The 72,089-nt window shown below is 40.7% G+C and overlaps 2 protein-coding genes across 4 annotated transcripts in view; both read right to left on the minus strand.

The window, feature by feature from the left end:
* Positions 1–24,854: 24,854 nt before the first annotated feature.
* Positions 24,855–48,931, minus strand: LOC112113022 (chromatin assembly factor 1 subunit B). 3 transcript variants are annotated; one of them, XM_024209170.2, is made up of 15 exons: positions 48,867–48,931; positions 48,350–48,445; positions 46,256–46,386; positions 45,744–45,876; positions 44,901–45,018; positions 43,029–43,132; positions 39,706–39,802; positions 37,947–38,025; positions 34,934–35,027; positions 34,127–34,196; positions 33,918–34,000; positions 32,191–32,353; positions 30,598–31,026; positions 26,223–26,317; positions 24,855–25,585 (listed from the first exon to the last, which is right to left on the minus strand). In XM_024209170.2, exons 3-15 carry the CDS (start codon positions 46,379–46,381, stop codon positions 25,464–25,466), a joined length of 1,713 nt encoding a protein of 570 aa, XP_024064938.1. In that variant the 5' UTR covers positions 46,382–46,386; positions 48,350–48,445; positions 48,867–48,931; the 3' UTR covers positions 24,855–25,463. The 3 variants fall into 3 exon arrangements, with proteins under 3 accessions (XP_024064938.1, XP_024064936.1, XP_024064937.1); XM_024209168.2 differs by having other exon boundaries at positions 33,909–34,000; XM_024209169.2 differs by having other exon boundaries at positions 33,909–34,000; positions 48,350–48,556; positions 48,867–48,923.
* Positions 48,932–54,095: 5,164 nt separating this feature from the next.
* Positions 54,096–72,089, minus strand: part of LOC113406582 (MORC family CW-type zinc finger protein 3-like) — a 49,521-nt gene continuing 31,527 nt past the window's right edge. The window contains exons 10-17 of the mRNA XM_026651986.1: positions 71,933–72,037; positions 71,658–71,780; positions 71,489–71,563; positions 70,618–70,660; positions 65,869–66,056; positions 64,028–64,862; positions 58,797–58,960; positions 54,096–56,252 (exon numbers count right to left, since the gene is read on the minus strand). Of these exons, the coding sequence (XP_026507771.1) occupies positions 56,099–56,252; positions 58,797–58,960; positions 64,028–64,862; positions 65,869–66,056; positions 70,618–70,660; positions 71,489–71,563; positions 71,658–71,780; positions 71,933–72,037 (1,687 nt within the window). The 3' untranslated portion in view covers positions 54,096–56,098. The remainder of the gene's footprint in view (positions 56,253–58,796; positions 58,961–64,027; positions 64,863–65,868; positions 66,057–70,617; positions 70,661–71,488; positions 71,564–71,657; positions 71,781–71,932; positions 72,038–72,089) is intronic.

Consider the following 72,089-nt stretch of genomic DNA (forward strand, 5'->3'; position numbering starts at 1 on the left):
ATCCTCAATAACAGCTCTTTTTACAGTTAATATGTAGCTCATACCTCCACTACCACGTTTCAATGATAGTCTCATTAAAAAACACTTTAATGTAATTAGTGTATTGCCTAATATACACCCCTCAACTGTGTGAACTAGCAGACTTGCTCCAAAAACATAGACCTCTTGGTTTTCAGTAGTGTAAAGCCTATTTATCCTCTTTGTGGGTGAATCATCAGAGGTAGTATCTTAAACATCTGAGCTGTCCTTTAAACAACGGGAAGGGCTACAGAAGTGCAGTAGCTAGTACATTACACCAGTTATTGTATAAATCATTAATCGGGGGGAGGGTCTTTAAACTTTATTTTAACTCTAATAGGTATACAGCACATCACCTTTTACAAGGTGCTTCAAATACACAATTTCAGCTCATCAAAGGACAGCTAACTTTTGTTCACAGAATAAATTTCACTACAGTTATTTCAGACAATCTCAGAAAAAAATCAACAATTATTAGTTTGTACTATATTATATTAAATTTGTGTTACATTATGCATGTCATTTCATGCTCAATTTAAATCATCTCACTATGGGAAGGAAGCTGTGAATGAAAGGGTTAGGTGTGGGACTGGTTTCAGAAAGCATTCTACTGTTAAAAGCAACAGAGGGTCCTGTGGCACCTTTAAGACTAACAGAAGTATTGGGAGCATAAGCTTTCGTGGGTAAGAACCGAAGTGAGGTTCTTACCCACGAAAGCTTATGCTCCCAATACTTCTGTTAGTCTTAAAGGTGCCACAGGACCCTCTGTTGCTTTTTACAGATTCAGACTAACACGGCTACCCCTCTGATACCATTCTATTGTTAACATTCTAGTCATGACCTAACCCCTGTAATATTTCACAGATACATCTTCAGTCTGGTATGTTTATTCTACTGTCAGTATCTCCAATCGTTTTATGAAACCACTATTTATTTCCTGTACATTGAGGGACCTATCCCCATTCTGCTGCTATAGTTAGGGGGCTAGTTGCCAGAAGCTGAAAAGATTTGGGGTCATGCCTTTCCCCAGTAGTACCAAGGAGTTCATTTGTCATATCAAGGGTATAGTCCTATTTCAGTATTTCTTTTTTATGTTTCTGGACTGTTTTCAGGCATTCACCCTGTGTATCATTAGCTGAATACCAAATGTTCTAAAGCAAAATCCTGCTCGCCTTATTCACATGGGTACTCTGAAGTCAACTCTTCTTCTAGCATGAATAAAATAAGCAAGCTTTACCTCCTATGGAGTATAGGACATTTAAAATGATCTCAATGGCTTTTCACAGCTCCAGGCTTAAATTCATGATTCCGAGTATCTCTTAAGTTCTCATTCACTCCTTCAAAAGCACACAGGAAACTGTATTACTTATATTTCTCAGTCAACTAAGGAAGGGGAAACCTGAGCCCAGGTCTTGGGAGGTAAAGAAGAGAAATGGATTTTAAAATAGTTTTTGAATTTATTTACTTATTTTTTATTTTTTTTTTAATCTATCACATACTTTTATTGGTATGGGATCTTAGGCAGCTTTAATTAATTATATTTAAAAAATATTTCTGCTTAGCTTTCAGTACAAAATTCCTCAGATTGGTGGCAGACCCTTCCATACATTTACTCCTTTCTAACCTAATTACAGCGTCCAGACATTATACATGGTTCAGCTATAGGACTTGCATATCCAGCCCTAACATTCTAATCTATGGGAAGAAATGGAGAAAATGTCTATAAAAATTAGAAAGGAGAAACATCTATTCCCAGTAAAGGCTTTCAAATGGAAAGACAGGTGAAAGAATTCTCAGGGTGTACTGGTAAATTTCTAATGAAATTTAATAGTAACATAGAAGTTGTAAAACAAGCCAGGCTGAAAGGGACAGATATTCCAACTGGCCCGGGGTTAATCCTAGTATTTGTTGCTTTATTTATGGTTGACATTCGGATATCAAAGTATGAATGTGGAAAATGTTCCACTTATAAGAAATTATGCAACACAAGTCGGTTGAGTTTTATGGGCACACGATATTGTATTTTAAAACATTATCAAATATCAGGCAATAAATTATTTTTTAAAATGAAAGTGGATACAAAAAAGAAATCACAATGCAGCTGTTTCCAACTGCCACCTTTATGTGTTCCCTTTCTAAGGCTTTCATTTTAAATTAAAGAATTGTCCTGTGTTGTAACATCTTTGGGCTGCCAATGTGCTGCTGTTTGCATTTTGTTCATACCCTGACATCATTGGCCAGACTGGAAATTTGTCTCCTTTACACCAAAGATGTAAAGCTCCATATTCAGAATAAAGAGTTGTTGTCTGGGTCTGAGGACAGGACAAGTCATCACAGAGACAAGTTGAACATGCAGCAGATATCTATAATGTTATAGAATTCCCTGGTGTCATGATATAGAACCATGCCTATAGGCTATTGCATAGCAAAAATAAACAAAACAATCTGTCTCAGTAAAGTAGGTCAGTGTGATAATCATTTATTACAATTTACTTATGAGGTCATGGACCGCTTAGTCTTGTCTTGGGCTCAATGTAATATAAAGCTTCCAGGAGAAGTTCTCCTATGGTAAATTCATGGCAAAGGCACAGATTTGTGACATCTGACAATCCACTGTATTCTTTCTTTCTGTCCATCTAAGCATTTATACAGTGCTCATCACACCATGGTACAAGTGTCTCTGGCCCTCTAACTTTGTAATTCAATGAATATAAGACACCTATTTCAGGGTCAGGAAGAACGAAGCTTTTAGCAAGAGGAGGTTTCCATTTTTCTTTATCTCCTTTATCTGTATTTCCTATCCTAGGGAGTTAGTTTGCCTCTCCCAGTGTCTTGTTGCTCTCCCTTGTCATATCACATGTGTAATTAGATGGTAAGTTCTTTTAAGGCAGGGAATGTATTTTTTCTCCTTTTTTGGCCTGATTACTGATAATACTACCAGTTAAACTCGGTCTCTGTCAGCTTAGTGTCCAATCACCTGTTTCCAAGGGTAGGATGTGCATTTTACAATGTCAGTATCATGTAAATGGAGATCTTGGAAGCACAAATTTCATTAGCATTTTAGTTCTTATGATTTTTAGGGCTCTTTGCCAAAAATCATGGATTAGACAATGGCATATTTAGATAGAATCACAGATTTGTGACTTGCCTTGGTAATCTGCACTAAACTTTCCTTCCTGGCAGCAGGAGCCCGTAGTAGGTCTTCAGCCTCCTGCCCCCTTATCTTATAATGAAATGTACTGTTGGAGGAGAGAAGGAAGCATTGTTCTTTATTGTTAGACTACGAAAATGGACTGCACAGCCAAATGTTAACAATGGCTGGCTTCAAATGTGCTGATTAGAATGGTTAAGGTGGCTGATGGACACTGATGTGAGAAGCATTTTAAACTGTTTCCTCTGCAAAAGTTCATAAATATTTTTCTAAAATGACAAAATCAAAAATTAAAATTGCCTCTGAAAAAATTGTGCCAAATTTGGAGACTAAAAGCAATAATTAAAGCGAGAGAGAGAGTTATTTTAGTCCTGCTTCAAGAGCAAATCTCAGGGCAACCTTAACTATGGAATCACTATGGAAATCGTGTGTGTGAGTGTGAGAGACAACTATATACACATGCTTTTTAAACTATACTTCTTTGGTGGAGTAACACAGATTTTATGTAACAAAGTAGCTTAATATAACAATTTTAACTTATTTTTGCTCACATGTTTAAAATAAAACTATTTTTTCTGAAAACTCCCTCATCCTCTGAAGTCCACCATCACCACACTCTCACACCTGGATTTCTCTATGAGCTTCCAACACTCCTGTTCACCATGGGACCTAAATTTTGCTAAACTGGTTCAGCCCATCTTTCCTATGGTTATAAGCACTTTGTGATGGATAGACACACAAATCTGGAAAGGCTGGGAGCAATAAAAACCTGGCTTACTAGGTTTGGTTGGGAACAAACTAATGAACGCCTGTGATAAGAAATAAAGGGTGATTTTTTTAAACTAGACTAGTACATTAATCCAACTATGTAACACATTTTCAAAATGAGTGGGGGATACACCCTGCCCAAGAACAGGTTCTAATATCCAAGCCTGAGTGAGTACTATAATATATTGATAAATACCTAATAGTGGCTCTATTTGCATATAATCTCCACATTATCAATATTTAACATATCACTTTGTAAAGTACTAGGCGATATCTGGAGTAGGAAAGTAATATTGTTCTGTGCTATCTACCCAGGTACTTACCTGGCTAACATCACTGCAGTATCTGAGTGTCTCACAAACACTAATGTATTTAGCCTCACAGCACTCTTGTGAGGGAAGGAAGTATTGTTATCCCTATTTTTTACAGATGGGAAATGAGGCACAGAAAGAGTAAGTGAATTTCCCAGTGTAACGCGAGGCTGCTGGGTCAATTGTCAGCAGTGGGGATGGTATCTTGGGCCGCTGGATCTAAAAGCATGAGCCTCTACTGCCAGAGCTAAAAGACACAGGCCTGTTCACTCAAAGACTGTAGCATACTCAAACCTCTGTGTATGTCCCAGCCACTAGCAGGGGACAGAGTACCTATTGTGTAAGTGTGGGTTGCACCATGATCACCCAGCATACCAGTGAGCCAGGGATCTCCTACCAGATCCATAAAAGTATCCCAGCTCACTGCCAAACCCATAAAAGCATGCTTCATCTCCAGCTAAGAAGGGAGATATTTCAATAGGGGATGAGTTAAATCATCTTATTTGCCTTATTTAGGATTGAAGATTTTTAATGCTTCATAAAGTATGTTACATATACATTCACAAGGAGAAAGCACTAACATCTCTGTATATATTAATCACAGAATCCCAAAGGATGTAGCCAGTAGTGCTTTTCCTATTTGAATGTAGTGGTTTCAGTCTGAATTGGATATTAACTACCTGCTGTGTTTGGCAGATCTCTTTTTGCTAAAATAAATAATTGTATGAGAAGTCATAAACTGTATATGGGCTTTTTCATTAAAAAAAAATCAAAGTAACATCAGGATTGTAGCAGCCTTACTTATTGCAGAAAATCTGGCTTTTACAGCTGCTCATGTTGTACTGAAAACTTCAGCCAACTGTAAATGCAGTCCAACATTTCCTTCTTAAAGTATCCCTTACCAAGGAGCAAAGCCAAGTGAATTCTGGACCGGATTAGTGTGTTAAAAATTATGAATGTGCTCTTATTAGAGTAGGTTGCATGTTTTACATTAAACATACATTCAAATAATAATCTGGCAAAAAGTTTGTCAAGATGATAGTTACATTGGCACAAGGAACAGATTTCCCCCAGCCTCTACCAAAAAATGCTTGTATTTATCACCTATATTATTTGTGGACATTAATAAGGATCTTACTTGAAATCAACTGTGCTCTCTCATTGGTGCCAGGTCCTGTTCCATTTTATAGCTGAACTATTTCAGAAATTACTTAGTTCCCACTAGGGACAACACTTTGACAGATTACACTCTAGCTTATAAAAAGATAACAATTGCTTTTTCTTGTCTGGAAAATTATTTTGAGCTGGAAACATACAGGACCTCTCAACTATTTCTGGTTACAAGGTAACATTATTTATTTTGGCCCCAACTTCACTTCCACCTCACACAAACCTAGTGTTCTCTCATTGTTTGTTATGGTCAACATTATTTTCATTTCATCCTATGCCTCCATCACCCTTCTGTTACCTGCTCTCTGCATTACTGCCTCTCACTCTCAACTCTGAACCTTCTTTCAGGTACACTTCCGCACTTGGGAGAGTCTCCCTCTTTCTGTGCAGAAAGTGCCTTCTCTTGCTTCTTTCAGATCCCTCGCTGAAGCCTTTGGCTGTCATGAAGCCTTCCTATATCATTTCTACCACTGGTGCTGCCTCTGCAACCTCTTACATTTGAATGATTATCTAAGTAGATTTGTCTAAATTCGGTCCTGCTCCTGCAGCAAGCTCCAAGGAGGTGTAGGGGGTCTCCCCACACAAAACAGGTTGCAGGACTAGTGCCTTAGACTGAAAATTCATCAGGGCAGGGAACGTACGTAAAGCATTATGTGAAGATATGGGGCTTGATAACCATGAGAAATGCTGAATCATGAAACTGAGTTTACAGCAATCTTTACAAACAATTCCTTCATTTTACACAGTTTTGTTGCGCCCCCATTTTGTGTCTTCAATGAACATTTAAACAGTTTCTAGCACCACACATTTGAGACGTATAGCCCAATATACAGCTATGTGGTGTCACAGTTTGAGGCATATAGCTCAAAATCTTTTCCTGAAATTACGCTTGGTCAAATACAAAATGTGCATCAAATATCATATCTGGAACATAAAAAATATAGTCTGTCATGAAACAGATTTCCTGTAAACAGAGAAGCTTAAGTATTAACATATAATTTACATGTCTTTTTATCAAACAAAAACATATTGAGCAAGTAAATTATTCAAAACTAATAAAAGTTAAAGATTAGCAATATTGCCATCATGTGGCTAGTAGGAGTAATTGCTCAGGCATGAGTCTGAATTCATTAAGTACCAGGAAGCTAATTATTTCCTCTGAGTGCTCCTGTTACCACAAAAAAACCAATATTTAAAGTTTTGTTTTAAAAAACAGTTTCTACAATTATGACATTATTAATATCCAAAATCTCCCTTTTCACTGTAAATTTGTACAGAGCGAAGGGGATTAAAATAGTTAAGTCTGCATCAGTCTTTCTATTGCAAACCCTATTTTTGTGGATTTGTAGCTCATATGTAAAAATTCACTTCAGGCTGTACTGATTTGATCAGAAGTGATTTTATTTTACAAATTTGAAAATAGTCCTTGTGGCTTTTCTTCAGTTCTAGTAGTTCTGAGGAAAAATAGTTTCAGATGCTGTTTTGTGGTCCTATAATCCAAAATGGTTTAAAGTGAAGTTTTAAAGTCCCTCCATTACTCCAGCATGTGAACTAATGGCTTTGAATTATTATGAAAGAAATGAACAAAACCAACTTAATTACTTTAATTTATGAGTGCTATGGGCGTGTATTATTTTCAACAAAAGTTTGTTATGATTTTTAGGATGTGGATTTTGAGCACAATCTCAACAAACGCACTTCAAGTTATACTACACAAGATAAAAATACTGTAAATTTAGTTTAACATCACTATCACTTTTTTTTCTAGTTAGTCAACCATGTCAAAAAATCCCTTTCTAATAATGTTGCAAAAAGCAGGCCAAATCCTGTGCTCTCAACTCCCATGAACTTTAATGGGAGTTGGTGGAACTATAAGTAGGTTAAAAGGCGTTTGCAAGTATCATTTGAATAAAAGACAGAATTTACTTTGACAACATTCACAACCTCTGCAAGATTACAAGGTCATTTTGAAAGCTGTTTGAGCTTCTGGGAACCATGCAATCAAATAGGAGAAACAATACATGTGACAAACAGTGTACTGGATGAAATTTTGTGGCCTGTGTTACACAGGAGCTCAGCCTAGAACTAGATGATCTAATGGTTCCTTCTGGCCTTAAAATTTATTAATCTTAAAATCTATTTATCTATTACAAATAGCTAATATTCAAAGCAATAATCACAGCCACTAGTGCATATTAATTGTCTGTAAAATGCTTTGAGATTCTTGGATGAAGGACACGGTATAAATGCAAGGTGCTATTATTATTATAACAAATATACTTTCTGTAATTATGTAGTATTTAATATTCAAGAAAACTATACTTGTAACCAACAATAACTCACCTTTATTTGTTATTGTACATTGTACTGCACATCATGAAACAAGAGCATCCAGCATTTATATCAAGACAAAATACTGTAATTGGAGAAAGTTTTATGTTACTATTGCACCTGAAAGAAAGACTACTTTTGTTTGTTACTGATTCCCAAGGGTTACCTTTTTGTAATAATTCCTCTTTTGTCATAGATACAAAAACTTCATATGGTCAGACTTACAAATTTTGAGTTTAAATACTGCAGTGTCAAGTCATGTAATGCATCTCTTCTATCTGCAGGTTTAATCCACGTGTTCTTCCCCACAGGCTTGGTCCACACTCAGGCCAGATCTACACTACTCCATACTTTGGTGTAACTTATGTCTCTCTGGGGTGTGCATGACATAAGTTATACCGACCTAATGGCCAGAGTGGACTGCGCTATGTGAACAGAGCTTCTCCTGCCGACATAGCTACCACCTCTTGTGGAGGTGGAGTTGTTGGACTGATGGGAGAGCTCTCTCCCGTCACCAGAGAGCATCTTCACCAGACACGCTACACAGCGCAGCTGCACCGATGTATAGCTGCGCCGCAGTAGCACTTCTAGTGTAGACTAGCCCTTAGATTCCTACCCTACCCCAAATATTTCCAAATGGTACAGCTCCACTGGTGTTAGCAACAGAGAGGAATAGCAAGATTTCTGCAGCCCCCACTGCTTGGGGGCACATACAGCGGTGCACCACATGAAGTTAAAAAGTGTGATTTTAAACCTCCTTACTTAAACCAGTGCCAAAGGTTGGACACTTCACTTCCATTTACATCAGGTTTATTTCGGTTTATCATAAGGCAATTATATACAGCTCTAAGCTTACCTTCCCATAATTTTTCCTTCTCCCTTTTGTGCCATCAGCCCTGTGTGTTCCATAACAACTAAGTTATTCCTCTTCATCTTCCAAGCACAGAGGATCTTTTCCTTTTTCAAACCTCTCTCTAGCTTTGCAACATAGTACCAGCAGGTGGAGCTTTTCAGAGAGCTGATTGTCTAACCCCCCAGTTCACTGCTCTACCAGAGAAGATGAACTATAAATTCTGATTAATAATGAAAGATTAGCTATAGCCAAGCAGGATGGTTAATCTACGTATTCATTTATATTACAAAAATGGATATGAATACTTACGCCAAAGCAAGATCCCAATACAAGGCAATCCCAATATTTCTCGCAGTCTCTCTCTGCAGAAAAGGAAAAAAAGGAAGGGATTCAAAAGGAAGGATTAACATATTTCCCTCCAACTAAAAGGTAATGCAAATTAGGTGACACCCTGAATGGGGTCTCATTGGCACCTGGTGTGCATTTCAGAAAAGGACAAATCACAGAAGGGTAAGTAAATTTTACTTTTCTCCCTCATGGACATCTGGTGTTCTGTGATCCCCAGACAACTGGAATGTAGGCAGCAGTAAAACTAAACTCTCCATAAATGAGGGAAACTTAAAAGATAGAGAAAAGTGAACAAAGAAAAAACACCTTTTAGTTGAGGACGTTTGTTTATTTTTGTCTTTTTTCTTTCTTCTTCCTTGCCCTCTATATGAAGGGTTACAAACCAAGAGAGAGACTGCAGAGCCATGTGTCCAAAAGTCAGAACGGACAACAACAACATAACTATTTGAAAGCAATAAAAAAAATGCACTGAAAACCAGGTAGCCAGAAGGCAAAATTACTTGAATGAAGTACTATACTGTTCTACTCAGGAAATGACCAAATGCCTGACTGAGTGAGTTCTTGCAGGAAGGGGATCTTTTATAAAAATGTGTAGGCCTGACAAGCTCCTGTACTTAATCCATCTAGAAATGGTGAATGTGGATGCTTTGCACTCCTTCCTTAGTCACCTGTCTAATTATAAAATTGCATCCCATATTCTTTTAGGAATACTTTGCGTAAACACAATTTGCAACCCTAACCATATTTAAAACATGCATGTGGAAGGGCATGGATCACAAGCGAGACAAAATAGAAAAATCTGGTGCAGGACTGAGACTCACTTTATCTAGGAAAAATTTGAACACAAGGATTCCAGAGGAATAAAGCTCCCTCTCCCACCAACATAATATTTTCTGTTCCATGTAATTGCTACCAGGAAAAACAAAATGGGATTCTTGTCCTTTTAAGAGCACCATGAAATTCAGGTTCTCAGAATCCCTTGAAAACACTCAGATTTGTGGACAGTTTTTAGATTCAAGCAAGAAATTTATGAGCTTTCCTGAATATTCATGCTCTAGAAGGCAAAATGTCTCATTGTAAACCGTGGATTGTCTGTAACTTGAAATCTTTAAACCATGATTTGAGGACTTCAGTAACTCAGCGAGAGGTTGGGGTCTATTACAGGAGTGGGTGGGTGAGGTTCTGTGGCCTGCAATGTGCAAGAGGTCAGACTAGATGATCAAGATGGTCCCTTCTGATCTTAAAGCCTATGAGTCTATGAGGTTCCAGGCCATTTTGCTCAAATGTAGGTGGCAGTTTTAATCATTAGACACCTTATATTGGGAAGCCCTTGAAGCACAGAATGTCCTTAAAGAGGCCTTGGTAAGGGACTAGCACACAGTAGATACTACTGTAAACAAACAATGTAAGAATTTAGAATTCAATTTTTTAAATAATTTCAACAGATGATAGCAATGTTTGTTTTTAAGCATTTTTCATTTTTTACCAATTTACATTTTCACAGGCACAAAATTATGGGTTTTAAGCGTTTTTTCTAGTTTTTATCTATTTACATTTTCACAGTTGCAATAAATTATGAAGAAGCCAAGGGACTCAAGAAGTTGAAAGTTCTGGTCATTATGTACAGATGTTATCTCATACGGCTGGGCTATTAACAAGTAATCTATTGCCTTCCTGTTGTAGAATGGACATGAGACAGACCATCAAAATGGTGAAAAAACAGGGAACCAGGCAAAAGTCTAAGGGCATTGCCTGGAATTGGAAATGGCTCTGCAATGTTGCAAAGTACACATAGTATTGGTGGCACAGGCAAATTGGCCCATGGAGACAGGTTTCCTTAAAGGACAGTGAAAATCCTGTGGAGAAATTTCTATCAGAAAGTCCTGAAGTTCAGGCAGAAATGGACCTTGCACCAGTCAATCAGCCTGGACAGAATAAGTAGTGGGAGAACTTGTCGTTACTTCCTACCAGAAAGAGTCTTGAACACCCAAGAAAAAACAAAACTCTCAGGAAAAGGGTACTGTAATTGTTTCTGCAGAAATGAGGTTTGTAATGTTGCCCCCCACTGCCTTTTACTGATCCAGAGAAAGGTGAGGTGACAGGATAAATGGAGAAGGGGAACTTCAAAATCTACAGGAAGATTCTCTCAGATGGTTTTGAGAGCCCATCTGTGGATATATATTTTTTTAAATTTGACTTGGAAAGCTTGAAAACTTTGGAAGAAAGCTGTGTTCTAAAGAGAAAAATGGTAGAAGACTTTCTTTTTCTTCGCTTTTGGGGTGCTTTTTTGGTCATGGTACACAAAGGCATCTTATGGAGGGCTTGAACTAACCTCCTCAGAAATGGTTGAGCAACACAGCTGTAAAGATTCTGCTTCCACAGCTACCTGTTTTGTTATTTCCCGATCTATGTCCTGCCCCTTGAAGTGCCCTCTTAAAAAAAAAAAAAAAAGATTTAAAGAAGCAGGAGCTGACAGGGTGGATAGGTGGGCGAGAGGGGAAAAGAGCAGAGCTGGGCACGAATACTTATACAGGAAGCCCCTTGCTTCTGCAGTGATGCTCTTTGAGCTTTAAAGCTTTTCTGAACTGGTTTTACAGCTGTGCAACAAAATGATGCACTCTCCTCCCTTAATATTGAACTTTTAGTGCTGGATCACAGCCTTTCAGATCATTCACTGGAACTGGAAGGCTGATGGAAAGAGCAACTAACCTTTCAGCAATGCCTCTTGGAAGAAAGCTGCTGTCAGGCTCAATGGAAATGGCAGGGTAGGCTGATCTAACACACATGGAGACATAATCACACCACCACCTGCACATTCCAGCTATTTTGGTGGTCTGCTGGCATATGCAGGCTGGCAGTATGGGTCAGGCTGCTCTGCCTCATTGGTAAGTAAAGCAGCCAGCAGGCATGGTAAAAAAGAGACAGGGATACACAGATTTAAGAGCCGGCCAAACAGAAGATTTGCTGGGTAAATGAATGAGGTAGATCACTCATGTATGCTGAGACAAAGGAAAAATAAGAGAAAGCAGCAGTAAGAGAAAGGACTGGATTAGGCCACACTTGAGGGAGCCTGGGGAATAGAGGGTTAACTAGCAGTATGGACCAGCCCGCTCTGCTGACTTCCTCAGGAAAAGCCAGTGGAAGGAACATGAAGAGTGGTGAAATGGCAGGTTTGGCCAGGCTGTACAAACCCACGCTGCAGGGAGCTGGGGGGACAGGCTCTGTGCACAGGCCCTCAGGCTGCCCTGACGTAAGGGGAACTAGCACCTCACGTGGGGTTTTGGTTTCAGAGCCTGTGGGAATCAGAGCTGCCCTCAGACGGAGAGGGGCTGACAAAACCAGTAAAGGGATGGAAGGTGAGGGGGGGCTGATGCCAAGCGCAGCAAGGAGTGACTAAAGCCCTTTCTGGAACACCTAGGGCAGAAACACCTGGTTACTGTGGCAGTCTGAACGGGCCGAGGGGTCCTGCATCATGGGTCTTTCCTGCCACAGGCCCTGACTTTTGTTTTTGCCAGTGGGTGCTCCCTCCTATCTGCCCCTGTCCTCACCCTTGTGCAAGTGGTGGGCAGGGCCTTGGGGAGGGAAGAGGCCGAGTGAGGGCAGGGTCTCAGGTTGGAGTGGGGGGCTGAGTCATGGACCAGGTGCTGGGGCCCACAAAAGATTCATCTGGCCCTGCGTGTGCTGAGCACCCTTCTCTTTTTTTTGGTGGCTGTAGGGTTGCCAACTTTCTACTCACACAAAACCGAACACCCTTGCCCCGCCCATCCTCCAAGGCCACACCCATGCCCTGCCCCTTCTCAAAGGCCCCACCCTGCTCACTCCATCCTTCCCTCCCTCTGTTGCTCGCTCTCCCCACCTTCACTCACTGGCTCAGGGGGCTGGGGTGCGGGAGGGGGTGAGGGCGCCGCCAACCGGACAGTCAACAGCCCAGTCAGCAGTGCTGACCGGAGCCGCCAGGATCCCTTTCCGACTGGGTGTTCCGGTCAAAAACCAGACACCCTGGTCACCCCAGAGCACCCACAGAGTCGGCGCCTGTATTTCCTGCCCTTCGGCTTACCAGGCTCTTGAAGACTCTCCTGGGTTGTGCCATGTTTCACCCCAGTCAGAGCAGAGAAACAGCCAAGGACCTCTGGCCCGTCGCTTCCAAAATGCCAGGTTCCGCTGAATCTCTGCCCCGAACAGCTTACAGCTTGCCTGCCACAGCGCTGTAGAGTGGGGGCAACTGCATTAATGCGCAGCTGGGGTGTGTGCTAGAGCCATTTTGATCTTAGCTGGGCTGCTACACTGCCAGATTTCTCCTCAAATAACCGTTTCCTACAGACTCCTGTTCTCAAAATCCTCTCCCCACAGTGGGGGTGGGGGACACCAAGGAGAGGGAGAAGAGTGGTAAAAAGTGTCATGGAAAAAGCTCCTGCCTGGAGCTAAAGAGAGGCCACGTCTAGAGCAGTGGCTTTTTTCATTTGCGGACCCATAAAAATGTTCAAATGGAAATCTTAGACAAAGTCTGCGGGCCCCCAGGGGTCTGCGGACTGCAGGTTGAAAGCCACTGGCCTAGAGGAACCTCCTGCTTCTTACCTTGGAGCAGAAGTGAAACACTGGGGAATAGAGTGGGAGTCAGTCCTCTGAACACCTCCACCTGCTGGCAAGCACATTGTGAAGCTACAAAGAGAGGTTGGGGCTGGGGTGTGGTGGGGTGGAAAAAAGAGGAGCCTCTGAGCTTGGAAGATGAGGAGAAATAACCCACTTGTAAAGGATCACCAAGCACCCAGTGCTCATGGTGGAGAAGGATCCTCATAATGCTGAGAGCCTCCTATCAGTGTAAGTTTCCTTCAATACCCTACCACCAAAAAGGCTGCAAGCACCTCCTGCTCCCCAGACACCTCCTCCCTTGCCTCTCCTTCCAAATTTCTACTCTCCAGTTCCTCACCCACCAACCCTTCTTCCACTAAAACATTCCTCAATGTAGGGCTGCCAACAGTCCCATATTATAACTTATTTAGATTAAAAAATTGCTTGTCCCATACTAAATTAGCACAAGATGCCTTGTATCCTGTATTTTGACATATTAAAAATAATATCCCTCTGCAAATATTGCAAGCCAGTTTTTTATTACCTTATTTTCCAATGATATTAAGTTTCTAAAACTAGACAATGTAGTACAGAATCAATTCCATGATTTACTGAATCAACGTACCTACTTAAGTTGAATTAATAAATGGAAATTTTGCCTACCTAGTGGCTAATATTAGCTGCAGCACCATTTACACACATCAGGTAAACAGATTCAGCAGGGTGAGTGAAACAGCAGGAACTTCAGACAGTCCTGGACTTAAACAAGAAAAAATGAGATTGTATAGATATAAATGCCAATGAGAAAGAAAGTACAACAGTGGTAGTTCTGGCTCAGCCTTTTGTACATGATTTGCTATTGGGCATAGAGGTGAAACTGACCTAAGGCAGCATTACAGCAACTGATAGACATAAGAAAGCACACAGGCTGAAAGTATGACAACCATTAGCAAATGTTTTGTGATGCAAACACTAGAAGTGACAGAATTGCAGCATAGGAAATTGCAACCTTTTACCATACAGTTAAACACAGTCTGCATTGCAACAGCATGGTCAATGGAAATAAGTTTGCAATTCAAATATTGTTAAAAAATTGTCTTGTGCAAGAACCAAGGCAGAGCTATTAGTGACCAGTGTTTTGGCCCCAAAGTCTGCGAGGGATTGTTTACAAGATTTATCACCATCACCACCAGAACATCTCTTGTGTGTCTCAAGTAAAGGGGACAGAAAGATGTGCTAATGTGCTTGTGATACTCTACCACAGGCCAGCACAACTCGTAAAGCGGCGAGGGCCGTATTACTCCAAAGAAAACAGGCAGGGCCGTAGCAACAAAGAACGTGGCCACCTCCGAACGGTGGCCCCCTCCGAACATATGTCCGGGCGGGGCCCCTTACAATGCAGAAACTGGAATGCGGTATTTATTTTGCCACTTTTAGGGGCCCCCTTCCTTGCGGGGCCCCCTCCGGTCGGAGGGTACGGAGGGCGCTCGCTACGCCTCTGAAAACAGCTGAGGGCTGAAACCCCCTCTCAGTCCCCATGCAAACACCCCAGCCCCGCCCAACCCCCCCCCCCCCCACGCCCCCGGGAATCCCCCCCAGCGCCGCCCACCCCGTGGAAAAAAACCCTCCTTTTCCAGTGCCGCTCTGCTGAAACAGCAGTATTGAACCTTGGTAAGATGTTATAGCTGGCCCTAAGATAAAAGAAAAATGTCTTTTTGCTAGAAGTAGAATAAGATCTTCCCCCCACTTTGTAATCAATTGCCCTGTTGAATGAATGAAGTGTGAATGAGGAAGGCGTGGAAGGCAGGCACCTCCAGACAGCTTCAACCCTTGGAGAGGGGATGGGAGCCAGACCAGATCAGTAGAACAGGTCAGCTACCGACTCGCCACTCGCCTCCTCAGCCCCCCGCCCCCGGCTCGCCTCCTCACCCCCCGCCACTGCCCGCCCGCTTGCATCCTCAGCCCCCCTCCCTCACCCGCCCCTTGCCTACTCACGCCCCGTGGGCCACACAGTGAGTCCACCTACTCACCCCCCGTAGGCCGCACAGTGACCCCCCATGGGCTGCATGCGGCCCCCGGGCCGCATGTTGTGCAGTCCTGCTCTACCATGTTACATGGCGTTCAGTGCAAATTGTTTAATTTTATGAAGATGGTGATGAATATATGAGAGGCATTCCTCGTGCTGTAAAGAACTGTCTAGAAAACACTATCTTAAAGTTAATTGTATTACTGCATACTTTAATGATAATGCAAATGTGAACTATGGCAAGCACAGCTCAGTACATCAGTTATGTATTGAAAATTACCACATTCTGACAGTGAACATCCCTGCATATGAAGCCCACAATAATTTGCAAACATGAAAGTGATCAGTTGGTAGTTGAGATAAATTATATTGAAAATTTACAACCATTTTTCTGTGTCCACAAAGCGCAGAGAACACAAAAAGTTTTTCCTGAGTTTGTTGAATGGAAAGAAGTACTGCAACATCTGAGTACAAGATGGCTCCCCCTTAACCTAGCAGTTGACTGACTTTTGAGAAACTGGCCAGCAAGTATAGCCTACTTCAAGACAGTGCAGAGTCCTGTACTTAGGACAGAAGAATCCCATGCACTGCTACAGACTAGGGACCGAGTGGCTAGGCAGCAGTTCTGCAGAAAAGGGCCTAGGGGTTACAGTGGATGAGAAGCTGGATATGAGTCAGCAGTGTGCCCTTGTTGCCAAGAAGACTAACGGCATTTTGGGCTAAGTATGAGCATTGCCAGCAGATCGAGGGACGTGATCGTTCCCCTCTATTCGGCATTGGTGAGGCCTCATCTGGAGTACTGTGCCCAGTTTTGGGCCCCACACTACAAGAAGGATGGGGAAAAATTGGAAAGTCCAGCAGAGGGCAACAAAAATGATTAGGGGGCTGGAGCACATGACTTATGAGGAGAGACTGAGGGAAATGGGATTATTTAGTCTGCAGAAGAGAAGAATGAGGGGGGATTTGATAGCTGCTTTCAACTACCTGAAAGGAGGTTCCAAAGAGGATGGATCTAGACTGTTCTGAGTGGTAGCAGATGACAGAACAAGGAGTAATGGTCTCAAGTTGCAGTGGGGGAGGTTTAGGTTGGATATTAGGAAAAACTTTTTCACTAGGAGGGTGGTGAAGCACTGGAATGGGTTACCTAGAGAGGTGGTGGAATCTCCTTCCTTAGAGGTTTTTAAGGTCAGGCTTGACAAAGCCCTGGCTGGGATGATTTAGTTGGGGATTGGCCCTGCTTTGAGCAGGGGGTTGGACTAGGTGACCTCCTGAGGTCCCTTCCAACCCTGAGATTCTAAGTCACTAGGGAAATCTCGCCCAAAACCTTTAAATAAAATTTTCACCGCAGATGGGGAGTAGAGCTGCATTGTGGAAATTTACATGCATTTTTTCCACAACATGGCTTGCGTCTGACGAACTTGTGAAGAAGTTAGAGGAATCAAAACGTTGATGACATATATGAAAAGATGTACTGTTTTAAGATGAAGATGCTTAACCAGAAAGAGGATGATTTTTTAAAAATTCATTCCAAGCCAAATAATTGATGGAAAAACTACCACCAGAACAAAATATGAAGGGAAAGCGAGACTTTATTAAGCTTTATGACTCAGTGCTTTTGTACATTGACGATTGGTTCTATTTCTCTTCTGACAACATAATGATGAACCCACTGGCCTCTACAAGAAGCTTAGTTTCTCAGACCTTCAGGACGTAACAGAAGCACTTCAAATGAAAGAAATCAAAGAAATCAAACATGGATCAACTCTGTGAGGAATTCTGCACCAGTCGAGATGTGATCAAAACATCAAGAAATATTTCCAAATCAACAGTGAACAGCAGATGGATGTGTTTCAGAAGTGTGGAAAAAGTGTGGAAAAAGAAAAGCATGTTTAAAATTGTGTCATTTGTACTTAGCATACCAGGAACAAATGCTTTTGTAGAGCAGATTTTTTCCTTGATGTGGAATAAATGGTCTGACAAATGGAACAGATGCAGTACAAATTTAATTAAAAGCCAACTTCAAATTTTCATAAACTTCCAGTTATCTTGCAAAGATTTCTTCATCTCCCCGCTAAAGGATCAGGCATTGCCGAGTGCAGCAAAAAGCAGCAAGAAATATCCCCAGTGACCATAGGTGAGTACTGCTTAACAATAAAAATAAAATGTACACTACTGTCACCAAGTTTTGCAGGTCGCCATCCCTGAAAAACAACAACAGTATTTCTCTTCGATGTTGTCCCGGGGTGTGTGTGTTTGTGTGTGCATACGCGCTATGAACACAGTTCCATATTTTTAAAATACAATGTTGGTAACCATGCCTCAGTATCCCCTACCTAACCCAGGGTTCCTTACTGAAGCCTGTCTCTCCCCTCACTATCCTCCACACTGAACCTTTGCCCTGACCCATGAATGGCAGGGGGTATAATAGGCCAGGGGAGGCTCTGCCTTCGCCAGCTGCCGCGGCTGTCGAGCCCCGGGTTGCGGGGTTTGGCAGCGAAGATTTTGCTTTATGATGCCCCATGTAGGATCCAAGGTGGCTGAGGAGGCACATACCGCCTCCTCAGGCACCCCAGAACCTACATGGGGCATATCAAAACCATCTTCTAACAGATGCTTTTCCCCTGGGCAGCTTGGGTCTGGGGAGGGGAGGGGAGGCACAGCACGGCGCTCCTCGATGGGGGGAATTCAGCCAACGCGGGACTCCTCCAGCTGGAGGCGCTCTGGGCTGCGGCTGACCCCGGGCTCCTCTGAGCGGGTGGGGAGGTGCTTGGGGACTTCGGCCAACCTGGGGTTCAACCCGAGGGGGGGGGGCACCCTGGGGGGTCCTCGGGGGGGGGGGGGGCGGGGGGGGGGGCGGAGAGGTGGGTGCAGGTGGAAAGGGTGGAGCCGGGGGCTAGCCTCCCCAAAGGGGAGCTCCACCTGCCACCCATGCCCTGACCCCACTTTCCTACAGCAGTTCTCAAACTTCATTGTACTACAACCCCCTTCTGACAACAAAAATTACTACACAACCCCAGGAGGGGGGACCAAAGCCTGATCCCGCCCAAGCCCCGCCCCCCACATTGGGGGCCAAAGCCAAAGGGCTTCAGGTGTGGGGCCTGTAACCTGAGCCCTGCCTGAGTGGAGAGGGTGGAGCTCAGGCCCCAGGCCCCAGCAAGTCTAACACCAGCCCTGGTGACCCCATTAAAAGAGGGTCATGACCCACAGTTTGAGAACTGCTGCTTGAAGATACAGTCTGCTTCTCACATCTGGACCTCCCTCACAGGCAAGGGAAGGAGAAGCGAGAACTGCTGCTGGGCAGGTGGGCTCAGTCTCATGCCTATCTGGTTGAATTCTCTGTTCTGTACTCAGAGCTGGGAGGGAGCTGAGCCAGCTCCTAGGAGAATCTTTTTGTCTGCCACTGCAGCTGCCTCCTCTCTGATCAGTGAAGGATGAGGGAGAAGCGTGCTGAGTGCCACGCTAACAAAGCTCAAATCCCCAAGATTACCTCCCTTCCCTCCATATGGGGGGGTGATAATTAACAGAGAGAAGCAGCATTGTTCTTCCTCTCCTATGCTGGAAAATAGTGCAGTATAATCTATGGATGTACATGAGTTAGTCAAAGCCATGATTAGTAAGGTGTGATACTAAGGAATACTACATTTATGACAGACTAGCTGGTCTACAAGACTTCAATTAGAGACAAATGGAAAGCAGCCATCGTTTACCTGTAATCCTCCAGATTAGAAAAGCACTAGTTTTTCAGCATTTTCTAGATGCCTTTTTATTTATTTTCTTAAATGATACAATACAATTCCTTCAAATAAAATTCCTGGACTACAAATGAGTTTGGTAAATAATCTTTGGTTACTCTGGGCCAAATTTTCAATAGTGCTCAGCATTTTAATCTGGACCCAATTAAGTTCTAGGTACTTTTGAAAATCTGGCCGTTCTACATTAAATTTTGAAATGCCATATTTCCAACTCGATAACTAACTACAGTATTAATCTATTTATGTAAATTACGACAACCAAGCCTATCACAAGTTTGCTATTGCAATGTAAAAACATTTCAGAGCATCTGAAAAGTGACAGAAAAGTTCATTATAAATGGAATGTAATAAATGAGAGGAAAAGTGAATGGTGTGAAAAGCAGGAGTGGCTTAATACAGTATAGTGTATTCTGTATGTTATAACTTAAAACATACCACCAAGCTGCCTCTTATTAAATAGGACTGCCAAACAAGCTGGGAACTCATAATGCAATAAATCAAATACAGCTATAGTATATAGATACCATAAACCATTTTTAAAAATGTGTGTCAGTATATATATTTTGTTTAGGAGCATATACCTCTGGCGTTCAGTGAAAAATTCTAACAAGAGGAAGCCAAATTCACTGGCAAATCAGGAATCCTTTATATGCAGTCAGCAGCAATGTGGAACTGTGAGGTTATATATTAGTGGAACTGGCCAAAACATTCGAAAATTTTAATTTCCCAGAACAAAAAGAGAGGGTCACATGCTTTTCTGTAGGCCACAAGCATTGCACACACCAGGGGCTCCTTACATTCCTCCATTTCCCTCCTGCTGTCCCCAAACTGCCTGTATCATTCTCCCTCTATTTCATGGATTCCTCCTGTATCCCCCACTCCCCATCTCAGGGCCTCTGTGTAACCTCATTCCCTTCTTTCCCCAGGCCAGGGTCCCCCATTCCCCGCATGCCCCCTCCATTCTTATGTCCTTTCTTTCTGTCTGGGAGATAAACCATTCAGTGTCAACCTTTTAAACTTCATTGGAATGAATGAAGATGAGATGCGGGGGAGGGGGGGTAGCTATTCTTGTGCGGGAAGGTGTTAACGGCTGCCATCAACCAGTGTTTTGAACTATGGACTATTATGTGCTCTTTCCAGAGAACAAATTATGGGCACACTAGTCCCATCAATAGCCTCAGTGCAGGGTGGGAAGCCCATTTTCTCAAAGCCAGCAATTATTTCAGGACTGATGTTTATGCCCATCCCCCTTGGGTAAAACACAGTTCTGATTGCCTCACAAACCTCCATCACTACAACCCCTCCCCAGTTGACTTACTAACACCAAACTGGTTAGCCATAAACCTGTAGCAGTCTGGGGTAGCCTGCTTCCAGACGGCTATAATGACCTGCTTCTGGACTCGTCTGGTCTCCCCTCAGGCAAGCTGCTCACACTGCTCTAGGAACATCTGCTTCTTCATGAGAAAGTTCTGGAACAATTGCTGGTCATTCCAGGTCTGCATGACAATGCGGTCCCACCAGTCTGTGCTTGTGGCCCTGCTCCAGAAGTGCCAATTGACATATGGTGAATCTGCAGCTATGGCAACAGGCATGAACTGCATCAGCTGGGTTGCAAATTCCATGGCTATATCCCCTTCCAAGAAGTGCTTTCATTAAAACAGATACCACTGTTGAAATGTCCACCAGCACCTCACAGATGCTCTGCCAGGAGTGACAGTGCAAGCAGGAGAAGATCTTCTATTAGCGCTGGATAGATGGTATTGTCTCCAGTTATAGGGACTGTGCACACCCAAAAAATGGCTTGGCAGGCCAAGAGCACTTTCAGTCAAGTGCGGTAGGTTGGACAGATAAAGTCTCCAAAAATGCATTATGAACCAAGCCCTAGGGCAGCTAGAGCTAGCAAGGGGCACTAAGAATCTGGGATATGCCCCTAGAAATCAGTGCCTTGCAAGCGCAGGCTTGCAAAGAATGGATTTGCGGGAACAAGTCACATGGACCCAGTGTAGAAATAAGCTTCAACAAGGTCAATAAGGGTAAGTGTGTGTTTTAACCAGATGCAAGGGACTCCATGTGTCCCTCATTTCTCCCTTCTGATTTTCAGCAAAATCACTAGGGTTCTGACCATTGATACCAAAACATTCCTTGAAATTTTGGAATTGATCAGATATTGCATTCTAAAGTTACATCCAAACAAAAAATGCTATCGAGTTGAGCGCAAGACCTCACTTCACTCGGCCATTTATAAAATAACCTTGAGTAACTTCATTAACCCTACCACGAATAGGTAATTTTTTTTCTAAAATGGAACAAAACCATGTCTTTTACTACTAGCTATTGCAAGTTACTGTTGACCAGAGAAAAGTCAAAGCTTGAAAACTGGGTTTAAGAAAACATGGGAAATTTTATCCATGAAGGAAAAACTAACTAACTAAAAATTATGCTTATTTATTTCTGAAAATATAAGTGGGTCTTGGTAGCCATCTGGTGTTAAACTTTTCTCCTTAATAGAGTTTTGTTGCACTGTTTATATTTTGTTCCATTTCTTATTTTACTTATTTAAATATATATAATATATTTAGTTTGACCCACGTAGCCTTACTTACGCCTTGGCATATGGAACACTTAAGTGAAAGTCATTTACATAGTTCACTTGTTGCTTTAATAAAAATATTCTATTTTTAAAAATTGCATGTGTTGATTGAGAGGGGATCCTTGTTCTTCTTCATGAGATGCTACTCAGAAAATAAAAACCCCTCCTCCCCGCACACTATATTTAACTGTAAGGAGTAAGCTCTTGTTGGTAACAGAACCAGTATTTTTGGAAGCCCATATATCAAAGATTAAATTGTTTACTGTCCTAAAATCCCAGAACTCTTCTTAATCCACCATGTTTTTTGTTGTTTTATACTGCTAGCTTCAATATCTTTTCCCCACAGCCCCCAAGATGTAGAACAGTGACATCCAGAGGCCAGCTAACACTTTATGCTTAGAATTCTCATGCCTGGGTTTCTGGGCAAGTTATTTGTTCATACTGTTATTATATTATCCACAACTGAATGGTATTCAGCAACCTAGTGGAAAAAATCCATCATCTTGTCCAACACAAAGATTAAACTGGTAATCAACCAGTAAGGTGAATGGATGACTTGGGCGTATGGAGAACCTTGTAAAAGATATATTGACAGACTGCCAATAAGGAAATACTTAAATATGAAATATATAAAATCAGCTAGTCCAGTTGATATACATGATTATGAATGGAAACAACTGGCTAATGAACTTACCAACAATTTACTTCTGTAAAACAGATGTGGGAGTATCTAAATGTGAAAAATCATAGTAATATAATACTGTGTCGAAAAATAAAAAGGGATGATACCGGTAATTATTTGCATGTATTATTATTGCTGTTCAGAGATGAGCAATAAAAATGATGTGGGACCTGGTTTTATGAGAAGATTAAAAGAGCTAAATATGTATGACTTTGCTGAGCAAAGAGGAAGAGAGGGGAGACAGCAGTCTACCAGTAACTAAGGGCCGTAAACAAGAAAAGGAATTATTTTGGCAAGAGGGAACTACTAGGAATAATGAGATGAAATTATAAAAACAGAAAATGTAGCCCAAATACCAGGAAAAGCTTCCAATCAGGATGTGGAATAGTTTTCAAAGGGAAGTGGCGGAAGCCCTATTTCTTGCAACACTTATGATTAGACTGGAGAAAGCATTAACAAAGCTGGCTAATCTACAATCAGTAACTCTTTTCCATATCTGGCTTATATGGTTTTAAGTGCAATGGTTTTTGAGCACACATCTATTTCAAACCACCACAAAAATGAAGACGAAGTGAATAATATTATCCATTACCACTTACCAGTCTTCAGTGTAGAGCAGTGGTTCTTAACCTGGGGTGCACGCACCCCTGGGGGTGCGAGATGCTCTTTCTGGGGGTGCGAGACATGCCAGTTTTTTTAGAAGGTAAATCATTGAAAACACAAATTAAACACAGGCATGTAAGTACAACTACTTTGTTTCATCAAACCTATGTATTTATTAACATTATATATTTTTTTAATGATTACTGTAATATACAAACAAAAAATATATGTAGGTTTGAAGAATTGACCTACTTCAACGATTTTTGATAAGGGGTGCGAGAACATATTTTGAGAACCAAAGGGGTGCAGGCTGCAGTAAAGGTTAAGAACCACTGGTGTAGAGGATAGCCCACTTTGTTTAAAATCAGGTTTTATAAAACTGCAGAAAAATATTTCAATTAATGTTTATAAGAGTTTAAATTTAAACAGTCCCTTGCAGTGCACACAACCCAAATATTGCAGCACTATATTATTCATTGTATGTGGAAACCAGAAAGTGGAGAGGATTAGTGTTTTCATGGCCCAAACGGAGCAAAAAAATAAAAACAGCATAAATAGCAAAGATGACTTTAGATGTAAATGTCTATCAGTCATCATTGGTAGAGATCTTTAAAAATATTTTTACTCAACAGTGTGAACATCTGACCTAGTTGAGTCGTATCTTCTTTCCATTTCTTATTTTAGGATGCTCAAGATTTGGCTAAATCTAATAAAGCTCAGCCCCATCCTCTTTCTTAAAGATTTTGAGCAGAAATGCAATCAAGATGTTTTCCCCCCGTTTGTATACATCAAACTTCAACAGAAACGTTCAATAGATCCTGATTCAGCAAAGTACTTTAGCATCTGCTTAACATGGTCTCACTGACAAGCATTTATTAAGTAACATTTCTTCCGTATGAACTTTATTTTATTCAACCCATTTCTGAAGAACTTTCACTTTAATTTGCCTCTTTTTGAATTAGTTGTTTCTCAGGCAGTTATGAAACAAGTGATAAGTAAATTACGTATTTTAAAAACAATAACTTTACAGTGAAACAACCAAAACCAGGGAACAGTATAGGTAGAAAAAAGCTTTAATATGAATTTGGAACTTTTTTTTTTTTTTTTTTTTAAACTATGTACATTAACACTTCAAATGTTGAAAGCATAGGCTTAACCACAAGAGATAAACTGCCACTTAAAACCCTTTTTCAGGTAAAGTCAATTAAAAGGGTCCTTCACTTATTTAACCATCTTACATTTTCTTTTAAACAGGGAAGGGGGGTTACACAAAGTACTCCCTCTTCCTGCCCCTCACCAACCTTCACCACCAGGGCTGAGCATTCTGAAGTGTAGTAGGTTTCAAAATATTTGCATTTTGATTTCACTGTTCCCAATCCTAAGATCTTATGTTAGCTACACAAAGAGCACTAAGTGCTAAAACAAACACCACATTAAAACCTTAACAAATTGGTTTTATGTATTTATTTTTTGCTAAGGGAGCAGGTTTTGGACTATGGAAAAATAGGGAAAACTAGTAATTTCAACATATATATCGCAATCCTTTGCTGTCCCCAGAAAATCTCATGCCTGCAATTTTTTTATATACAGAATGAACGGACAAATCTGTTTCTATTGTTGAATGCCCATAACAAATATTTAAACAAAAATATTTTTCACTTCCTTGCAGTTATAAGTTTGACTTTTATTTCAATTATAGCACTGATATTGCACTGCATTTTTAAGTGTGGAGCACATAAACATTAAACATCCAAATGGAATGAAAGTCAGAGTGCATAATTATCTTGTAAACTGATAAACTTAACTGTGAAATGTAGAAGTCAATTGCCTCAGGGAAACAGTTGTTAGCCACATTAAAACACTATGAAGACAGACAAATCCTTAAAAATCCCCCTTTTTTGCAAGACACAGACTTGCTGGAAGACTTAATACTTTAAAAATATCAATGCGATGATTATGAAGGAGACTCTTAGGTTGTCATGACATTTCTATACCAATATTGCCTGCAAACACTATGCTTTATCATGCAGTTGACACTACTTGGTTTAGAAAGCAGCGTTCAAAGGCCGATACAGGCATAGTTAAGTTCCAACTATTTTCACTTCCCCAAAACAGGATTTTTGCAGAAAATCAGTCTTTTCTGCTGCAGATACCCTCCTTCACAGCACCTTATGTTAAACTCCCTTAATACTCTATTTAGCTGCTGAGGATCTATCACTTGCAGAAAGGGAGTTTACTTTCTGGTCTAGTTGCATTGCCCCCAGACAGTGAGTTTACTGAAATTTTGGTCTTCAGTTGTTTGAACTACAGCTGGTTTGCTCTTCAGGAGATGCAGAGACAGGAGTTTCATCAGTTCTGGGACGTTTAGATGCTGGGGGATTGTGCACAGGATCATCAGAGGGAGAAGGTATCTCTGAAATATTGGGAAATAACGAAATTCACTTAGTTTGATTTCTTGTTTATTATTTTTCATTTAAAAAAAATTAAAAATGAATTTAGCACTCATGAAAGATGCTGAGTGGACAGCCCTGGATACCAAACTCCTTTATCCACTGTACAAGCATCGCGCAGGAGCAGCAGTGAAAGCTGGCCCGTACAACCCACCAGTCTGGTGTGGAGGTGAATACCTCAATGCCAATTCATTCCTGGGTGTTGAGACTGACAGCCAGGATTATAATTAACATCAACTGTGTTCACAGAATCATAGAATATTGGGGTTGGAAGGGACCTCAGGAAGTCATCTAGTCCAACCCCCTGCTCAAAGTAGGACCAATGTGTTGCTGATGACTAATGTGGACATCTGTCCACTAGCAACTGGACTGAGAACAATAACTCACTTTACATTGTCCAAAGTACCATCAAGCAGCAGCAGCTTCCAAAACTGTGAGTTGGAGACACAAGTTTCTGAATTTGTCATTAATCCCTCTGTATTTATGTTTGAACTAAGACTTTCATATTTGCCAAACTAGTCAAAGATCCATAACAATGTAATTTGGAATGAAATGGCTGAGCAGCAAATCTTTATATATTATGACCAGAAAGTGGCTTACCATGTTGAATTGCTTCTGAGGAGGAAGGTGTGGACACTAGATTTGTGTGTGTTGAGTTTGGAGTGTCTGTCTTCAGAGGAATCAAGTTTATTCTCCTTAAAAATAAAACAGAGATACAATTCAACTGCTTTTAATGCCTCACTTCCACAAATTCTTCTTTGAAAGGTACTGTACAGTATAATTATTTAATTACTGCTTCAATTAACTACAGTGGTATAGATGTGCTTTACACACACACACACTTTCCCTGGCTACTTTTGGTATGGGATATTCTGAACTGAAAATTTAACTTGTAAAGACAGAAGTGTTTTAATTATTAGACACTTTCCTTGAATGAGTATATGTGGATATATAGCAACACAGTGATTCTTGACTTCAAAACATGTTATATATATGAAAGATTTAAACATTAAAATTGGCTGCTAAGATAAGGTTTCTACTCTGCTCTTTAGGCATGTCTACACTTACCTCCGGAGCGATTGATCCAGCAGGGGTCGATTTATCGCATCTAGTGAAGATGCGCTAAAATCGACTGCCGAGCGCTCTCCTGTCGACTCCAGTACTCCACCGGAGTGAGAGGGGGAGTCAACGGGGGAGCGTCAGCAGTCGACTTACCGCAGTGAAGACACCGTGATAAGTAGATCTAAGTACGTCGACTTCAGAACAACTTAGATCGATTTCCTCCCCAGTGTAGACCAGGCCTTAAGAAAGTCCTTCCACTGTAGTGGAATCTCCTATCTATACCTCCACTGGACTGTTCTGACTTTGCCTCTTCTGGGGGAAATGCCAATTTTCTGCTGGATTACGCTTTCTTCTGCGGATGTTTGTTGACAAGCACTGTTAAAAAAAAGTACACTTCCCCAGCAACTTATTGCTTGTGCTTTTCTTCTGTTAATTTTCAAATGGCATGTCTGGTAGATTTAAGTATAAAAAATGGGGCAGTGTGTGACAAACACGGTAACTAAACACTTCAGTGTTTTCTTTTTATTTTTGCAGACAGCTGTCTCTGTGTTATGGCACAGAGTCCCAGAAATGTAGGGCTGGAAAGGATCTCGAGAGGTCATCAAGTCCAGCCCCCTTCACTGAGGCAGCACACGTATACCTAGACCATCCCTAACAGGGGTTTGTCCATGCTGTTCTTAAAAACCTCCAGTGATGGGGATTCCACAACCTCCCTTAGAAGCCTGTTCCAGAACTCAACTATCCTAATATCTAACCTAAATCTCCCTTGCTGCAAATTAAGCCCCTTACAACTTGTCCTACCTTTAGTGGATATGGAGAACAACTGAGCACCAGCCACTTTATAACAGGTCTTCACATACTTGAAGACTTATCAGGTTCTCTCCTAGTCTTTTCTCAAGACTAAACATGATCAGTTTTTTAAAACCTTTTCTCATAGCTCATGTTTTGTAAGTTACGTGGGCATGTGAGCGTACTGTAATTCAGTCTCTACGCAAAAGAATTAATGGACACAAATCTGACATCAGGAATCATAATACTCAAAAACCAGTGGGAGAACACTTTAACCTGTCTGGCCATTCTATGACAGACCTGCGGGTGGCTATCTTAAAACAGAAAAACTTCAAAAACAGACTCCAACGAGAGACTGCTGAGCTGGAATTGATATGCAAACTAGACACAATCAACTCAGGGCTAAACAGGGATTGGGAATGGCTGAGCCATTACAAACATTGAATCTATCTCCCCTTGTAAGTATTCTCACACTTGCTTCTTATCAAAGTGTCTGTACTTGGCTAACTTGATTATCACTTCAAAAGTTTTTTTCTCTTACTTAATTGGCCTCTCAGAGTTGGTAAGACAACTCCCACCTGTTCATGCTCTCTGTATGTGTGTATATATATCTCCTCGATATGTTCCACTCAATATGCATCCGAAGAAGTGGGTTGTAGCCCACGAAAGCTTATGCTCTAATAAATTTGTTAGTCTCTAAGGTGCCACAAGTACTCCTGTTCTTTTTACTGTAATTCTGTATTTCCTGGTTTTCTGCAGTTTGAGGTTTTCTGAACTCGAAGCTCTGGAAGGACATGGAGTTGTCACTGGGAAACCTTAACTCTTCATGAACGAAGGTTTTTTGCAATTTAATTTCCTAGGTTATTTTTTTAAACAGAAAGAAAACTAGTTGGTAGGAGTTAGTGGTCACTGGCAGTTGTAGATAGCATGCAGGCCAAGTGGACTATCAGTCCTGGCCCTATACCCTTCTCCCCCCACCACTCAGCCCCACTAACCAGCCCTGTCCCTTCCTGTCTGGCTGCCCTCCCAGCTGCCCCCCCTCCCCACTATTTTGTCCAGGCTCCCTCCCACCCCATATGCAAGATCGGTGGGAGATGTTTCTGATATGTTCATGTGCCAGTGTACCCAGGTTTGCAACTGGACCTGGTCTTGGAATCCAATCTTCCCCCTATGGATGACCAGAGGACCCCAAGGTTCTTTTGAGAGCCACCATAACTTTCTGAAAAGGAGCTGTATTCTGTGTACTGCTTGGTCAGTCTGGGTTTTCCCTCACGTCTCCCACCCCAACTCACCTGAGGAGGGGATAGGGAGAACAGTTTAGACCCCTCTCCAGAATCTGGTTCACATGAGGGGCACATGGAGGGGGTCAGACCCCAAAAACATGGGCAGGGGTTCCCTAGATCCCAGCACACGCACAGGGGGCAGGAAGCAAGGCTCAGACACCCCCCAAGGAGGCAAGACCCCCCCTATCTGAGCTCACATGAGGGGAAGCAGGGAGAGGGGCTTCCATTCCCCTAAGGAGGCAGGGACCCCTCAGATCTTGATGCACACACGGGTGGGCAAGGAGTGGGGCTCAGACACCCAGGGAGCAGAGCCCCCCCCAAACCCAGTTTCATGGGGAGGGATAGGGACCCCCCCCCAAGATCCTAGCACACATACAGAAGTAGAGAATGTGGGGCAGAAAGGCACCCCCGCCCCTATTCTCTCACTAGACTCCATGCCATTCACCCCATGTATACCTCACCTGCTACCCCCAACCTTTCACCTCCCATCCCCATTTATCCCCCTCCCCACAATGCAAACCTAAACCCTTCTCACCCCTTCCCCCACACATGCTCCCCCTCCCCGCCAGCAAACATTTTTCACCCCAAAATAAAAAAACCCCCTCTAAGATGGATTTTAGCAATATGCCACCACCCTCTTCTAAATTTCTATCCAAGGGAGGGGGTGAGGGACTCAAACTGACATTGTCTGGATGGGTCAAGTTCATACTACTGCTTATCCCCTGGAGCGATCCAGCTAGTGTGAAACTTTGAAGGCTAATAACTAAGGCTGCGAATCATTCATGGAGGTCACGGAAGTCCTCCATGAATTTTGCAGCGCTGGTGCGGCTGACCCCAGGACCATCCCAGCAGCTGGGGAAGCCCTGGGACCAGCCACTGCTCTGGCAGACTCAGGCAATGGTCCCGAGCGCTGCCCTGGAGCAGCGGTCCGGAACCAGCAGCGGCGGGGCTGCGGGCTGCCCACTGCCCAGACCGGCAGCAGGGCCCTGGGCCGTCCCCCACCCCCTCAGCAGAAGCGTCGCCCATGTTATTCCCCCCTCCCAGCAGGTAAGATTTAGTCCCAGGTATTTTTAGTAAAAGTCCTGGACAGGTCATGGGGCTGTGACTTTTTGTTTATTGCCCGTGACCTGTCCAGGACTTTTACTAAAAATACCTGTGACTAAAATATAGCCTTACTAATAACCTGTTAACTTCTCTGTCCATGCATGCATGGCACAATCTATTAGTCGTGCAGATAGACTGGCGAGTTGTCACATGTCTAACTGCAGAAGTAAAATCTTTTTCAAGTAACATTTTCATTTGATTTTCCCCATAGGCCTGGTGGGTGCCCTGCACTCTACTGGGGTAACCCTCGAGCATCTGGGATGCTTGGTGATGATCTGAGCCTCGGTTTGATCTGTATTTGTGGACAGAATGACAGGTTACCAGAACCTGTCAATTTGAAGAAAAGCTGGGGGTAAGGGTTGTGAGAAGGGTCTGTATGTCAGAAACCCCTTAGTTAAATGGCCCTAAATTTGGATCGCTAACAGAATCCCACATCCCTATGAGGTACACCAAAGCCAATCTGAGTAACTGTAGATTTTAGAACACTTTAGAGTTGAGCTTTAAACAAAAACGGGTCTTAACCGTAACCATAGCAGAGCTGTCACTCTGCTATAATTAAGGCACAAATTTAGGATCTAGAAGTCATTTTGACCTTTCACTTGGAGTACAAACGGAGCACAAAAGTATGAAAAATAGCTATAGAATTTATTTTTAAACCTCCATACTTCTAAAGTAGCACAAGAACAGCTTGTTTTGGCCTTCACATTTATCACAGGAAACGGCAATATAAATCTTACCTTGGTGTCTTACTCCACCCTTGTAAAGCATTTAGAGTAATCCTCCTGGGCTGGTTTACTTTAGCACGCTGGCTGGCTGGCTGCATGGGTTTCCTCTCCTCTGAAGATGAAGCTGGAATATGTTTGATGCCAACGGGTGTTGAGGGAGAATCCTTGTTGGTTATTATTGCTGCTGGTGTTTTAGGCTGGAGAGTGAGATTACTTGGATCCAGGGTCCTGTTCGGAGGGGTTCCATCAACTGGCCTGGGGACTGGGGAGACAACCTTGTGTGACTGACTCTTCTTCATTTTCTTCTCTGTTGCACTAGCAGTCGTGACACACACCACTGGTTTCTCTTTCAATGGTACTCCAAGCTCATCCTCCTCAAATGTCACAAAAGAGCAGTATCCATCCGTGGAAGAAATAGCAAGAAAGGATCCATCACTGGACCTGTTTATTTTTTTCAGAGGGAAGAAATCTGAGAAACTGAGCTAGTCCTGACCGCTCTCCCCAGAAACATATCCCATGTCAATCACACAAGTTGCCCCATCCCCAAATAAATGTGTAAATGTAAATAAACCTGAAATGACCTCAAAGACATCATCTAACTCAAACAATCAATAGTTCATGAAGCACAGCCTTGACAATTGATTTAGTTCCTCTGGCTTTGTCTATGGTACGGCATTACCCATTACTAGCAGCAGGTGGGTGCCGCCGAAGTGGTACTGAATACAATTTAACTGCAGGTATACAAATATTCAGCACCTTTTAATCATGATTTCTGACATTCTGCTGAACACAGTTTGCCATAATTTACACTGTAGTTAAACTGTGTTCAGCACTGGTTTGGTGGCATTTCTTGCCCTTTGTGCTGGCACTGGGCAGAAGCCCTGCAGCGATAACATGAACAGGCCCCTGCCATTCACTTCACCAAACAGTGATCACTGGTGAATTAAGAAACCTTAATTTTCTGTTCATGTTCTCATACAGCCCCCCTTCATCATCACACATGAGCATCATTGACAAGTTTTGAAAGAAGCCCCATATCCAGTCCTCAGCTGGAAGGATAGTGGTTACAGTATGGACTAGTGGTTCTCAACCCGCAGGCCGCTTGCAGCCCAATCAGCACACAGCTGCAGCCCATGTGACATCCTCAGGGCCATACAGGCAGTATATATATTGTGTGGATGTGGCCAACATAACACAGGGAGCTGCATATGCAGACCACAACGGTAAATAGGTTGAGAACCTCTGGTACAGACCCTAGAGAGGAAAGATGGTCCAGTGATTAGGGCCGCAGTCTGGGCCATGAAAGACCTAGATTCAGTTCCCAGCTCAGCCACAGACAGAGAGATCTTGGGTAAGTCACTCAGTCTTTTTGGTGCCTCAGTTCCCCATCTGTAAAATGTGGATTATAGCACTGCCCTATCTCACAAGGGTGTCATGAGGAAAAATACATTACAAGATTGCAAGGCACTCAGGTACTATGGTAACCATACAAGTACAATCGATTGATAGATGTGTAAAGTAAGAAATAGGAGGATCCTTTCAGAAAAGATAAGAATGACAGCACGCTCTACCATGACAAATCTAAAGGATCTGTCAGTTACCTACCATGAAATGTCACTCAGAGTATGATAATGTATATTGGATACGTAACCAAAGGGAAAGGACTGCTGTGTATCATAAAAAAGCACAGAATCTTCTGAAGCAACAGCAAACACCAACCGATAGGGGAGATTTATTAGCGCAGGGATGGATTTCTGTGAAGCTTCATCTAGGAGTACAAAGAACACAAGTCTGAGAAAAATCACACAGAGACCACCACTCCATTATAATGGTATTGCTTGTACTAACTTACTTAACTGCTTGAACAGAGTTTTTTCATTGCAGTGTATCAGTACCAACATTCTGGCTGAGAAGATGGCACTTATATTATATAACACTATTTTCAAGTACATGCAATTTTCTGGAAAAGCTACTCTTTGGACTTAAGTTTCTCCTATTTTGTCTTAGCCTAAAAGGTGAATGGTTGGGGAAAGTTTGGTCTTTTTGGCCTTTTTTAAATTATTCGAGTGGGAATGAAAATCCTCCAGTTAAACTATTCAGAAGCTTTTTTTGCACTTTAACTCAAGGTCTGAATAAGCAAATCTCAAAATTTACTTTAAATTACAATCTTACCAGTTTATATAAAACAGAACTTGCTATAATCCATTTTCTTCCTGAATTTCATTTCCTTTTGTAATTTTTAATTTCAACAGTTGGCTAATCTTCTGGGCTAGGAGTTAGTTCTTTGTATGGTTAGAGGACAGATACCGAAGCAACATTTTTCCAGCTGGTGCTAAAAGGCAAGCACTAACTGGCCTTTATTTGCAGCAGTGCTGAACATACACAGGTCGCACTGACTTCCATCAGTGTTATGGAAGCTCAATGCCTTTGAAAAATCAGGCCACTTATTTAATTTTAGGCATCTAAGTTTGTACATTTTGGCCCTAGCCTGGATCTTTTGCTTTCATGAGAGTGTTGTGGAAGCAGCAGCAACACTCTGCTTAATAAAGAACTGACAGGTTGACAAAATCCCATCTAGTTCTCTTCCACCAGCAGCTCTTAAGGTTATGGTGAAAAAAAAATGGCACTAAGTAACAGGATCCTGTAAGGGATACTATAATTTGTGAGTTATGCACTTCAAAGGAGGGGGCCCTATTGTGCTCCAGTTAGAATTGAGGAAATCTGTGCCTTTTAGCAAGAATGTGAATAGTCTTATTTAAAAACCCTAGGGTAAAATCCTGGCCCCACAGACTTCAATAGGGTCAGGTTTTCACTTCCTACCAGCCGGTTATTGTGCAGTTTGTGTACAAATTTCCCCTCACCACAGCTCTGCCAATGCATCCCAGTCCTGACCAGCAACACTAGTGCTATTTCAGTCTTAGCTCTCCTGAAAAAATATCTTCAATTGTTGCAAACTGTGACAAATTTTATAGTGATTCTGTGATGTGGACAATCAGGACTAAAACAATATTTTACGAGGTGATTCCTTAATGCTGAGCCAAGTTATTTATGTTTATCCAGTGAGTTAAAAAAGTTGTAGGAAAACACCATAAGAGGCCAAGTGAGAACATTTATCCACTATACCAAAAATCACTCAAAAGGCACTTAGTGAATTTAAGGCCTTATAATCAGCAAATAGCTTCTTAGTTGTGGTACAACAGTTAATATCCTAAAGGAATGTTAAAAGACTGGGACATAAAATAGTATGACCTGGAGTTACATAGTCAGATTTGCCTTCCAGCAGATTTGCTGTAAAACAAACTCCCCAAAAGGATTTACGGCACCTTTCTTACGTGCTGGTCTCAACTCAAAGTAGACTGGACAGCAGCGAACAGCCAGAGTTGCCTTTCCAGGACAGGGCAGGTGAGCTATGGGCCTATTAAAAAGAAGAAATGTTTTAGAAAATGGCATGTTAAATGGATATATACACAAACACACACACACACACCCACACACACACCCCTATATATTATAAAGAAAATTTAGGTATATTAAATCCTACCTTTTAAGATTTTTTCTCGAAAAAACATACGTAGTATTGGTTACATTCTCTCCTGATTCAACACAGCCAGCTGAGAAAATGAAAAAAAGTTTCAAAGCATTACTCATCAATTCAAAGGTAATAAGCACAGAAACTTACATTTATAAACAAGCATTAGCCTTGTGTCAGAGGACCAGGTTTTTGTGATCTGATCACAACTTGAAAATGTATCCCAAATACTACTTTAAATCTATTTTAGTTTTCCTTATATACTGCTCCAAAACAAGCTTTTTTTTACTTTTGCAAATGGCTGTAACATCAATGTCTATGCAGGTAACAGACCCCGCTTTGCAGCTTTGGTCTTATTAATCGATCAGAATGCTTTTAAGAACAAGGACACAAAGGAGTAGAGTCAGAATCAGTCAAAAAAGAAAATACTCCTTTTTTTTCCTGACACTGCAGCATTGTTGATATACCAGGAATTTCATAAAGAATGCCTTATGCAAGTGTTAACACTGCACTGAAGGTCTGAGTCTCCTGCTGTTGGTTAATAAAATGCCAAACTGATTGCAAATGTATACAGAGGGGTACACTGAATTTAGCCTACTCTGTAAAATAGGGAACCACAGGCTGCTACTACCACCACCAGCAGCAGCAGAATGTAACATGAACAAGATACTGTTAACCCCTTTTGCTGCTGTAGCACGTGGCTGTATTCTGCAACATATCCATGTTCCTCTGACATTTCAAAAGTCATGTACCTGACACAAGGGCAAAGTGCCGCTCCAGGGCTGCCACATGCACCTGGTACATCTTCCTTTCACGTACCTGGAGTGAGAAGCAAAGAGCCGTCAGGAGTAAAACTAAGCCTGCGGAAGAATGATTTCATGCTGTCATCATGAAACATCCGATAGCTTCTCACCTGTAACATTTCAAAAGAGTAAAAAAAAATCTTTAAAGTATCATCTCTGAAAAACACCATTAATTCCAGTCAATACATTTATCTTAAAGTGTGACAATCACCTGGTTATGCGATCCAGTTTAATGGGTCTTTAGTGGGTCTTAAAATAATTTAAGATTTTGCTACCTCCAAATTGTTTTTGTAAACTATTATTTTGTGTGGTTTAAATTCTCTATGGCTAATGGTAGACTCCCTGGATCCCTCTTCATATACTGATTAGCATACTTCAAAGGCATATTAGACTTGACTATTCCTCTCGTTTCCCTCTATCATATTATTATAGCTATTTAAATTGAAGTAGTCACCAGTAAGGGAAACAGATGAAGATACATTTTATTTACAGAGTAGCACTATTGCTTGGGTATAATAAGGGAAAAAAATGCAACTTGATAGATCCAAGAAATTCAGATAAAGAGAACCAAAAATTAAATAAAGACATGGGAATAAAGATACATTTTAAGTAAACAGACAAGTTACAAATTAACTGAATCTAAGAGTCTGTCCCTTAGGTAATCTTACTTTAACTCTAATACTAGAGATTTAAAGATGCCCCCTCAGATCCATTTTAGACCTGATTTTCAGGACAAACAAACCTGCTTAAGGCTACTTCCTAAAGAAAAAAAGATATGCATTCCTTTACAGACAACTCCAAAAAGTTATTTTACTATCTATCATTCAGAGTTAATTTGGGGGGAAAAAACTCTTCTGCTTCCCCCTTGGGATTTGAAACTTTTTACCAATATATTTTCACTCAAAAATTATATTACACCCGCCAGGTGACTGCAAGCTACTGCATTAGTAATAAAAATGTTAATGCAATATTATAACTAGGACTGTCAAGCGATTAAAAAAATGAATCACGATTAATCACGCTGTTAAACCATAGAATACCATTTTTAAATATTTTTGGATGTTTTCTACATTTTCAAATATATTGCTTTCAATTACAACACAGAATACAAAATGCATAGTGCTCAGTTTATATTTATTTTTTTATAAATATCTGCACTGAAGAAAACAAAAATAGTATGCAAGTACTGTAGTGCAATCTATTTATTACAAAAGTTGAATTTACAAATGTAGAGTTAGGTAAAAAACCTGCATTCAAAAAACAAAACAATGTAAAACTTCTAGAGCCTACAAGTCCACTCAGTCCTGCTTCTTGTTCAGCCAACCAAACAAGTTTGTTTACATTTGCAGGAGATAATGCTGCCCACTTCTTGTTTACGATGTCACCTGAAAGTGAGAACAGGCATTCCCATGGCACTGTTGTAGATCAGCGTCACAAGATATTTAGGGCATTTGGCACGTAAAGATTCATATTTCCCTTTAACCACCATTCCACATGCGCCCATGCTGATGACTGGTTCTGCTCAATGACAATCCAAAGCAGTGCAGACTGATGCATGTTCATTTTCATCATCTGAGTCAGATGCCACCAGCAGAATGTTGATTTTCTTTTTTGGTGGTTCAGGTTCTATAGTTTCCGCATCAGAGGGTTGCTCTTTTAAGACTTCTGAAAGCTTGCTCCACACCTCGTCCCGCTCAGATTTTGGAAGGCACTTATTTGGAAGACACAGATTCTTAAACCTTGGGTCAAGCGCTGTAGCTTTCTTTAGAAATGTCACATTGGTACCTTCTTTGCGTTTTGTCAAATCTGCAGTGAAAGTGTTCTTAAAACAAACAACACGTGCTGGGTCATCATCCTAGACTGTTATAACATTAAATATATGGCAGAATGCAGGTAAAAGAGAGCAGGGGACATACAATTCTCCTCCAAAGAGTTCAGTCACAAATTTAATGAAACATTTTTTCTTTTTAAAACGAGCATCATCAGCATGGAAGCATGTCCTCTGGAATGGTGGCCGAAGCATGAAGGCGCATACGAATGTTTAGCATATCTGGCACATAAATATCTTGTAATGCCGGCTCCAAAAATGCCATGTGAATGCCTGTTCTCACTTTCAGGTGACATTGTAAATAACAAGCAGGCAACATTATGTCCCGTAAATGTAAACAAACTTCTTTGTCTTCACAATTGGCTGAACAAGGAGGACTGAGTGGACTTGTAGGCTCTAAAGTTTTACATTGTTTTGTTTTTGAATACAGTTATGAAAAAAAACCCCTACATTTGTAAACTGAACTTTCACGATAAAGAGATTGAACTACAGTATGTGTATGAGGTGAATTAAAAATACTATTTATTTTGTTTATAATTTTTACGGTGTAAATATTAGTCATCAAAATATATTGAGCACTGTACACTGTGTTCTGTGTTGTAACTGAAATCAATATATTTGAAAATGTAAAAAAATCTAAAATATTTAATAAATTTCACTTGGTATTCTATTGCTTAACAGTGCGATTAAACTGCGATTAATTTTTTTAATTGCGATTAATTTGAGTTAATCGCGTAAGTTAACTGCGATTAATCGACAGCCCTAATTATAACTATTAATAACCTTAAGAGCTGCTGCCGGACAGATATCTTTGAAATTATTCCATTTAAAAGAAATTCTCTGTGTACAGACTATTTTTTGCTTCTCTCCCCTTGAACTTTACTTAAGGGCATTAGCATTGTCAATTTGCTAAGTTATGGGAGCAGATGAACTTGCAAGAGACTAGATGACAATATTATTTGTGATAGTCACTTCCACAGTAAACCAAAGTCAGAGAAAACAATATGAAGAAACATCTTCTATTCCACACATTCATACAGCAATAAATGAAGAGACAAATGCAAAAATATCTGATGTACAAGTAAATTATTTCTAAAACTGAATAGTTTTTTTTTCCAAATTTCACTTTCAGAGAGAGCAGCCCTTGTAAAAAACATACCAAGGGTTATCTGATAACATTGTTGGTATTAGAACAGTTTACCTCGCCTTCAGCTCCTGATGGCATCTTGGTAACATTGAACGCTACACGCTTAGTCTGTGTACTGTACACACGCAGCACCCTACATAATGGAGAATATCGTTACCCACAAACAGGTACCTTCTGCACTGAGCAATATTCTTGTCTATTTCATACAGAGTTACAGCACCTTCCTTTTCAATCAGAACTTTCTGGATCCAGTTGACAGTTATGTGACAAAAGGACTTCCTTCTAAAAGGGTAGGAGATTATTACTACTAAATATTATAGGACAGGACATTAACAAATAACCACTAAGGGTATCTCTACCCTACAAATTTTTGCTGCCGCAAGTTTTGTCAGCATAAAGCCACCACAGTTAGCATATTGCTTGTGCGTGTGCATGCTGGGCTCCTTGCATCGGCGCTGCGCACATTCACCAGGAGAGCTTGTTTCAATGCAGTGAGGAGCATCATGATGTGAAACTTGCCACTGTCCAGCACACTGTCTTTTGGGAAGTTTTGGCAATGCACGGTGGGGCAGAAACGAGTTGCGCAGGGGTGACTAGGACTGCAGGGTCAAGTTCCCATCATGCAACTTTCTCCACACCCATGCTATCTCTATCCCATAATTTTCATGTCTTTTTTAAAAATTCCATGCACCTGTGTGACTCTTTTGCTGTCCATGATCTCTCACAGAAGCACAGAGCCTGCACAGCTCTGCACTACTGTCGTCAGCATTGCAAACAAAGGACACACGATCCTCTGGTATTTGCAGAACCATAAGAAGGGCTGCAGAAAACATGGACCTTTGCTGATTTATTCACAGAAGCTTATTTGTGACATGTGTGTATGTGCCCTTGAGGAAAAATCAGGGCTCAAAGTGAAATGGAAATCTGAACAATTTCCTGGGACTTCCCTAGTGATTCCATCAGTTTCTACAGAACATGAACCGTCACTGAAAGAATAAATCATACTTCTAGCCGTTATTGTTGCAGTTTCCTTACGAATGTGAAGGAAAAGGTGTAGGTTAACATGTATCCATCTTTTTTTCTTCAGCACACACTAGCGACAACGGGATAAATATAATTAAAGGGGTGAGACTTTGGTGATAAAAAGGTACCTAAGATCACTAAACTAAGGCACTAGCTACACAATGCCCATGTAATTTCTATAGTCTATGAAGACAGCCCACTGATGTGCTATTTTTCTGCATTACAGAGATTCGGAACACTTTGGTACTAAAGAAATCTCAAATCAGGGATCACTCTCCCAGAGGTTTATTAGCCAGTTGCAAAGTCTATCAAAATAGGATGCATACCCCCAAACAATTTAAGGTGCCCTGCTAAGTTAAAATGAAAAAAATTGAGTTAAACACAGATTTGTTTGCCAAATGACCTTACTAACCAGGCTGCTGAGGGTGGGGATATGGGGTGGGATGAAAAAGAGGGACATTCAGCCCAGAAAAATTAAACTTCTGATATCTTCAGTGATCCAAAAATGCCCAGTGGAGGATCATTTGTTTAAAAGTTTAATTAAAATTATTTCTTTGTTGAATGTTCCCTCTAAGACTTTGGATGCATTCAGCACAGAAATAAATTTGGGATTAACACCAATTCTCACTTCACCTTTGCAGTTCCCTTTGAAGGACCAATGTGAACAGCAATTAAAACTCACATTTCCAGATATTGATACTTGTGAAGTGAAAAGCATTCAGTTCTTTTCTTGACTTAATTAACATGCAACAAAGAATAGTAATAGGAAACACTTAAAACAATAACTCACCTATCACAGCTAAGAGTTGCAATGTACTGGCCGACAGGATCCCATGTTATTCCTTGTACATAACTCTTGTGTTCATTAAAAATTGAAACTTTTTGCCCTGAAAAAGCAAATAGTTTCTAAGTTCCAAAACTCAATTTCTATTTCATAACACACTTTTCATTTCAGAAATAAAACAAGGCCAAGTATTTCAGAATGTAAATTATATATTTTTACACTTAAATAGAGAACATTCTCATAAAGTGTCTTACAATGACGGTAGTGGGAGAAAAGGCTTTCTAATGATATCAACTCAACCCACAAAACTCTCCACCAACCAGGGGATCTGGTGCTGGGAGGCATGAGGGGCCACGCGTTCCCCCACCCACCCCCGTTACACTGCAGAGAGTGGCACTGTGACGGGTTGGATCACAGAAACCTCCCTGAGAGCTGCCACCTGATGTGCCAAGACTACTTCTGCCCCTGCTTTCCCTGCCAGCTCAGGACTCCAGCACCAAGTCTTGCTGAGCCAGACACTCCCGTCTGCTCCAACACAGACCCAGGGTCTGAATTACTTGCCCCAAAGCTGCAGGTTTACCTGAAAACAGCTCACAGAAGTGTGCTTGTCTTTAGCACTCAGTTGCCCAACTCCCAATGGGGTCTAAACCCAAATAAATCCGTTTTACCCTGTATAAAGCTTATGCAGGGTAAACTCAAATTGTTCGCCCTCTATAACACTGATAGAGAGATATGCACAGATGTTTGCTCCCCCACGTATTAATACATACTGAGTTAATTAATAAGTAAAAAGTGATTTTATTAAATACAGAAAGTAGGATCTAAGTGGTTCCAAGTAGTAACAGACAGAACAAAGTAAGTTGCCAAGCAAGATAAAATAAAATGCGCAAATCTATGGCTAATCGAACTAAATACAGATAATCTCACCCTTAGAGATGTTTCAGTAAGTTTTTTCCTCAGACTGGACACCTTCCAGGCCTGGGCACAATTCTTTCCCTTGGTACAGCTCTTATTCCAGTTTAGGTGGTAGCTAGGGGATTCTTCATGATGGCTCTCCTCTCTCTCCCTTTGTTCTGTTCCACCCCTTTATATATCTTTTGCATAAGGCGGGAACCCTTTGTCCCTCTGGGTTTCCACCCCCCCTCACTGGAAAAGCACCAGGTTAAAGATGGATTCCAGTTCAGGTGACATGATCACATGTCACTGTAAGACTTTATTGCCCATTTGCCAGCACACACATATACAGGAAGACTCACAGGTAAAACACAACCATCTGTAGACAATGGTCCTGGTTAATGGGAGTCATCAAGATTCCAAACCACCATTAATGGCCCACACTTTGCATAATTACAATAGGCCCTCAGAGTTATATTTTATATTTCTAGTTTTAGATACAAGAGTGGTACATTTATACATATAGGATGATCACACTCAGTAGATTATAAGCTTTGTAATGATACCTTACAAAAGACCTTTTGCATGAAGCATATCCCAGTTACATTATATGCACTTACATTTTTATAAAACCATATAGACTGCAACGTCACAGGCACCATTGACACTCATGTTTAACATGTATGCAGAGGAATCTGTTAAAAATATTACAAGAAGAGATTCCAGAGTATTACACCTGTCCAACACACTGACTCCATGTGTCACAATGAAGCAGCTACTGTCTCATACTTGTATGGAGGACAACTGCGTACTTTGCAGGAAAAATACTCCAGCATGAGAAGAGTTGCTCAAAGAATTTTTTCATCATTTGGCATAACGAAGCTGCTGCCTTTCACTGTTAAGTGAAGTTTCTTAATAGTTCCCAAGAGGCGGCTGACACTAAAATGATCTTGCATGCCTTCAATGTCACAGTGAAAGATGTGCACACGACACACATGAGCTAGTGTTGTGAGATGCTACCGAAAACTTCCGCAAGATTCGGTTTTTGTGCCTGCTGCTAGGGAACATAATCGCTGTATATTCCTCAGAGATGTGTTCCTACTACTCGGACCATTAAATGCCACCACACTGCCAGGATGTGACACTACTGGAAGACCAAATTGTCTTACCAGAAGGCATTTGATTCATCCTCCTAAGACATTCTCCACCCTTTAAAGGTGCTTGGAATGGCTGAGAATCACTGATGAGGTCATAAATAAACTTGGCATATGAATGCCTCCAGTGTACCATTTGAAGACCAACATTAAAGACAGTTGCAGAGCTACGTATCACAGGGGTAGCCGTGTTAGTCTGGATCTGTAAAAAGCAACAGAGTCCTGTGGCACCTTTAAGACTAACAGATGTATTGGAGCATAAGCTTTCGTGGGTGAATGCCCACTTTGTCGGATGCATGTAATGAAAATTTCCAGGGGCAGGTATAAATATGCTGAGAAGAATCAGTCTGGATGTTGATGGATGTTTTCCAAGAAGTAGATTTTCTCTGTTTTTCTATCAAGAGGGGGAAAATTATCAAGCAATGGAATGGCTCTGGGATGATCAAGTGCGAACTATCCTCCCCTTTTGGGCATGGATAGGTCTTGGATGATGGACTAATCACACCAGTGGATGTGAAATGCCTCGCACTCCAGAAACAATCCTTCCGCTAATCAAATGCTCACAAGAGCAAAGACCAGATGCTCACCACCCGGCAAACATTTGGCCAGCAGCTTGCTTTTTACAGAGATGTACAAGTGTGCTGCAGACGAGAATCAGTGTGACATGTCTAGCAGTGGTGCCCTAGATGGAGACAACACTGACGATGAATAAATATTTTCAGGCCTATATGTCAAGGCTAGCTTCCCTAGAATTACCAAAGATTAATGTCTTCTTTACTTAAGCAATGCATCTCTGTGTTAACGTATAATTTTGAATGTTTTCTCAAATATAAATCTATATAATTGTTCAAAATTTGTCACGTTTGGTACCACTGTGGTTGTGGGAGAAAGGGCTTTTAAAATGGGTATCGACCCATCTCTGACAACACTGTATTATCAAAATTTTCACCACTGGAGGACCTGGAGCTGGGAGGGCAGTGAGTCCCCCCTGCCATGCCACAGAGAGTGACACCATGGAAACTATGATTCTGTAGATTGTGTGAATCAAATTACCCCTCCCTGACCCTTCTGTCTCTAACCTGTCCACAAAATAAGATTTCACTACATCACGCTCCCAGACTAAGAGGTATTTCCACCCCAGCCTCACAAATTCAGGAGATAATTTGACCATATTGTCTTAAAAAAAAAAAAAAAGATGCTTTCGTTATTTCTTAAGCATTAAGCAATTCTACTTATCACAGGATGGATGCCACAAAGACAAATTAGAAACTTAGCAATTACCTTTATTGACATCCCACATTATAGCTGTGTTATCTACTGATGCAGATGCCATGCAGTTTCCATCAGGGGTCCAGCAAATATCGTACACATCCTCTAAGTGGCCTCTGGAATCCGGGGTAGTAGATTGTGATCATTAGTAATAGCAAGAACAAGAGTTATGAACGAAGTCAGATTTTTTAAAAATGTTAAAAGCCTATAACCAAAGGTTATCAATTATTGCAATAGTGAGATGGCCAGCCACTGCTTTTTATTTTTAAGCTATATATATATATATATATTCATTCCTGCTAGTAGGACTAACACACATATAACCCTGCTAACTTCTGTATAACATGGCATCTTTCAAAGAAATAAAAACCCTGAATTCACAAATGACTTCAAATGATGTAGAATTAAATATGTGAAAAATGAACATCCCCAGGAATGTGTGCAATATAGACAACACACAATTGTTCATGTACTACTAATAAATTATATAAATATGAGAAAGGTCACTTTTTCAGAAAACTTTCCTTTACAGATACATTTTTTCCACAAGAAGTGTTCAATAAAAGGTTGGCATATCAAGTGGAGTCATATCAAATCTCAGAATCTAAGTTTAGTTCATATTGCATTTGAACCAATGTCTTCTAATATCAAGTCCAAGTTAGGAGAATCTCCATGAAAAATAAGTTTTAAAAATGGTAAGAATCACTAGCATTATTTTGTAGATTTACACCACAATGTGACTATTTGAATGATAAAATATCGGTTACATTCCCATTTTTAAAAATTCCAATTTTGTTGAGAAAAATTAATTCTAATTAACTTATCTTGGAAGCTGTTCCAGTCTCGTATGGAAATTATACAAAAAATTTTGAAGGCATATTTTATACTATACACACTTTGTACCTATTCAGGTTTATCAGGTAGAGATACTAGATTTTTTTTTTTTGTAAAACAGTGTGAATTACTAATGAATTTAACGACCATAAGAGGTGCAAACTGAGAGAACCTGGAGACCAAAGTGCTCAGTTTATCCACAGATGCTGCTCAAACAGAGGATAGTGTTCCACATATTGTCCCATGAAGGGACAAAAGGTGATTTCAGTTTCCACAGCCTTTCATTCCTTTGCTTCTCCACTGAGAGTGGCAACAGGATGCCATTCAGTTCCCCTGTGGTAGTGGCACTCTGATGTCTTGCCCACTAGGAACTGGACTGAAACCACAACTCATTTCACTTAGATAAATGAACTATTTTAACTGTGAATACACATACATTTTAATAAGCATCATATATAATGTGAAATAAAGGCTATCTTGTATTAGATGAATACATAATAAAAAAATGTAAAAGTAACAATTGTACTACTGTAATTTGCAAATAATATTTCCAGACAGCTGGAATAAGACTTTTCAACAACTCTAAAAAATAGTTTAAACAATTTGGCTGGGACTGACATTTAGCAAACAGGCATGATTCATTTTTATCTTTTGGCACTTTTTTGTTTAATATTTATTATTAAATTACATTCACTATAAATACAGTAATAAAAATGTCTGTTTTCTTAAAATGTCCCTGTGCAAAAGTGGACAAAGACAGAGCTTTTGAAGTACATGATCATATAAGTAGGTGCAGAGAGCTATGCCACAGATATCAGATCTTCTGCCTTAACATCTTAGAAGACAGGGGAAACAGACTGGTACAGAACACCAGCACTCACTGATACTAAATAGGGGCAGAAGTTAGAAAGCATAACAGGAATTAGCTGTGGAGCAGGTGAGTTTTCCAAAAACTGGGAAGGGGATTTGTATATGTTGAGTGGAAGGCCGTTCCAGACATAAAGAGCATCATGGAATGAAGAAAACTCTCAAAAAGCCCAATTAAATTACCTTAAAGTTTTAATTACTGTCCAATTCTCTTTGTTCAGCTGAGCTTCATCTTCATCTTGAAATGCTATTGGTTCTGGTTCTTTGTTATCATTCAATTTCCACAATAAAATCACAGCATCTGTGGAATAATTTGACTTGTTGATAAATTTTTCTGATAATGAATTATTATATTGGCCTTATCCTGCTAACCCAAAGATAGACATGTAATGTGCAACTCAACCAGCAAAAATATTTAGACTAGCCTTGGAGATTTTTTTTGGTGATTGACTGATTTATGTTGATCTAGCCTTTTTCATTAAACAATCTGATTAAGAAGGAAATTTCCAAAGGTCCAAGTGGGAGTCAGGTTCCCAACTTTCAAAGGGTACCTAACTGCCCTTTGTGCCTTTGGAAATCTTCCCTTAAAATATGACACATTTGTGTCAAACACAATAGAGAGCTATCCAATCCCTTTGGTCCTGAGGATAAAGCACTGGTCTGGGATTCAGGAGATGGATTTAATTTCACAACTCGGCCACAGAGTCCCTTTATGATACTGGGCAAGCTGCTCAATGCCACATCTGTAAAACAGGAATAATTCTTTCACATCTGTAAAACAGAGAAAATACTTCCCTATCTCACAAGGAGGCTGGAGGAATAAACTCATTAGGGTGTGTGGGGGCACTCATGAACCACTGCCCTCCCTATCACCATAATACATTAGGGTGTGTGGGGCACTCATGTATTATGGTGATAGGGAGGGCAATGGTTCATACAAACCCAAAGATAGACACTTTCTGTGCTCATTTTTACATGAGATGTATGTATATTCTTTATATTCGTCTTTATTATAATGTTACTCACCATCTCCTCCTGATGCTAAAATCTCACCACTGGGAGAGAAACGCACAACATTCACTGCTTTGGTATGGCGAGCTAGATTGGACAAGAATTCCACAATTGCTTTCCCATCTGGTCCTTTTTCCACTTTCCATATCTAGTTATAAAAGTATTACAGATAGTAAATTGGCTTCTATACCTGAAAATTGATCTATTTTCAGTTTTGTAATTAGCGTGCACCATTTTCTTCAGTTCAGTTATTTATATATTTTACAAGGAGACAGGAGGAGTGCAGTCATTCAAAAAATTTCAAAACCCTACCCAAACTAGATGAAATTAGGAAGAAGCAGATTAGCCAGAACTTGAAGACTAAACTCAAACTGATAGAGTTCATGCCCCACGTTCACATAACTGTTCATCTGAGTCACTTACTCGTGGGCAGTGGAAAACCAGAAGAATGTGAAATTTTAAAGTAAAATTAAATTCCTTGGTAGTTATCTTGCACACACTAAAATCAATGAAAGTTTGGAACTCACACGAACAGCAGTGTCTACTCCTGCTGAGGCCAGTCGATTTATTTTCCCATCAGTTCCATGTTGGAAGTCTAAACTATACACCGGCTCTTTGTTGTGCCATGCTATTTCACAAGTAATGACCTTCATTCTTTCTAAAGGAAAACAGGGCAAGAATCAGATATTTTGCATTTATTATGACAAACATTATAATCAAAGTTAACAATACAGTGTCGACAAGCACTATGGAAATAAGAAAAACATTACAGCAAAGCACAAAAGATGACTACGTTTAAGTAACTATGGTTTATAATAACTGAAGTTTTCTGTAAGAACATTCTCTGAAAAGGTTGCTAAGCCATGGCTCTCCACTCCATTACTAGAAATCTTATGACGACAGAGGTAGTTGTGCTGGAACAGTGCTTAGGTACATTTTCTTTGGGCATATCATTTTTCCCATCCCCAGACCTCAAAGTGGTTGAATTCTTCATGCTGCTCTGATCCCTCTATTCCCTGCTCCGACGGCAACACAAATCTTGCATACATTGGTGTTTGAATCACAAGCATTGCCAAAGCGGCAAGAGTAATTAGTCCTGAGGGCATTCTGCGCCAAAAATTTAAAAATTCTGCACCAAAAAAATAAAAATTCTGCACACAGTATTTTAAAATTCTGCAAATTTTATTTGTCAAATAAATGTGGAGGCTCTAGCATGGCATTAGGAAGCACAGGCCACTGGCTGCACAGAGGTGGGAGATCATTGTGCAGCTCTCCCGCCGCGACACAGACTCAGCGGTGAGGCAGCACCCAACCCTGATACAGTGCAAGGACTGGGTCTGCCCCAGAAACATCCCAGGGCCCTGCCCCTCTGTGACAGGTGCACCAGGTGTGGGCAGGCAGGCTCAGTAAGGCAGGATCCAAGTGTGGAGGGGCTTAGTGCGGGGAGATCCAAGTGTGAGTTGAAAGGGTTTGGGGGGGGGGCGCGCAATCTGGGTGTGGGCGGCTCAGTGGGGAATCCAGATGCACAGGAGCTTGTTGGGGGGTTCTGGGTGCAACGATAATGGGACTCTGCAGGGGGGTCCAGGTGAAGGTAGTTGGGGCTCAGCAGGAGGAGTGTCGGGGGCGGGAGTGGGAAGAGAGCTTGGCAGGAGAGTGTGTGGGGCTCAGTGGTGGGGTCCAGATGCTGAGGAAGTGGGGCTCAGGGAGTGGGAGGGAAGATTCAAGTGCAGCTGGTTGGCTTGGTACGGTGGGGATCTGGGTGTGGGTGGTCCAGGTACAGGGGGAGTGGGGCTTGTTGAAGGGGTTCTGGGTGCGGGGGGGGAGTGGCGCTTGGTGGGAGGGTCTGGATGCAAGGAGGCTGGATGGATGGAAGAGCAGCTCCCTTTACAGGGATCCCTCCCCCTGCAGATGAGGAGCGATGGGTGCAGGAGTGCAGGAAGCACGGTGGGGGGAGGGGGGAAGAGTTTGCAGAGCTTCTTACAACCAGGGGAGAAATCTGGGGGTGGGTCTGACACAGCCCCGGATGCTGTGCGAGGAAAGAGGAAGTCCCATCCTCCCCAGCCCAGCCAGGACTAGCAGCTGAGCCTGGCACAGGGTAGGAGCCACCAGCTGAGTCTTCCCCAGTCCCGCCCCTTGCCCCACAGTGATTTACTTCTGCCGGCTACCCTGGACACCCAAAACATACTGCTGGGGAGGGTCGCATGACCGTTCTAGTGGCTTCCTTTTGCTTCCCCATCAGAAAGTCATTTTTCTGCAGGGAAGCAAAAAAATCTGCAGGGGACATAAATTCTGCACATGCGCAGTGGTGCAGAATTCCCCTAGGAGTAAGTAATGCTAGAAACATGGCAAGCAGTGACAGAGGGAGGAGTAAAAGAGGAATTCACCAGTTAGTGCAGACCTCATGGACCATAAAAGTTATCTGCATTTTAAGGGGAAATTATCAAGTAAAATGAAGAGAAAAGAATTAGCATGTTGGAGTGGGAAGGGAGATGAAAGGATAGAAGAAAAAAAGGGAAGTAGAGACAGAACAGAACAAAAATCATTCCTCCTAGGAACAGAGGGGCTTGTTAGTCACAGAAAAAATGCTATGCCTCAGCAATAACAAAACAACACTCACTTACCTAGCAGCTTTCTTCCAGAGGTCTCAACGAACTTTGCACATCACCACTGTTCTACAGGAAGACTGAGGCACTCAGCTGAGAACTGTCACACAAAGCCTGAGGTGCACAGTTAAAGGTTTGAATCAAACTGAAGTAAAATATGCACTCGTTTGCCAAACAGAGTATGAAGTTTAAGAGGAAGGTGAAGCAAGTCAAGCTGACAAATCCCTGCAAATGAAGAGGCCTCCTTCAAAATACTCCATCTCTGGAACAAAACCCACCCCCGGAAACATTAGCCTGACAAGAGAGCCCTGGAGCGACACAAACCCACCCCGGGACACAGGGCACTCTAGGACGTCACAGCAGGGCGGAATGCGGCCCTTTAGCCGCCCCTCACCAAACCCCATCGCAGCAGAGTTGGGCTCTGTACGCCCAGCATGTCACATGCACCCCGCAGGCGGCCCCTCCTCCGAGCCCCGCGCCTGCACCCCGCGCCCCAGCTCCCGTCCGTAGCGCCGCGGGGGGGGGGCGCCCCTACCTGAGGCTGGCGCGCGCGGAGTAGGGGAGGCGGGTCCGGCCGGCAGGCGAGGTTCACCTTTCCCGCGCGCGCGCCGCGGCTCCCCCGCAGCGACCGCGCATGCGTCCGATAAAGGCCGGGTCCAGGGAAAGGGACACGCCCGCCGCTGACTCGTTCCCGGGGGACGTTACGGGGCAACAGCGCCATCTGCTGGGCAGCGCCGCTGCGTTCCGCCTCGTGCCTCCCCCGCGCCCCGCTAAACCCAGAGCCTCGGTCCCAAGCTACGGGGCACAGCTACAAGAGGGCGGGGGGGGGTGTATTACGTGTGTGTGCGTAGAGGTGGGTGGGAGAGAAGGGACAGGGTATCTGTGTAGGGGGAGCAAGTTGTGTGTGTATGGGTGGGAGGGAGCAGGGTTTGTGTTTAGGGCCAGTGACTGTCTAGGAGTTGGAGGGGGCAGGGTGTGTGTGTGCAGGGATGGTAGGGGGGAGCAGGGTGTGTGTGTAGGGGCAAGTGTGTGTGATGGGTGGGGGGAGCAGGGTGTGTGTGTGTGTAGGGGCAGGGTGTCTTTGTAGGGGTAGGGGAGCAGGGTGTATGCATTGTCGTGGAAAGAATCACCCACACAGTGATTTAGTTCACAGACTCAGAGCCTGTGGCCTTTATTGCAATACATACCAACGCGCTGGCTTGCAGCTCGGAAGCTGGCACCCCGAACAGCAGCACGCAGGCTGCTTTTATTCACTAAAACCACAAGCATGATACAATTAATACGTCATTAGTTAAGAAATTAAGAACCAATCATAAGCTGGGCATATAGTGGACACGAGCTCAGGGACAAATCACAAGCCGGGCTTGGGGTGAACACGCGCTGATCACGAGCTGGCGTGTTGGGTTGGGGTCACTCTTCCCTCCTCCCCTCGCCCTCTTTCTTAATGTTCCGAGAAGTGGGTGTAATTGGGCATGGGGACATTCGGTGGTTTTCCGCAAGGGTGGTGCTCGGCCCTAGCTTGGGTACATTTCTTAAGACTATTTTTCCGGGGGATTTCGGTAAGAGCTAAGGGGGGTTTTTCGAGGGACGCTTAAAAGAGAGCTATCATTGGCTGGTTTGCAGATAGCTGGAATTAGAGAATTATTGCAAACAATAGTAGCAGCAAGGATGATTAGCTCTTTGCAGACCAATGTCTCAACATCTAGCATCTTGCGGTTATCATATTTCAGTAACACTGCGAGTTTATCTCTCTAAAGCTTGTGATTATCATATTTCTAAAGCAGTTAGCTCACCAACAGACTTTATGCAGACTCCCTCCTTACTATTTAGTTATATTAAAAGAACATTATGTTGTGCAGTTTGGTTCAGGCTTTTAGGCCTGCTCCAGTTCTGGGCAAAGGTTATCAGTGTAACAGGCTTCTGTAGGAGGGTCCGCGTCGGAGTGTGGTGACTCATAGCTTAAGCTGTTATAGTAAAGAAGACCCCCCTGTTCTGTTTCCCCACAGCATATAGTGGCAGAGCGTGTGTGTTGCTTTACAGAATGATGGAGATTCAAGTGTATTTTCCTCTGTTCATTCAGTCCCCTCCCATGGCAAAGTGAAACTTTCTCGAGTTCAATCGTTCCCCTAGAGTGGGTCAGATAGGAAAAGGCCCTTCCCCATAATCGCTCCAGCTGTCTGCTCCGTTCTTTCAGGCTCCTGTAAGCCATTCCAGGTAGGTGGGCGCTGGCAGAGCCGTGGGGCTAGCACAGCCATAGGGATCCTACCCTCTATAGAGCAGCAGGGGGTCTTTTTTGTTAGAGACAATTGCTTAAAGCACATTTTCCTATGTAAGTATTAAGGGGGTGGGGGCATTAGAGAATACCGAAATGGTAACAGAATTGAAACGGTTGCACTGCTCTTATGATTATTTAAATTAATTGTACCTAACCCGACATGGACTCCTCATCCATAGATCACAAAGCACTTTATAAAGCTGAGTATTGTCCCCATTTTACAGGGTGGCAGAGGGGTTACAGCACCGGATCTCAACTTTGTTTTTGGAATTTACACCATTTCCTAGTTGCCAAATTTTGTTAAGTTCCCTTAGTGGCATTTTATGCAAATTATGTAGCAATCTAATTTGCATTCTTGCAAGTTTTCATAGGACCATACGCTTCATCTGATGGCCAACACATTCTGCCCAGAGCAGTAGCAGGATGTCAGGTGACATGAAATTGCACAAAACTTGGCAATTAGCCCCAGGGCTGCTAGACTACTGAGTGGAGGAGGGTGCCTGGTGTGTGTAAAGGGTGGATGCTAGGCTGTCAAGGTGGGTGATTGCTAAAACTGTGGGGAGAGGGGTGCTGGAGTGAGTCAAATTGCTAACAGGTGTTTGGGGGTCAGTGGCTGGCTGTTTGGGAAGGAAGCTGGTTGGGAGCTGGCTGAGGGACTGGCTGGAGACAGCCTGGCACCTGTTCCTCATCTCTTCCCCTGGGTCTGCTGCTGGTACCATCTGTAGTCGTAATACAACAGGGAATATGGTGTGAGGCGAGACAGAGGCTGGGTGCAGACCCCACAGCAACTTCTGCTGTACTCAATTAACAGTTACAGCCTTTCCTGTAGCCCATCTGAATGCATGATGTTAGAGTTCAGTATTCACAACCCCAAACGTTCAAAAATAATGATTCAAACCCTAAAATTGTGAGACTTTTACAAAAGCCCATGATTATGTGCCAAAGATTAAATGGTGTTTTGGTCTGTCTTCTGACTTTTGAATTCCTTTTGCTCACCCCCAAATGTGTATCATAATTACAAAATGGCCAACCCTTGCAAATTTATGTCTCGCTGTACTTAACCTCATACCAAACATGTTATGTGGGAACAATTTTTAATCCTTGCGGAGCTGGGCACAGTTGAAACAAATGACCTAGTGCGGAAATGCTCTGTAGCAGTGGTTCTCAAAGAGGGGTAGGAGTACCTGTGGGGGTATGCAGAGGTCTTCCCAGGGGTACATTAACTCATCTAGATATTTGCCTAGTTCTATAACAGGCTACATAAAAAGCACTAGCAGAGTTAGTACAAACCAAAATTTTATGATGTGTTTATATTACTCTATATTCTATACACTGAAATGTAAGTACAATATTTATATTCCACTTTATATTATAGATTAAAAATGAAAGTAAGCAATTTCAGTAATAGTGTGCTGTGACACTTCTAGTTTTGTCTGATTTTGTAAGGAAGCAGTTTAAGTGAGGTGAAACTTGGGAGTACATAAGACAAATCGGACTCCTCAAAGGGGTACAGTAGTCTGGAAAGGTTGAGAGGCACTGCTCTGTAGCTCAAGTAGTAATACCCTAAGTCACTCAATCTCCAATAAGTGCCAATGTTACACCTTTCAGAATGAGGATTACTTTCTGGAAAGATAAGTTATTAAACGTAAGTTCTGGCCTTTTTGGAGCTTACACAGCAAGAATCTACTCTTTGGTTACACAGAGAAAGTCTTCCATGGATTACTCTGAACCAAACATAAGTAAAAATACAGCAGTAAAGTATATATTAGTACAACATCCAATTTCACTTCCAAATATATTTTGCAGTATAAAATCATTTCAACAAGTGCTTCAGGGCTCTTAAACTGAGTTTTATATATAATGTATTTTTTCCACCCTATCTGGGTCATCTGCAAGGTTGGAACCCACTGCCTTCCAGTCCACAGGACAGACCTCTTCCATGTCAAGATATAACTAGTGGTGGTGCTGGTGTGTGCGCACGGGGTGGAGTATGCTGATATTCTTTACATGGACTAGCCCTTACAGGGAGGGATGGCACATTGCCAGTGGGTTACACACAAGCTTTTGTGGAATGCTGGGCATTGGGAATCTTGGTTTCCATTGCTGGCTTTGGGAGCAGCGTGTGATCTAGTGCAGGGGTAGGCAACCTATGGCACATGTGCCAAAGGCAGCACGCGAGCTGATTTTCAGTGGCACTCACGCTGCCTGGGTCCGGGGGGCTCTGCATTTTAGTTTAATTTTAAATAAAACTTAAACATTTTAAAAACCTTATTTACTTTACATACAATAGTTTAGTTATATATTAGACTTATAGAAAGAGACCTTTTAAAAACATTAAAATGTATTACTGGCACACGAAACCTTAAGTTAGAGTGAATAAATGAAGACTTGGCACACCACTTCTAAAAGGTTACCGACCCTTGGTCTAGTGGTTACAGACTGGATAACCAAAGGTACCTGTGACAGATTTGTCCTGGGTATTGCAGGAAACTGCTCAACCTTCTTGAAGTTTGTTTCATAGGCTATGGATTGTATGCAATTCCATGTGGGGAGGGAGACCAGAGTCTTCCAGGAACCAAGCTGAGTGGAGGGGTGGGGTTAGGCAAATTCACTCCAGTTGTAACACTTCCAGAGAGCTAGCACTGACTGGAGTCTTGCATATACTTGTTCAAACTGAACTCTCCAGGGACCAAAAAAGAAGGAATTTTGTTTAAAGAGGTAAAACTAATGGAGAGCTTTCCTTCTAATCCAGCAAATGGGGAGGGCCCCAATCCTCAGGAAAGTGTTGAAAGGACTGACAGACTAGAGCCCTTGTGGAAGATGGGGTGTGATCTCTAGTAAGTTTAGTGTATGTGTACATTCTTTTATTGTTTTAATGTTTTTTCTGTATTTTTTTTACTTTAAGAATAAATGTGCTTGCTTAGAAAGAGCTGTGTGGTAACTTAATTGTGGCACTTACACTGTTTATAGTCCCTGACAAGAAAAGTAAAACAGGCCTGCTTAGGTAGTCTGACTGCTGGGGAATTCACAGTACAGGCAGGGAACTGTGCAGCCTGGAAATAACTTCATTAGGAGGGAGAGAGATGTGACAGCTGGGAGCTTAAAATGGGTGCCCTTGCTGGACCACAGAGTGGGAGCAGAGATGCAGTTGCTCTGAACTGTGACAGTACCAACATCCTTTGTTTAGGAAATCTGGCATTGAACCTGGGACTTCAGAACATGAAAACACTAGCCTCCAGCACTGGAGTTAAAGAATCAGGTCTCTTAGCATGGAAGTAGAGTCAAACATCTATATGTGGTCTAACTGCTAAAGAGAGTGACAGAACGACACTTAGTGCGGTTTACAGAAGCAAGCAATTTGACATTCTTCTGAAAGGCTGCATGGTAAAGTGAAGGCCAGATTTCTCGTAAGGACGAATGTTAAAATAAAGCCGGAGATAGCTAGTATGCATATTCTTATTTAAAACAAAATTATTTTTTTATTGACCAGTTAAAAGTTTTGATCTGACAGAAAACCAGAATGTGCTTTTTACAAAAAAATACATCTATGTACTTTAACAAGTAAACTTACTTCCATTTACCCGCTGTTCCTCAAAATTTAAATGTACAGTATAAATTTTTAATTTTCAATATAGACATATTTTACCAGTCATCTATAATAAATTCAACTACAGAAGTATCTGGACAAAACACTGAGAAAATAAATAAACAATGACAAAATGAAAAATTGCACACCAGTTTATAAAAAAAAAAAAAACAATGTTCACATACCTAAGTCATATTTCAGCTACCTGTTCAAAATTAAACATTAAATTTAGCCATTATAAGCACAATAGTATTTCTTTATCCCTACTAGCATAATACTAGATCAGGTATTCAAGATACTCTTACGCTAAACAGACTAGCATAGTACAACTAAGGGAATGCAACCTAATTTAAACAGAACAGTAAGGTTGCTTAAGCCAAAAAAAGTAGGTTTTGTAGAAACAGATGTTTCACATTAATATGTTTAATATTAAAGGGATGTTTTCATGATTGTTTTAAAGGTTTTAATTGAAAATTTTTGTTTAGATCACTAGTCAAATGAGAAGGACACCTCTGTTGGCTGGGGAAAAAAAGATGGTTTGAAGGAGCATACCATCACTTCCCCATATTTGTCCTCAACACTTAAATTTAAACATTCACCTGTTTTGCAGATATTGCAGCACAGTGCTGATACATGAGAACCAGGAAAAGAGACTAGAAACAAAAGGACTAGCCCATTTTTTGTCCATAAAAAATGTGCAAAATTAAAACAGCATAAACAGTGAAAGCAAATTAGATTTAAGTTTTCAGCTTTAATAAATTCATTGGTCATTAATTACCTTAATGATGGTGGTAATTTGTTTTTAAAAGTATCTTTAACTTAAATGCCCTATTACATAATTCCTCTAAAACTGAGTAGCCCATTGTAATCATACAGCATGCTGCAATATAGGTATTTTCATGGGAAGCTAAATTAGGAGACAGATTGATTACAGTAGTGTCATTTAAAAAAAAAGCTAACAAAGGGGGGTTTCTATGGCAGAGTCAGTAATCAATATTGCAACAATTCAATGTTCTGAGGTTTTTTATTTTAGGACATATCTTGTCCCTATTCTGTATTTGCCAACATCACAAAACCACTATACAATTTAACATGATTCGCAGTCTTCACTCAAGGGGGTAGTATTAAAATGGTAGTATTTCAGGTCAGTATTGAGATGCATCAGCAGAGCTATGAATAAGCTCACACAGCACATATCAAAACTATGCCTACTTGTGGTTAGTACCACAGCAGTATGCTTCTGAGTGGTATGAGCATCTGCAATTCCCACTGGCTTTGGTGGGAATTGCAGGTATTAGCACTTGTCAGGATCAGACCCTTGTACAAAAAAACCCAACAACCCATATTGCTACCAGGGACCATAGCCCAAAAATTTCATGTACCAACTATATTTGATCATAAGTAAAGGCAAATGCACAAAACTTGCCTGTTTCATTATTGTTTACAAGCAGAATACTGATATTTACAACAATGCTATTGTGGTTTGTTTTTGGAGGGGGATCAGAGAGGGTAAGTTTAGTTTTGGGGGAACAAATACATTTAAGGATCACTGAGAATACAAAGGTTAAAAGCAAAATGAAAAGCTCTGTAAAAACTGCTTAAGATTCCAAAGTAATAGAAAATATTTGCAAGTTTAATTACAAACATTTATTTTTAAAACAAAATTCTTAATAAGTTAGGTACATCCACGGCCTGTCAATGTTGACTGTTCCTTTAAGGAGAAAGTTAAAGGTACGTGAAAAGTACCCACAGTATTTGTGACACCTGAGTGCACACAGTATATATATTTTACACTGGATTTATATCTAAATTACTCAAACAAAAACAAAACCAGTCTTTACAATTTGGAAACCATACAATATAGTGGAAGATTCAGCAAGTGTCTTAATGTCTTCAGTAAAGGATATTAAGTAGTGGTGATTTCATGCATTTGTTCCACAACTTGTCCTAAAATTTCATCAACTATATCAACATCATAATTTACTTGCTGCAAATCTAGATCAGGCATAATTATGGCCAGTAGCTGTCCAACGTTAACTCGGAGGGATCGCAGTTTCAGGCTGTAAGGAGATAATGTTGATCATATTAAGGAAGATTTTTATATAAAGTGCAGATAAATTCTGAGATTACAGTCCATAACATTTTATATTGAACTTTATAAACAATATGACTGCCTTACTGAAAAGAGAAGGTTCTGCAAATCTGAGTTTTACAAAGAAACATATCAGCCAATATAAGACATGATGAAATTTAATTTAAAGTAATCCATGAAGTAACTCAAGGCAAGGATCTAGCTGGACCAGTTTTTTTCAAGGTTTGAGCACCACAGTTCCTGAGCTGGAGGATTACATGCTCATTCCGTTTTAAACAAACACTGAGGGCAGAACTTGGTTCCATCCTCATCACAAAATAGAGGCTCTTTTGAAGCAAAACACAAAAGGATTGTGTTTATTTGTTTGGGTAGCACAAACCCAAATACTGACCCAGATACCTTACTTCAATCTCCATTTTGCTTTCTCAAAACAATTCCAAAGTATTAAAAATTGGAAGTACATGCAGAAACAAGATAGGGCATGGCACATCTGGCCCAAGTGTGAGGCACACACTGAGAGCCACCTCTAGAGACAGACAAAAGGAGGGGGGAAATACCAGCTGGAAAGAGAAATTAATTTGTCCAAGAACTACCTTAAAAATAAAGCTACAATAGGTGTGTAAAGCTATGTTTTAGCTATATTTTTCTGTTACACTCTATAGGTTTTTTTCTGCTTCAGCCTCTTTCCTACTTTCCTTTCCTCCTCCTGTTTATTTTTTCTGTGTTCCTTCTCTTATTCTTGCTTTCCTGTGTTCATTTTCTCACCCCATGCCTCTCTGCTGCTCAAAGTTACTTCCAACTCAACCATCCTTTTTCTCTCTCTTCCTTCTGCCTGCACTTCCTTCCAGGTTAGCATCCATTCTGTTGATAAGTCCCAGCCTGATTTGTGGATGGCCACTAGTGCAACAAATTCAAATAATCCGCAAATCCTTCCAGGCAGTACAAGACATCAAAGTTGGAGGCCAACAGCAAAGAAAATGCTGGCAGACAGAGGAATGATCACAACTGATGCAGCTACAGCTCAAACCAAACACTAGAGATCTGGCTAGCAGTGACAATTCTGAACAGACTTGTATGGAATGGTAACTCAATCTATTACTACAATTTGCAGTAACATTTGAGGAAGGGTGTCAGTAATCCATAACAAAAAACATTTAAGGCCTAGTCTACACTACAGAGTTAGGTCAACATAAGGAAGCTTACATTGACCTAATTTTATTACGCATCTACACTAGAGTAAGTTGTCCACTACGCTGACCTAATAACTTCACCTCCATGCGCAAAAGAGTGTGCTTAGGTCGATGTAGTTAAGTTGCTTACATCACCTGTTGCTGCTTTTGACAGCCCGAGCCCCCTTGCCCTTGCATGGAGCCAGCCAGTGCCATCAGCCCTAGCTTCGCTTCCCTCACATGGGGCCAGCCGCCCCAGCCCCATGTAGGGGCAAGCGGGACTGGGGCCGATGGCACCGGCCAGTGGGCGGCAGGGCCGTCCGCCAGCTGGTGCCATCAACCCCAGCTGCTCCTGGGCAGGGCAGAGCAGGCCAGCCCATGCCACCAGCCCCACCTCTCCTGCACGGGGCCAACCACTGGCTGACCACCATCAGCCCCAGCCTGGTCAGCCTTCCCAGCCCTCCCGTCGCCTCCGCATGGGGCATGCTGGTGGCATCATCCCTATCCTATCACCTCCGTATGGGGCAGGCAGCCTGCCATCAGCCCCCCCACGTGGGGCCAGCCAGTGCCATCAGGGCCAGCCCTGCTGACTGGCCGGCCGCCATGAGCACCAGCCCCATGGCCCCCGCGTGGGGCAGGTCAGTGCCATCAGGACCCACCGCCATCAGCACCAGCCCCACCGAAACATACAGCCCTAGGGCAGAGGGTTCCCACAGTCAGCCCCGCACCAACTGTCAACCCTGCAGTGGTGGGGCTCTGCCTGTCAGCCTCCTGCAATGCCCCCACTTAAGTCGATGCAGGCACACCTGGTGAGGACGCATACCATTGGCACAAGGAGGGTAGCATGGACATGAACAGCTGATTTAATTACTGCGCTGGCTGTAGGTCAACGTAACTTACATTGACTTAATTTTGTAGTATAGACCTGTGCTAATTTACATTTGGAGTAAAAACGCCTGAGAAAATGGACAATGTCTTCTGTGCGTTGTATAGCGGTAAGTAAGCAAGCTGTTAACGCCAATAAAAAGCCATTGTTCTACCTGAATAAAGAGAAACCTTATTTCTTCTATTTTTATTTTTATTTTTTTTAGGATTTTCAGACAAACTACACATTTAGATTCTTTAACACTTGCAATCTGGACCATATTATACATAAATTAACCTGAAATATTTTTTGGAAGATAATAAATTGTGAACATTAGCAGGGAAAAGAAGGAGCAGTGAAGATTCAGAAAGCCACAAAAGATTACAGAATCAATCATGAACTTTGACAGGGCTTTAAGGTACAAGCCCGATAGGCTATTCCAGGCAAATTTCTGGTCTAAAAGAAAGAAAAGCGATACCTTTCTTCATCAGAATAACTGACAGGATCTTCAATGTTACTGGTTGTAGAATCATTTGCACATGCTACCACTCGAGGAATTGTAGCTTTTAACTGTGCAACTTCTCTTTTAAGCTCTTCGCACTGAAAACCAATTTGAGTTTTTTCCATTTCCAGCAGTTCAATCTGAGACAGGTAAATCAAAGTAAGTTAATTTTATACTTCTGAAGTCAAGGTGGAGTAATTTAAAAATAAGGCAATTTAAATAATTGGCTTAACTAATGACCAAATCACTTGATTTTTTAAAGAAGTTTACTGATACTTTAAAAAACTAATCTGAAAATTTGTTTTACTGCAATAAATTAAAATTAACTAAATCATGCTTTCTAAAAATGTCACTACTAGTTGGGTATCATATCTACATTTTACAAAAATGGTACAGGAAAACAAAATATTGAAAATTAAAACCATGATCCTGCAAACACTTAAGCAGGTACGTAATTCTGCTCACATTAATATCAGATTTTCTTCAATGTGACTACTCATCTGCTTGAAAGCAACATGAGTGTACACAAGTGTTTGTGGTATCAGAGGTTAAAATTGTAGTTATTAAAAAGTCTTAGTGCCATAAAATCTTTCCATTCAAAACAAATTGCTTCAATATTAACAATCAGAAGTTAAGACTTCCAATACATTAGTGAACATACTTTACATATGCCAAAATTTTCAAAAACAGAAGCCTAAAGTTAGGCACTTAAAGCTAATTTAGGCACCTAACAGTTGGATTTCAAAAGCACTTAACATATTTAGGAGTGATTTCACACTGCAAATCCTGATGGTTGAGTACAGACTGGTCAAAGCATTTCAGCTTTCTTGACTTGTGGAAGTTCAATATATCAAAAAGTAGAGTTGAGTACAAACACAACATGGGCAATTTACTTATCAATTCTGTATCTGTGTGTGTTGTTTTCAGATTAAGGCTATTAATGAGGCTCTTGACTTTTTCAGCATAGATGAGCATTTTAAGTATGAAACTTGGAAGGGCGCAATCTATAAAATCTGAAATTCTATGAACAATTAGAAAGCCAAAGAAACATACAAAACATCCACATTAGCAATTTAAAACTATAAGATAGGGAAATAACTAGCAACATTTAAAGAACTGATCTTTTAAAAACTAATTTATTCATCCTGTGTGAATTCCAAAAATAAAACCTGTTTGTTTCTAAAATTAGCTGTCACTTTCTTGATTTTAGCTAATTCTTGGTGAGCAAAAAGTAATGGCAGAGTATAGATACTCTCCTCTAAAAAATATTTTGAAAAAGATGGAGACAAATTACCAAAACTGATCAATTTCCATAACACACACAGCAATTTTGTTTAGAATAGTTTTTTTAAAAAATTAATGGTTTCTCTCCAAAATGAAAATTTTACTCCTCACAAAAGATGCCAGATTGGGTGTCAGAAGCTTTGGATGGCAGCTGATCTAGGAGAAGGTCAACTCCAAATTAAAACCACAGCAGGGTCAGCCATGAGTGGGCTACTTAGCTCCTAGGCTCTTGGTGTGTTCTTTGAATGCAAGTATTTAAAACATGTAACCGACACTCTTTTCCAGGCAACAGCAACAAATTGGCAAAGTCCTGAGAATAGCAACTTGGAATGTAGGTTCACTTAGGGGTAGGTCAGGAGAGGTGGTAGAGGCAATGGCTAGAAAGAAAATCCATATACAATATCTGCAGGAAACTACATGGTGTAGAGGCAGAACTATAATCTTGAAAGATGGATTTAAAGTTTTTTAGTTTAGAGAAAAAAAGAAAATGAATGGGGTAGCTTTCATCATGAACTCAGATCACTGATGTCAAAGGGTAGAAAGAAGAGGAAAATGATTGATAGTAGTATGGTTGATGAGAGAGAATAGGGTTGTTTGATGTCAAAGTTTGCTCCTCAATCAGGCAGACCTATGGAAGACAGGAAGAACTTTAGAAATGAGCTGGAAAGTTGGTGGTTATGGTTGAGAGTGACACCTTGTTAGTGACCAGCAATCATGTTGGTGAAGGGAGCCCAACAGAAGGAGTGGTGGGTAAATTTGGCTTTGGTAAAAGAAATACAGAAGGCGAGAACTGGGTTAAGTGGTGTTTAATGGGAGTTCAGTGGTGAATACTGTTTAAAAAAAAAGAATCCCATATGAGGATATATTATAGTGGAAAAAGCAAAGCCCAGGTAGATTATATTTTGGTAAGAGAACATATGAAAATGGTGAAGGACAAAGGTTGTTCTGCCACATATTCACTCAGTATAACAAGTATTAATAGCTAAAATGTGTAACCTGAGAACACAGGAAAGACAGTGAAATTGAGGAAGAAATTGCACTGGCAGTTAAGTTATGTAAGGGGGCAGAAAGGAAGTTTGCCAAACAGTAAAGGAAGGTTTTCATGCTTTGCCAAAGACAGTGAAGTGAGTGGAGGGAGAAAGTTTAAGAACATAAGAACAGCCATACTGGGGTCAGACCAAAGGTCCATTTAGCCCAGTATCCTGTCCTCAGACAGTGGCCAAATCCAGGTGTCCCAGAGGGAATGAACAGAATAGGTAATCAAGTGATCCATCCCCTGTTGCCCATTCCCAGCTTCTGGCAAACAGAGGTTACAGACACCATCTCTGCCCATTTCATTAAGGCAGTGAAGGTAATGTGGCAGAATGAGTGGTAAGATAGGGTACTTTTGGATAACAAGTAATTAAAAACAAATAATTATTTAAAGAGTTTGAGAAAGCAGGTTGTGATGAGAATAAAAAAAGCACACAACATGCAAAAAAGGCAGTTGCTAAGGCGAGAATGGAGGCTGAAGAGGAATTATACAGAAAGCTGGAGGAAGATGATGTCAAGAAAGTATCAGAGGGGTAGCCGTGTTAGTCTGGATCTGTAAAAAGCAACAAAGACTCCTGTGGCACCTTATAGACTAACAGATGTATTGGAGCATAAGCTTTCATGGGTGAATACCCACTTCGTCAGACGGGTTGGCAAAAAAGACGAACAAATGAAACACAAACGATAGAGCTTTCTGCATGAAGGATAGGAACTGTGTGATGACTAACCCTAAAGGTGTAGTAGAGATTGGAAATATTTTTTCCATAAGGCTGTTAAACAAGAAGAGAATTGCAACTGCAAGCACCTCCAACAATCATGGAAAAGCCTCAAAGAGGTATTGATCTCTGTAGAGGAGGTAAAAGCTCTGAATAAGATGAAGAACGGTAAGCCAGCAAGTGAAGATGAGATAACTGTTGATATGATCAAGGCAATTGCAGATACTCGCTTCATACATTACTATGTGTTTGCTGGGATCCCACTTAACTGGAGAATGGGATAGATTGTGCCTCTCTGGAAGGGCATGGGTGATGCAAATGATCCAAATACTTATTGGGCATCACTCGGTTAAATCAGACTCAAAGTCCTTGAAAGAGTTTTGGAGGTAAGGTTTTGGTGCAAGGTGGAGGAAAATATAGGAGAAGAGATTTAAGAAGGGAAGGAATACTACAGACATTATATTTACGATGAGACAGAAGTTTGAAAGAATTATAAATGGAGGGCGTAACTGCTATGTAGCATTTATTGACAAAGCATACGACTTGATTCTGCATTGTTTGCAGTATTGAAATCGATAGGACGGGGACTTCAGAAATGTATAGGATAGAGGAACTTTATTGAGGGTCAAGAGCTAAGGTGGTAACAATACATGGAATTTCAGAGAGTTCTGAGGCGGCAGTAGGAGTCAGACAAAGCAGTGTGCTGAGTCCACTTTTCTTCATCCTAGTTATGGAGTTAATAGGAGAACCAAACCTGTGGAGATAGAGAAAGGTAATCTATGCTGACCATCTGGCCCTTTTGGCTGACAGCAAAGAGGAACTGGTAAACACGGTATCAGAGTAGGCATCTGTGTTTGAAGATCATAGTTTGAAGGTAAACACAAAAGACTGCAATTATGCAAGTAAGGAAGAGTGACAGAAGAGCTGTTGACTGAAGTTTCTGGAGAGAAGAAAGAATCTGTATGCTTGGGAAGTATATTTCATGACACTGGACCAAGATCTGGAGAACTGAAAAGAACCCCACAATGTGCATGGATGGCAGTGAAAAAGGCAGGAGTACTGTGGAACTGGCAATTAATTCACAAACTGAAAGGAAGAGTGTTCACTGCATTTGTCTGTCCCTGCCTGCTCTGATTTGGCAACAGTGGATAACAGAAAATAATATACTGAAGAGAATGGCAGGCAAGCGGAGAGTAAACAGAGTGCACATGGAATAAATTAGGGGGAAGATGAATTTGGGACTCTCAGTGATAGCAAAGAAAGCATGGGAGAAAGAGGACAGCAAGAAAGGACATGGAAGACAGAGGACACGATGGAAAGACTGTCAAGAGAAGTTTGAAGAAAAAAGGACTGGAACTCCAAAACCTACAAAACTGTGCCATGGACTGGAAGGAGTAGTGAAGAATCAGACACCTCCGACCCCATGTAAATGGGAAAAGAAGTCGAAGTGAAGTTAAAAGATGGCAGATATAGTCTCCAGTGGTATCTATTCCGTTTATTAACAAAAACAAATAATGAACTACCCAAAAGCAATGAGAACTCCTGTATATTTGTCTATCAGGGTGTCTCAAGCTTACTCTGGAGGGATCACTTCTAAAGAGAAGTTAGAGTTAGTCTCTGCCAATTCAATGCTTGGTATCTTTTCTAGCCGTTTTTATTAGTTGTGTTACTTGAACACACAATACATGATAGATATATTTACTAGAATTATGTTAATTTTTTAAATTTAACTATTTAAAAAAAATATTCATACTTGAATTTTTGAAATAGAGGTAACAGTATACTAAAAAATTAACAAAAAGGTATTCACATCTCTAGCAATTTACAACAATCAAGATCTAGCATATACACAGGAGATGTCAGCTAATGAGATAATCCTAATTTATTTCCAATTAACTGATTTGCATCTGGATAATTATGATAATTTGTATGTGCAATTGCATCCACAAATTTTGACCCTGATCCTGCAGTGTACTCGATGTGGCTGTTCTTTTTGCTCATAAGGAGCCCCACTGTCGCCATAGGGAGCTCTGTGGATGGAGCTCATTACAGTATCAGGGCCTTGGTGAATAATTTTGTAGCTAGCTGTTGAAAAAAAAAACAAAAAAAACAAACAAAAAAGACAGGTCCTGTATATTCACTTTACCTTGCCATAAACCATATTAACAAACATACCTCACTTTTATATTGATCTCTCTCAGTATTGCATTTGTCCAGTTGTCTGAAGACATCATCAAGTTGCACAGCAATTTCATCCACCTCATTTTTATTTTCATTGTTAGAACATTTGCTGCATTCCGTTTTTAAATTTAGCAAAGTACTACACTGTTCCTTTAGCTTTTCCATCTCTTTTAAGGCCTGCTCATATAAAATAGCCACTTCTTCTGGACTTTTCTCTTTAAAATTTTCTACTTTGTCATCTGGGAATATAAGAGTAGTCTCAGTTGACTGATGACACATTTCCTTTTTCACATAGTTATCATTCATTTCTAGTATCTTCTGCTCTAGTATTTTCATCTGGTTGGTTAACATTTCACACTGTTTTCGGTAATTTTCTTTTTCTTGGTTTGCTACTTGCAGCTGATTTCTTAGTTCATTTAATTTGATGCTAAAATCCACAGAAGATGTCTCAGAAGCATTAATGATTTCTTCTTGGCTTGTTTCCAAAGTTGATCTGAGTAACTGCATATCTATATAATCTTCTACTTCTTCCTTTTTAACAACTAAACTTGGGATCTCAGTTTGGGTTGATGCAGTCCACTGCTCATATTTATCTTCTGAACTAGCTGCACCACAAGGCTCCTCTTGCATGCTGCCTTGTTCCATGTTAATATGCTCAGTTTTTACTATTGTAACATCACAGTCTGCTACAGGCTTTGGAGTACTGCTCTCCTCTAAGATGATGACGTCCTCATCATCGTCATCTTCAGTGTGATTGTCAAATGTGTGGTTATTTAATCGTGGTGTCTTTGAAGTAATAGGTGAACAACCAGAAATCTTCCGTTTAAGGCTGGGGAGGGAAGAAATGAAATGATCAGCTAGTGCAAACTACTACATTATTCAAAATAATTTCTAGTTTCCCAACTGTATAATTTCAAAGTTTGTGTGAACAGTGCTTATGAAAATAAAGTACCCATTTGTTGGACTGCACTGGTGATTCTAGACAATCATCTGCACTTTTTAATTTCTAAATTTTGAGGTCAACTTTAGGAGTCATGAATCCTACCATTTTGGAGTGCTCCTGAAAACTGGACATTGAGTGAACTGACGCTATACACAGTGAATAAGAGAGGATGTCTTTCTGCTTATCTATTATAGTGAGACTGTTGGTTGAGCTTGGTACAGTTAAGAACATTAGAAGAGATCAGGTTTCATGGCTGGACTGAATCAAAAGGATTCATCCAAGGCTATTTGGGACAATGGAAGCAACAACATCTTTAGTTAACTAATTCAGAATTAGAGGTAATTAGCAGAAAGACAGGCCAAGTCAAGAGAAAGGTGTTCTTGAATGGAACAGATGTCAGCAGAGAGGCTCTGACTAGAAAGAATGTTATGCTAAGAAAAAACTACATATCACTAGTCAGTCAGGGTACATATCAACCATTATTTTTATAGTAACCTAGCAATTGACTTGTTTTCACACTATATGATGAAACAGACTAATAAACTTTGGGCCAAGAAGTGACAATATAATAAAAGGTTACCTGCAATGGAAGCTTGTTTGGAAAAATATACTGGAAAGACAGCTAATACAAAGCAGTCTTTCCTGACTAAGAGAAATAGGTAATCAATCTTCCTCCTTGTTAGCAAAATGCTCCCTACATTTGCTTTCCACTCTTCAGAAAGCATCTGATCTAATGTCTGACAGCTATCATAATAGCTCAGATAACACATCAATCATTATTATGGCTGGCACAGCCTGGCAATTGACATATTACAAACACCATAATTATTTTCATCTGCAAATTATTTATTCCTGAGATGAATGGAAAGCTACTTTGCACTTATTCACTAACCTGTTTTCAGGATCCAAATGAGGTGAAGATACTAATCTATTATTTGAAGTGTTTATAGATCTTGTAACAGATATGTTTAAGGCTTCTGTTAAGTGTGATCTTAGAGCACCCTCCTTTCTACTTATAGATGACAATGCATTTTTGATTGAAGAGACAGAAGGTGTTTTAAAATACATTTCATTATTAACCTGTAGAAAAAGCAATATTTAATTAGACTACCTTGAAGGTAGGAGGGGGTACTTGAAATCTAAATTTGGCAGAAATATGTACCTTATTACAGAAGTTCACAATGTGTCCCATACTTGGACCACCCTCACATACAGCTGGAAACCTGCCTCGCATTTAGCAATATGAGAAGGGCAGGATGGTCATGAGCTCTTGGTTGGAAACCCCTGTTCCCATTAAAACAAACAACCCTAAGCGGACTGTTGTAGCCCAACCACCAAAATCTTATTCAAAAGTGTCATCCATATTCTGTTTCAATACGTTATATTTATGGATGATGGAGCTACTTTGAATGGTGCAGTGCCCATTCAAAAACACTATAAAAAACATCCAACCACTGAAATCCTATCCAAAAGTTCTGTTTCAGTATGATGTAAAAATACATGTTACTAAGGGAGTAAACACAAAAACCATACGGTGGAGTTCTGGAAATAAAGATTAAAATGTCCTAGACTGGAAACAGGTTCAAATGGTTTAGGAAATAATATAAATAAACTGAACATCTTTGTACGCGTCTGTGTTATTAATATTACCAATCTGCAAATACCGTAAAGAATTGTGCTCACTAAAAATAGGTAAAATATGCTTAACCACCATTAAAAGGACTTTCTAGACAAAAATGTATACTTTAATGTGTAAGAGTGCTAAGGTGGGGGGGGGAGGGGCGGCAACTACACTGAAAGAAACTTAACAGGACTGGCACAGGAACTAGACTGTTTGAAATCACTATTTTGCTAACAGAGATGCTGTGGAAACAATCAAGCACTTTGACAGTAGATAGCAGCAAAAGTACTATATCCATTAAATAAGCAAAACCAATAACTCATTAATGAAGCTTTGTTAACTGTATATAACATATGTGATCTTGTAATTGTTTTAAGGAAGTATGGAATTAAGTCAATGTGTGCTAATAACATGTACGTGGGGGATATACAAGCTATACAAAGTAAAAGTGACTAAGTTATATGCAGCAAGAAAACTTGCCCTCTTACCACAAACAAGTTAAAATTTGGTACAAGAAAGATTCCAGTTGGTGCAGTGCAAAAAAATTAACAAGGATCCAATTACATGAACTTAAATGTAAAACCACTGAAACCCATATGGTGTGAAAACAATTGTTTTCCCTCTGTTGCAAGACAATGCAAGATCGGGAAAGCCCCAGGCTTGTACTGCTGTTCGCACCTGGGAGACACTTACGTGTGCAGCTGTAAAGTCTTACAGACAGAGTTGCCAGTATGTGGATTCACTTTGGGGAAACAGTCTTCAAATTGCACAGTATGGCTGAAACACTGTGACGCTGGTAAAGTAAAAACTGTCTATGCTAATAATAATTATTGTGTAGTGGCTAAAAAACCCCGCTTCTAGTATAAATGCAGAAAATGTTACTTTAATTGGTCTATGTTCTGTTTCACACCTAAATTACCTGTAGTAATAAATATTTTGAACCAGTTTATAATATAATTAAAAGAAAAGAAAAATTAAAATGACAAAAAATGCTTTAAAGGCAAATCAAGCTTATAATGTATTATACCCTAGTAGGCTATTCCATAAAAATAATCTTGCACCCCCTGGTTTGTGCTTTAAGCTAGTATTAAATAGTAATTTAAATAATTATAACTGCTATAATGAGTTTAAAATGAGTTGCTAAATAATAAACTTTAAAAAGGTACACAAAACAAAAATATAATGCAAATAAAACAAATACCAATATAAAAAAAGAACAAAAGTAGTGGAATGTAGACAAGGCATTTATTGGGAGGCACGGTTAGGAGTCAATCTTTCAAACCCTACATAAGGGTTTTTCCATAAGGACTGAGAGCTGTTAACTCAGAACAAGCACGTCCACAAATAGGTCAAGTCCTTCCACATACAACCATTCTCAGGAAGGACTGCGTCTCCCCTTGGACAGAAAGTCCTGCATCAGTTTAAACTCAAGAAGTAAAGAAGACCTTTCTTTGTTTGCAGGTCTCCAGAGAACCCAGTTTGAACCAGTATATTCAAGCCTGTACCTTTCGAGAGGTGTGTTGCAACCTGAGTTAATTTACCTAATGACCCTCTCTTAGCTCCTGGATGGCTGTAGTCCCGCCTCCCGCCCCGCCCCCCCACCCCCATCCCCATGGAATTTCATACTATCCCTGGCCCACAATGATATATAAACTTAATACAGTAAGGCTAAACTTAATCCAACAATGTTTTTCCAGGGTACTGCAGGAAATTGCTATATATGTCACACAACAAACAGAATGAAATTGGACAAATGCAAAGTACTCCACTTAAGAAGGAACAATCAGTTACACACATACAAAATGGAAAATACACACAAAATGGAAAATGACTGAGTAGGAAAGAAGTACTGCAGAAAAAGATCTGGGGGTTATAGTGGATCACAAGCTAAATGAGAGTCCACAGTGTTGCAAAAAAAACCCATCATCATTCTGGGATGTATTAGCAGGAGTGTTGTAAGCAAGATACAAAAAGTAATTCTTCCACTCTACTCCGTGCCGATAAGGCCTCAACTGGAGCATTTTGTCCAGTTCTGGGCACCACATTTCAGGAAAGAGGTGGACAAATTGGAGAAAGCCAAGAGGAGAGAAGAGGCCCATCAGCAAGTTCAGGATTGAAATTAGACGAAGGTTTCTAATCATCAGGGAACTCAAGTTCTGGAATAGCTTAACTAGGGGAGCAGTGGGGCCAAAAAACCTAACTGGTTTCAAGACTGAGCTTGATAAGTTTATAGAGCGAATGGTATGATGAGGCTGCCTACAATGGCATGTTGCTTATCTCTGACCACTAGCAGCAAATATCTCCAACAGCCAGTGATGGGACACTAGATGGGCAGTTTAGATTGGACATTAGGAAAAATTTCCTGTCAGGATAATTAAGCACTGGAATAAACTGCCTACGGAAGTTGTGGAATCTTCGTCATTGGAAATTTTTAAGAGCAGGTTAGACAAACACCTGTCAGGGATGGTCTAGATCAGTGGTTCTCAACCTATTTACCATTGTGGGCCACATATGTAGCTCGCTGTGTGTTATGTGGGCCACATCCACACTATATATATTAGACACACACACACACACACACACACACACAGAGTATGGCCCTGAGGATGTAACATGGGCCGCAGCTGTGTGCTGACTGGGTCGCAAGGGGGCCACAGGCCACGGATTGAGAACCACTGGTCTAGATAATATTTAGTCCTACCTTGAGTGCAGAGGACTAGACTAGAAGACCTTTCAAGGTACATTTCAGTCCAACAATTCTATTATCTGCCCATTAAAGCATATTTTGTGATTTTACTTGCATATTTTTATCAACTTTTTTTTCACGAAAGCTATGCTTGCTTTTATATATTCTCTAGTAATTTCAATATTTAAATAGTTCTATTTACGTTGGTTCAATTACTTTGGAGAGTACATTTTAATACTTTGATAATTAATCACTGAACTTTGAATTCTGCTCCCAAAACATGACTATGAAAACAGTATCTTCTTACTGAATGTATTTGAAAATCTGGTACACGGGGAACAAAGGGAGACATGCACACTCTCTCATTTTATGCACATCATGAAATATGCATATTAAGTGTTCTTGCACACTAAATTTTGCCATTAAAGTAAAAAGATGATCTGGAATATGGACCAGGTTTTCAAATGTTTTTACTTTTTATTTGTTAGCACTACAGCATTAATATAGTTATGCCAGAGAGCCTATATATTTTTTTTCCAATCTAATGAATCAACTGAAACATTAACTAAGTTCAAAATAAAGGACAAATTCTGCAAATAGTTTTTATAGGTAAAACCCCACTGAAGATAAGGTTGTCTATGCAGAATGGAAAGCAGAATTTGGCCAGCAGAACCTTTATTGCTAGCAGTGATACAGATCTGAGGTTGAATTTGCAGGACTGACAATTTAAAAAAATTCTTGCTTGTAAATTAAGCAAGTTGAACCTAGAAGACACATAACATAGAGCCTCTCAATGCTGTTTTAAATACCTTAATTTGATCAAATAGTATATGGCTTCTTAAACAAGCGTAATGTGATCAGATATCAGTATGTGTGCACTTGCATATATAAAAACATTAAATATGAGAAGTGTGTATATTTGTTTACACATCTTCTAAATAAGAGCAGCAGGCTCATTGCCTTTAAAAATGTACTAGTAAAACAAAATGCATATTTAAAAATATTATAGTGTTGTGTAAATTATGTTTGAAGCCCCTTTCAGAATGTTATGTAAAAATATTTAAATGATTTACAAAGTAGTTTGAGTAATCTCCCTTATATCCTCTCACCAAACAAAATCAGACACTCAGATGGAAAAAAATATCCCGACCTTCTGAAGTGTACATATAGAGTTTTGAATTTACAGCTTTTGCTAAATGCACATTAGCGGCTACAGTCCAATATACTGTATGTATATTCTTGAATGAATTACGTCTGGAAAATCATCATTCAGGTGCATTTACAGCCAAAACTACCAAATTCAAGAGCAAATCAAGATTAAGAGAGACAGTTACCTGTTGGCAGTACTCCAGTCGCCTCCTTAGTTTTTCCCTGTCTCTTTATACATTGGGGAAGAAAAAGTTTAAATCAAAATATAATTCACTGTAAAAATCAATTTCTAGCTTAAAACAAATACAATACTCTTCAACTTTCCAAAGATGAAAAGAATGAACAACGGTTTTCACTAACATTCTGAATTACTGAATATAATTTAAGCATGAAGGCTATTAGGAGTTAAAATTAGCATAACCTCAATTACTTGTCAGATTTGAACCACTGTAAATAATCCTTTTTAAGCTAACCCTTTTCATCAGTACTCAAAACAACAGACTTCCTGAACTGCCAATTAAGGTCCTGTTCATGCTCAATTTACTACTGTGTTGGGGTAGTTGGTTACACCCAACTGTATGTGTAGGCTAGAGCAGGGATCCTCAGGTTATGTAGCCTGCATCACACCTTAGAGTGTCTTCCCATTCAAAGTTACGCAACATCCCTGAGCCAATGCCAGCAATTGTTCTAATAATATTACCCTATGAGAGTATTTACACTGACAGCTAAATATGTATTAATTTAGCAACTGGAAAGGAGGAGAGAGCATCATGTGATCAGCAGTCAAAAACAAAAATGACACCAGTGGTACACAGAACAATTTGAGAATTTCTGCATCAGTCCATGCTAAAAGGAGAGATTATATATGACATTTGATAACACTGTAGCACCGTTCCCTTACAATGGTTTGGTCTGCTCTTTTAGGGCACAAACCATGCTGTAACTTGGTAATATCCCCCAAACAGTGGGTAAGTTAAAAACTTAAAGGTGTTTTACTTCTCATATTTCTATTCTATAATAGGTACATCTTTTCACACAAAAGTCTTTGGTACTCACTTTTTCTTACATGTTTTCTCATATGTCGGATGTATTAGGTCATCATCTTCAGGTTCTTCTGGTACACTGCAATTCCTGATTAAAAGTATTGAGACAAATGGTGCTCTAATCAACTGAGAAAAGTAAAACATGCAATTGCATCTAGATATTCCTCCAGATCCTACTTTACCTGAACTGTGGATCAGGATTCAACGAACAGTACCACTTCTCTGGCAAGCGATCTATCCCATCTGGAAGCTTCCGCCACTTCAGACATGAATCGCATTGAACCCATGTCTGATCAGGTCGTTTTCTGTAAAGAAACATCAAAACATTCATATGAAAATGTTTCCCCCGCCCCTTCCCCCGACTCCTGTGCAATATCATGTAGGAGTAGAGAAACTAACATGCATGTATTCTAGTATTGAGGCCTTTACACTATAGCTTTAGAGACATCTTACTTACTGTAGATCCTCTACTGGCAAATCCAGAGGATATTCTTCATTTTTCTTTGCTTTCATTTCATTCCAGTAATCATTAAGTTTTTCTCCCAGTGCCGCTATTGTAAGTCTAGCAAAGAAATAGTGCCTCATGAGAAACATTTTGTAAAATATTTATTAGC

Source organism: Terrapene carolina, unplaced genomic scaffold, assembly GCF_002925995.2.
Source record: "Terrapene carolina triunguis isolate 2854851 unplaced genomic scaffold, T_m_triunguis-2.0 Scaffold31, whole genome shotgun sequence".
In the NCBI taxonomy this organism is placed as follows: Eukaryota; Metazoa; Chordata; order Testudines; family Emydidae; genus Terrapene; species Terrapene triunguis.

Excerpts from the sequence above, each read along its gene's own strand:
- LOC112113022 (XM_024209168.2), bottom strand. The coding sequence starts at position 46,381 with ATGAAGGTCATTACTTGTGAAATAGCATGGCACAACAAAGAGCCGGTG. Across the intron at positions 34,197-34,933 it reads CTCTTTGCTTCTCACTCCAG|CTGGCTGTGTTGAATCAGGA; the intron begins GTACGTGAAAGG and ends TCATTTTCTCAG. Across the intron at positions 26,318-30,597 it reads GGGTGGAGTAAGACACCAAG|GAGAATAAACTTGATTCCTC; the intron begins GTAAGATTTATA and ends TTTATTTTTAAG.